We start from the raw sequence: 72,089 nt of genomic DNA on the forward strand, positions 1-72,089 counted from the left end.
ATTTGCGATATGCAAATGTGCCCCACGGACAAATAAATGCAGTCTTTGACTGGTCCTGTGGGCGGATATTTATTTGATTATACCCGGAGAATCCATCCACAAATGAAAAGATTTCACATCCGGTGCATTCATCAATTATCTGGTCAATAAAGGGTGTAGGGTAGTTGTCTTTCGGACAAGCTTGATTTACATCCCTATAATCGACGCACACTCTAATTGTTCCTTGTTTTTTCATTACAGGAACAATATTCGATACCCAATCGGTTAGAGGAACTGGGTCAATAAAACCAGCATGGAGAAGTTTTTCGACTTCTGCCTTGATGGCAGCGACTTTCTTGGGGTGCACCTGCCGTAGCCGTTGTCGTACTGGTTTGACATCTGGATGCATCTTTATTTCGTGTTCAACTATACTCGAATTAATGCCTGGAATTTCATCATATGACCAAGCAAATACATCTCTGAATTCGCGAAAAAGACCATTATATATTTCCAGTTCTGAAGGAGAACAACATTTGCCAACATAAATATTTTCTACAACATCCATTTTGGTCGAGATATTTATGGCGATAGTCTCTTCAATATTGGACAAGTTTTGCTCGGAATCCACTGTGTTTACAATATTTGATAGGAAATCAAAAACTGAAGGATGATGAAGGTCATCAGGAGTATCTTCTTGACAATCCGGAAGATGGGAACGATGGTGGTAATCTTCCCATGGCGCCCCTTCAATTATCATTGACTAAACAATTCCTTCGTCAGTGTAATGCACTTGCGACCAAGGATCTGAAGGGGTGCCATATTCCTTAGACCTATCTATCCAAACGCTTGATGAGCGTTGATTCGGGTCTGCCTCCCATGCCGAAAACATTGATTGCTACAATATTTCTATTGGGTTTGGAGGCAATACCTGCAGATGATCCATGTTAATATCGTTTTCTAAGATCTTTTGAATCGAAGATATCATATTGCAGGTTCCTACCGTCGCCACTTCCGCCAGATTGATTGGAGGCGGGAGGGCAAAAGTCCCCATTAATATAGGGTCTTTTAGTAGGCCTACTCCGATATTTTGAAGAGAATGGGAGCTTCCATGGATCATCGGAATGCTTCTAGTAACTTGGGAACTATTGGGGAGAAATGTTTGTTGGTCGACGATTGTAATTCCTCCTTGAAAAGGAAATGCAATCTTCCTAAAGTAGGTCGACACAACCGCAGCCATAGCATATATCCATGGTCTTCCCAGTAGGATGTTGTAATCGAGGTTTCCGTCAATTACTTCGACATCTATTTCTACTTTTTCCCCCCCTAGTTCAACTTGCAAGTTACTTAGAATACCATATGGGGTATATGTTCATCCATCAAATGCTTTTAATGTCGTCGAAGATTGTGACAAGGTTGGAGATCCTAAAGTTTTCCAGCAACTCATCGACATAATACATGTAGATTCCCCCTCATCAATAATTGTTCGATGAACAGTTTTGTTGAGGGTTTTCACCTGAATGAGGAAAGTTAGTTGAGCTGGTAACTGAGGATCATATCCTTTGTGATTAAAGGACACAAGATTAGAATCCTTTGGGTCTATCCCACCTATAGCTGATAATAAAGCTTGCTTTTGGGATGGGAAATTTTGCAGTACCTCAAGTGTCGACACAGCGGATGGCGATAGGGCCAGATATTCCACTATATTATAATGTTGTGCTGCTCTGGCATGAGGATTAAATGTCGACTTGTGTACTACTCCCTTTGGCGGTTTTATTGTTAGCTCTGGAATGATGGGCGGCGCAACTTCTGTCGAAGTTGTTGTTGAACTACTAGGTTGATCTTTATCCTTGTTGTTCGACAGCTGTGGATTCCCGTAATCTTTATTCCTTGTCGATATCAAAGCATCATTTTTCTATTTCGAAACCAACAACATCAGCACTTGGGACGGGGAAGCATTTTCACTAGCAACCAGATTTGTTCCTGGATTTGGAAACGGATCAGTCAATACCGCCGAGGTTTTTGAATTCTTGAAGAATTTTCTAAGCTCAGCTTTATATGGACAATCTCTTGTCCAATGATCCTCATCACATATTAGACATGGATGACTTGGTTTCTTATCTCCAGAAGGGTTTGCAAAAGATTTTTCAGGTGATGATTCCTCATGTTTCTTCTTCTTCCCTTTGTTTTTCTTCTTGCCTCCTGGTTGCTTGGTTTCTTTGCCTTTATCAGTCGAGATGACATTTACTTCCGAGGCGAGAAGTTCTTCTTTTGCATTTTGACTAGAAATCTTACGGGCCTTTTTAGATGTAGCCTTTGTCTATTTCGTGTCTGTCGTACCAATCACGCCATCGCCGGCATGAGAGTCACTGTTCGATTTAGGAGGAGGAGAGACGAAAATTCCGGTCTGGGAGCGTCAGGTATTTTATCGTAGAGCATGCCAGACTGAGTATAAATCAAGTCTAAATATTGCGCACGAGCAATAACTTGCTCTTCAGTGACGACTCCTCCTTTTGCCACATCTTCTGTAATGGAAGGTAATAATGACTTAATAAACCATTCAGCTAAAAGCTGATCAGGAACATACGTTTTTACCATTCTATGATGACGTCGCCACTCATGAATATGATCGGATATGTGAGTGGCCGTTGTTTGCTTGAAATTGGTAAGAAGTTCTGTTCCCGTTTCGTACCTTATCGGTAACTGAAAATGGGTTAAAAAGGTTGTGGCTAGGGCACTGAAGTTGTCAAACGAAGCTCTAGGTAACTCGATATACCATTTTGCTGCCGGACCAGTTAACGTCCTCTGAAAAAGGCGAAGCCTAATCGAATCATCGTTTAGGGTGTTTGATGAACACCATAGATGAAATGTCATCACATGATTCGATGGGTCTTCACCCGAATTTCCATTAAATTTAGGAATATCTGACGGAAGTTTATGCGGAATCGCTGGCCACCAAGGGGCGTAAGCAATTGGATCGTTCGTTAGCCGATTTAGATCTGGTAACTCTAAAGTTGCCACGAAGGGTAACTGTTGATTCAGGTTTGGCGAAGCATACCCAGGATAGGATGGAATGGCCTGAGCAGTTGGTCTTTGCATACCAGCATAATGCATTTGATGCTAGTAACTTTGGTAAGGTTGATGGGCATAACCATTGTAGAATGGTTGATTTTGACCATTTTGAATATATGGCTGCCCATTATTTGCAAAGATTTGTTGCTCAGATCCTTGGTATACTTGTTGGAATTGTGGTTGTTGGTATTGCACCAGCCATGGTTGTGAAGCCATGTGTTGTTGTCCAATACTGGCCGTTTGACCAAGATGAGGGGTAATTGTACCCGTTTGGGCTTGTGTCATTCCACTAGTTGGCGATTGTGGTTGAGTCGTAGGGACAAGAGGCTGTTGCATTACAACCTGAGAAACCTGAGGTTGGCATACAATAGGCAATGCTTGTACTTGCGACACTGTCACAATAGCCGGTGTAGTTGGTATATTTGACATAGGTAAACATTGTTGCATCGAATATACAACTCTTGGTTGTTGAGGCAGTATTGGCACCCAACCGCTAGATGTAATTCCAGCATAACCTGAATTTTGTTGTGAACTCTCGTATGGTTGTCCTCCCGGAGGAGACAATGAAAGGGTATATTGCCCCCCATACGGCGGTAATTCGGTACTCAAAAGAATTTTTTGTCCTTGAGGACCGGACTGCCCAAATTGACACCCTGAAGGATCAATTTGCTGAGACTCAACATAAGAGTTCCAGGATACTATTCCGGATGAAAAAACAGGAACGAACCATACTGTCGAAATAGCCCCTAAGTGGGCCCCTTCTAGCGATTGAGAGCTAGTTGGGACAGATGGTATGATGGCGAACATTGTTGGAGTGATAGCAGGAAGTTCTGCCGTTGCTGTGTCGGATGACACAGTCCTAGATGTCGATGGTTGTTCAGACATTTCTAGTCTATCCAAAAGATTGCCTAGCAATTCTACAGGAGCTTCCGATGATGGTAGACTAATTTCTGATGAGGAAGGATATAGAGTGATCCCGACTCCAAATCGCGATGGAGTACTAGATGGAGGATCCTCCACAATCTCTTCTATCGCAATCAGACCAGGTGGAAGAGGTAGACCGTCAAGTCCGTAAAATATTTCTGGTGCTGAAGAAGGTATAGAATCTACAGTGACAGATGTTTGGGGAATAACACCTTCCGAATCAGCTATAGATGGAGTTGGTTCAGTAATACAAGTGTTTACCTTCACACTAGGATCAGTTCTACTGTCCTTTGGTGGCTGCTGAACTTCTTCCGTAAAGGTAGGGATACCAGAAATGTTTGGAGTAACGAGAGTCTCCAAAGGTGTTGGAACACTTGTTCTAACTTTACCAGGGGATTTGGAACCAGTTAAATGAGTTTGCTTTGTCCGTAACAGTTTCGATTCTGGAGACAAAGACGGTTGACTCATAAGCCTCCGCGAACGACGGGGTTTCAATTGACTTTCTTCCACGATTGCGGATTACTCGATCAACTAAAAATAAAGGGGAAATATGTTTCTGAATTAAATGAATTTTAGACGCTTTGACACAACTTTATTTTTTCAATTTTTAAGAGTCGAGAAAAAACAAAAGATGACTCTAGTCGCCTTCGATTTTTAATGAGCTTGAAGTGACAAGTGCTCAGATGGACCTTTTCTTTTAAGGAGTCTGAAAAGGAACGAAAGAGACTGCTCTGGAAATCTAGACAGAGGGATTACCAAACCAATCGCAAAACTGCAGAATACTTTTTACGGTACAACAGTCAATCTTCCCGAATGCTGTGTTCAGTGCATTGCGATCGATAGGGCGGCAGACACAGCTTCCTATGGATAAAGGATAAAGCCTATTGTGGTCTCCCAATATATACTCGACGGTACGTGGGAGCACAAGTCTGTACTGGCACTTATCGTCTCAAAGTGGAGGAATCACCCAACCATCAATGAAAACAACAGTTACCAGGTTTTACGACGCCGGAATACGTCTCTAGCGTAGAATTCTAAATGTTGTGCGTTAGGTTCCAAAGCGTTTTTAGATTCATTAAATTTATTTTATAGTTGATCTTGCTTAAGAAATTTTCCTTTCAGGTTCACCATGTGATGTAGATATACAATTCCTAAAATGCAATCTAAGATGATAAACAATCATTTAATCTTCTTTTTGCAATGAAAATCCTAGCTACTAAGGAAAGAGAGACAATATTCTTTCAACATAGAGCAGCGAGCACACACTATATGCATTTTCATAAATCAAACCAACAAATAGTCTAAATGAAAATGCACATGCATGTATTTGTTTTCAGCCTTCTTAATGTGTGAATGATAAAAATAAAGCTAAGCACAAATCTGAATTATTTTTCAAAGCGACATTACTAACAAGTTTCTTTTCAAGACAAAATGAAGACAATGACGACACTTCATGGTTTGAAATTGAAAACTTGCTTTCGACACTTGAAAAACTATTAATTCAAATCAAATACAAGAGTAACAATGTAATCGACTATCAAGAACAATCAGATTCTCTTCTATGACTGAAAACGACACTTGCGACACTTTCAAATCAAGAAACGACAGCTCAATTATGCTACTTCTTTGTAAAAGAGAACTGAAAATGGCTCAAAATACATAAAAACATTTACAGTTCTTTGCACAATGGAGGCAGAATAATGGCAAGGAAGGGGGTTTCAACAGAGGTATACTGACTACAAACAGCAAAACTCCTGAATAGAGCTGAAAAGAGTGAACACAGAAACCAAAATCTAAGAGCAGAAGAGGTCTAATCTGATCAGCGCACCTGCAACACAGGGAAAGTGGGATGCAACGCACCTACTACACTCGGGAAGTGCGATGCATCCAGATTCCAGAGAAGAGACGGTGCGATGATCCAGGGACGAGACTTTAACTGGGTTCCGGGTCACTGTTTACAGCTCAGTTCAGGGATTTAGGCCGAGCTAGTGGTAATCAGTAAGTCAATCATAGGGGTAGATATAAGGAGGTTAATAGAACCACCACAAGGGCAATTAGAGAGCTTGTAAATCAATTGTTCAGTTCATAAAAAAAACCCGGAGATGGACTGAAGCAACGTTGATCTACTTTGCATTTGCATAGCAAATGCAGTTCGAAGGCTAGCTGGCTTGACTTCAGGCTCCGTCTGTAAGTTTATAAAGCAAACAAATATAGACAAACAAACAATCTATTCGCTCCCCAGTGGAGTCGCCATTTTGTTATCGGGAAATATAGTGTCTATGCAGAGCTGCTAGTCCCACTAAGGCTGGTAGCTACCTTAGAAACAAACAAACTAAAACCACCTTCGTTTTCCTTTATGAGAAGTAAATAAGATTGGAAAGAAGGAGACCAACCTCTGTCTTGCGCTTGGTTCCTTGCTTGATTCCTCTCCCTTCTGATAGATCTTTGCCACTTGCTTCCTCGTTTACCCAGCTTCAAAGAGTACTTGTAGAATCAAAGCAGCATAACACTATCCAAGAATAGAGATCTACTATCATAAACAATATAGGACCAGATATATATTGACCACACAAATGCATATATCATCAATCATACAAGAATGTGGAGGAAAACTTGAATAGCTTTATTAATAATCAAGAATAGCAAAGAGGATTATAACCAATTGTTCTGACGCAGCGTCATCCTCTCAGAAAGAAATCCCTTCTTCACCTCATGAAATGCTTAGATCACCCAACACTATGATGTTACACCAAGAAACCAGCAGCACTTCCTTACAAGATACCAAATTCCAGCCTCTGGATCTCTGGGATGAGGGATCCATATATAGATGTTTGCAAGGGGGGTGAGTCAGTTTTTGAGATTTGATTAGTGTCCTCTCTCTTATAGTCCTTGATTCCACTTGGAGATTGATGATCTCTTACTCATCCCTGGGCGAATGCAGAGAGGCAAGTGTCACAGGAGAAGTTTCTGGAAGATTCCATGATCCTCCACCTTGCAGATTGACCCTGCCATTTGTCCACTCTCGCCCATCGCACCCCATAGAAGGGCTTTTCAGTATGCATCGCACCTCCCGAGTGTATTTAGGTGGGATGCAGCGCACTTTGACCATGGAGCAGGTGAGATGGTCCAGTTTTGACCAGTTCTGAGTAGTTTTTCATGGAGAACTTCTGGGAGAAGATGTAATCAGTTGACCTTGTTCTTTTAGAGGTTGGAACAACACTTTTAGGGACTTAAGAGCCCTTGGTTTATGGACATTTATGATTGGGGTTGTAGTACCCAAAAATGTCTATAACACACAGGGATCATCATGATAAGCCCCGAAGATATCATAGATTTCGTATTCTCTAATACATTTGTGAATTTGAAGATCTACCCCTATGTGGAAGAGGTAACCATCTATCCATGAAAATCATGTGTTGCATTGGATAATAAGATTCTTTTCCCGGGATGAAAAATGTGATGGTAGTATTCCAGCTGCCAAGTAATTTGTAACATCAGCATACCACGGCATTTTGACGGTCACAGAAAACATATGTTCATTCGGGAATTGGTCTTCCATGTTAGAAAATTATATATTACAGAGCAATGGAACACATAAAATATATTGCATAAATATAAACACATAAAACACATAAAACAAAAGAAACACAAATATACGTGGTTCACCCAATTTGGGCTACGTCCAAAGGAGAAATAGCCAGTCCTTCCTTTTATATTATCCAACAAACTAAAGAGATACTAGATCCACTGTAATTCCCTCTTCGCTCTCACGCAATCTCCTCTCTCTTTCTCACTCAGAATCCCGCTCTACCTAGACGCAATACAATTCCCTCATATATAGCGAGGGGTTGCCTTCTAGGGCAAAAAACCCTAAACTAAACATAACTTCTACTGTCAGAACTTTGCCTATTGAACGACCCAGATTGACTACGAAATTACAACATTTTACAAGGCAATTTTACATCTATTTTTAGCTTCATGGGCGTTGCCCCCGATCCCCCGCTAGGAGGGGCTGCTAAAGATCGTTGTCGCCCCCCCTGGACCCCCCTTGCAGTGCAAATATTACGGGCGGCACATTACGAATTGGGGTTTAATGCGGTGATACCTCTAAATAAAGAAGATAATCAGGCTCCACACCCAACATTTCACTGGTAGAGGGTCAACCACAGATGGTATTCTTTACAAGAAATATGCGACAAGGTTCTCTTTCCCTAGTCGGTCCTTTATAGTAATGTCGAACTCCTACAATAACGGTAACTAGAGAGTTACTCTGCCATCACTAACATGTTTGTTAGTTAAATACTAAATAACAGAATGATCAATGTACAGAAAAAATGGATATCCTATTATATAATGATGAAATTATTTGTAGCATAAACAACGGCCATAAACTCTTTTTTTTTGTCACAGTATAGTTTAACTCTGCAAGTGTGAGGTTTTTCTAATGTAATAGATTGTGAAGGGCTTCTTATCCTCTTCCTATCCAAGAACTACTCATATTTCCATATCTGATGCATATGATGATATGTGGAATAGAAAACTCCAATATGGTCCCCATAATAAGTAGTTGTTGAAACCAACTTTTTCAGATCTACAAAAGCAATACCTAATTTATCAATCCACTCAAATTCCACATGTCCAGTTAATGCATATAATGGTGCTGCAATTTTTAAAAAATGTGCTATGAAACAACAATAGTAACTAACATAACCAGGGAAACTACAAACCTCTATTGGCATATGAGGGTTAGGGATTTTAAGAATACCTCGATCTTAGTTGGGTCTACGTGAATACCTGCATCAGAGATAAAATGTCCTAGGACTACACCTTCTATCATCATCATGTGGCATTTTTCATTACTAAGGCATAGCCCGGTGACTATACATCGTGCAAGAACCTTTTCGAGATTATGTAAATATTGATCAAAATCATTACCATAAGGGGTAAAATTAACCATATATAGTTCAAGCCCTTCATTAATTAAATCATAACAAATGCTCATAATTTCCCTTTGAAAAGTGGTTGGTGCATTGCACAACCCAAATGGTAAGACTCTATATGCGAACGTTCCCCATGGATAAGTGAATGTAGTTTTATCTTGGTCTCCAGGGGAAATCTGGATTTGATTATATCCACTAAATCCATCTAGGAAAGAAAAATATTTATTTCCGGCAAGAGTATCAAGGACTTGGTTTAAAAATGGAAGAGGAAAATGATCCTTCTGCGTGATTTTATTTAATTCTCTATAATCTACACAAATTCTCCATTTTCCATTCTTTTTAGGGACTACCATCAGTGGTGAAACTCACTAAATGTCAGAAATAAGGTATATAAAATTAACATCGAGAAGTTTCTGAAGCTCATGTTTCACTATGTACCTAAGGTGTGGATTTAATATTCTTTAAGGTTGGCGAATGGCTCATGCATCTTTCTCAATATAGATATGGTGTGTGCACAACTATGGATTAATGCCCTTCATATCAAAATATTCCCAAGCAAAGGCTAACATTAATATTCAAGGTATTCCGAGGTTCAATTTCAATAGGGATGTTGTTATGAATGACAGCCGTAGGTATATGCTCACTATTCAAATCCTCCAGTGGATCTCCTTAGGATTCATTTTCAAGTACAACTTTTAGCATCTGACATGTTAGGTTTCCTACGATGGAAGGTTGGTTAATAAATCCATTAATTATGTCGCCCTCAGTCTATATTTTAAATATAAGAGATTTATCGATAGTGAGGGGAGAACGTAAATTGCCTTCCTAGTATTTGGGAGGGAACCATCTAAAATGATCAGTTGGTCGCTGGGTCTAGCGGGTGGGTATAGAATGAGATTATTGATGGCATGTCCCTTAGTGATGTTCATTCTTCCAGTTCGACACCCAATGCATGCATCTGCAGTGGCAAGCCATGGTATGCCTAATATCAGAGGGTGTCCCTCTAACTTATTTTTAGGATTAACAACCAAAAAATCCATTGGGTATTCCCAGGAGTCTACAAAAACAATGATATCATCTAAAGTTCCTTCCGGTTTCACTACAAATCTATTGGATAGTTCTAGCAAGGTTGGAGTCAGATTAAATCTACTTATTCCAAGGAAGCCATAGGTTTCGAGTGTTATAAAAATTATAGCAGCTCCTAAGTCCAGTTAGTTGTTTGGGAAGTTATGCCCCTGAATCTGAATGGTGACTATAGGGCTTCCAGGATCATCATATTTGATAGGTATATGTTTTCGTAGGATAAGATCAGAGAGTTTCCAAAGAACTCTTTAATGGTTTTAGCATAGATAGGTATATATGTGATAGCCTGTAGGAGAGGGATTTTGATACATAAAATTTGTAGTTCCCCTATGAGATCAAATTCAGGATATGCATGTGATTTTACTATGGGTAATCTCTCAGGGAACGGAGGAGCAATGTCTATAATATTAATATATTCTTGTTGTTTAATCGGTTTACTAGGTGATTCTATTTCAGTAATAATTATGGTAAGAGGAGTGTGTTCTGTCAAACGCCGCTCCTTAGCAGGATTTTGATTTTCTAGTTGCTCTTGATTCTTTGGATGATATTCCGAAAATATAGTCTACCTAGATCTCAATCATAATTCATTACATTCTAAAGAGGGAGGAAAAGCATTTGGAGTTCCCATGATTTCTAAAAATTGCACAGGATGTTTATGTAGAATTTTTCTACATATCAGCTAGCTCTAATACCTTGTAGAAATTCCCACTTGTAGATCACCTGATAATGCAATATGCTAAAGCAAAATACTTGCTCTACTTCTACAACAAATTTAGTGGAAGCTTAATCAATTTGAGCAACATCAATAAGAACACATATAACTGATATGAAGCATTCAATCACAAATAACACAGAAGAAATATCCAGGGGAAAGCACCAGCCTAAAGCCCCATCTCTGTATTATCATACAATTGGAAATATAACCAGTATTACAAAAAGAATCAGTGCAAAAGCTATCCTACTTTCTCTGCAATACCTTTGCTGCTCATAAATAGTCGAAGGCCTCTATCCAACCTCTGGTCTGCCCTACAAGCCTCCTATTTCTTTGTGTAATTCTGATTGGGGTCCAGTGCAGTCACTTGTGTGAATTTGCCTCTTCACACACTCACTAACCTTTGATCCAACTACTCAGTCCTGAAGGAGATAAATCCTCATCATGGATGAACTTCCTTTATAGGAAAAATATTCATCCAACTGATAGTACATTGTCCCTTCTCTGATCTCAATTGGGTCTCTGTCGGAACTGACATGCATGAGTTATTCATGAGAGAATATTTAGTTATCTGAAGAATAACATTTATATGCTAGCATGCATTAACTAACTGAACTTACTTAATTTAAACAAACTGTTTAAATCAAATATAACTGGACTTGACTCAGTTAATTGAGCCAACTAATTACTACTCATTATAGAACTCATCCTTATCTCTTTAACTGATGGATAAATTCCTCAATTAATAGAGAAACTGTTGCATGTCCTCACATAGACTTCATGTTTGATTCTTCACAACTAATTAACTCATGGTGAATTAATTAATTTATTTTCAAACAACAGTTAAGTTCAAATTCGAATTTTACTTCCTATGTTTAGTCCAGGGACTGACTAAAATAGGAATCCATCTTGAACTGCTAAAAATAGCAATTTTATTTTTAGCACTTCCATTTTTCATTCCCTGTTGCTCAATCTAGCACTGATACCCAAACTGCTATTTATAGCAGTGCTATTTTTAGCACTTCTATTTTTATCATTTCTTGTTGCTATTTTCAACACTCCCTCTCAACAAGAAAGCATTCATCTCGAAGCCGATCCTGTACCTCTAGAATGTTCTGCATGCAACACTTCTACCAAGTGTGGTTGCTCCAACAACTCTCGGAACAAAAAAACTCCCCACTGACCTCTCTGTTGGGCTAGAAACATACTCTGACGCTGAAGCTCTACCTGCTGCTGACAAGTGCTCCCTCTCTAACCTCTGAGCTACTGCAACTTTCCATGCATCTCGCACCGTTGCACACCTCTTTGTGCCATCCTGAACTGGTGCAACACTCATGTGCCTCTCGTATTGTTGCAGCCTGCTAGCTCTACACAGTCTTGGGACTCCTGCATTGTAGGTCTCTCTGCAGCTCCATCCACATCTGTCTCTACCCAATCAGTCAGTCCTGCTACTCCTCATCGGGGCTCCTGTAGCAAAGTTGAATCAAAGAGGTTGGGTACCTCAACGATCCTGCCCCTCCTCCTTGGGACGATCACTCCACATCGCCCCACCTCCTACCTGGAGGTATGGCTGCATGTGATCCCTCTGCCCACCTGGCTCAAAGTTTCACCCTACTGGAGGTCTCTGCATGAGTGGATGCCTCCACTCGATCTCTTCTCGACTTCTCCAGTTGTGGCTACTCCACAACCTCCTGAAGCTGCTTCACCAATTGTGGCTCCTTCACAATTGTCTGAGACTTCTTCTTGCGCTGCATGTTGAGAGGTAATTTCCTCTCCCTCTCAACCACCAAATATCTAACCTTTGCCTTGCTCCTCAAGGCTTTGCATGCATTTTGTACCTCAAGTGCATAAAGGTTCTTGGCTAGCACACCAATCTGTTTCATAGTTCCCGCCATCATGAAATTTTCTAGAAAAAGAGCTGATTTTAAAACAACGATATCTTTCTCATCCGAACTCCAATTTAGCCAATTTTTTTTGAAATTGAGTATTTTTCCGCAAGGAATCCAGATCTGCTATTTGTTTCTGAAAATTTTGTACATAAATTTTCAGATTTTCTCTGAAAACCCGCGGCCCAAAACTCAAAACTTCAAAATCTCCTCTAGTATATTGTTCTCCGCTTTGATCACCTTTGCTCTAATACCATGTAGAAATTCTAAAAATCAGCTAGCTTTGATACCATATAGAAATTCCCACTTGCAGATCACTTTATAATGCAATATACTAAAGCAAAATACTTGATCTACTTCTACAACCAATTTAGCGGAAGCTTAATCAATTTGAGCAACATCAATAAGAACAAATATAACTGATATGGAGAAATCAATCACACATAACACAGAAGAAATATATAGGGGAAAGCACCAGCCTAAAACCCCATCTTTGTATTATCATACAATTGGAAATATAACTAGTATTACAAAAAGAATTAGCTCAAAAGCTATCCTGCTCTCTTTGCAATACCTTTGCTACTCATAGACAGTCAAAGGCCTCTATCCAACCTCTGGTCTGCCCTCCAAGCCTCCTATTTCTTTGTGAAATTCTGATTGGGGTCCAGTGCAGCCACTTGTGTGAATTGGCCTCTTCACACACTCACTAACCTCTGATCCAACTACGCAGTCCTGAAGGAGATAAATCCTCATCATGGATGAGCTTCCTTTATAGGAAAAATATTCATCCAACTAATAGTACACTATCCCTTCTCTGATCTCAACTAGGTCTCTGTCTGAACTGACATGCATGAGTTATTCATGAGAGAATATTCAGTTATCTGAAGAACATCAGTTATATGCTAGCATGCATTAACTAACTGAACTTACTTAATTTAAACAAACTGTTTAAATCAAATATAACTAGACTTGACTCAGTTAACTGAGCCAACTAATTACTATTCAATATAGAACTCATCCTTATCTCTTTAATTGAAGGATAAATTCCTCAATTAATAGAGAAACTGTTGCATGTCCTCACATAGACTTCATGATTGATTTTTCACAACTAATTAACTCATGGTGAATTAATTAATTTATTTTCAAACAGCTATTAAGTTCAAATTCGAATTTTACTTCCTATGTTTAGTCCAGGGACTAACTAAAATAGGAATCCATCCTACACTGCTAAAAATAGCAATTCTATTTTTAGCATTTCTTGTTGCTATTTTCAACATTTTGTTTAGGTTTTGGTTGTGCAGGTAGCTAAGGGCATAATGGAGGTGGAGCATTTGGGGTCATTTGAAGTGGGTGTTGTAGTGGTGGTTGTGACTAAGGTAGTGGTCCCATCGATTGATTGATCGGTCCAATGGGGCGCTGCCAATTTTGAGACCATATTGGCCCTTCGGTAGGTTGATTTTCCCATTGCAAAGGGTATGGGTTATTTGGTAAATTTTGTCATGAGGGTGTGGGATATTATTGATTTGGTCAAGAAGGACCATAAAATGACTAGTTTTTCTAGGGTGATGAAGGGTATGGCTGAGGCTGCTAGGTAGTAATAGGATGTTGTTGATCCTACCAAGTTAATCGAGGAAACTATTGTTGACCATACTGTCCAGAGAAAAAAAAATGGAGGGGTCTTGCATCATACTTGGTGGGAAGTTCTACCATTATTTGGCTCTGGTTCTTCCTCAGCTTCCTTGGATACATCTTTCAATATTGGAAGCAGTCGAGTGATCTTTGTGAATAGATATCACATATCTCAACTATGTCCAGTGGGCATTCTTTACGACTATGCTTTTTCCAATGAGGACAGAAAATGGCTAATTCTTAATTCACTTCATCCTTCTTCTATTTTACCTGTAAAACATCCAATTTTGTCATCCGTGTACTTAGGCTATCAATTTTAAAATCTTCTAAAAGATTACCAATCTCTGCTCGTATAACTCCTCCTCCTGCAACTCGATTAGCTCTACTGAGAAGATCACGAGTTCCAAGCTTAGTCTGTGTACTCACATGTGAACACCTGATACATAGTTTTACAATATCATCATATTATTCTTTAGAAATATCATTCAACCCCATTAAATTGAGTGCTTCTATCCATTCATCTTTCATACCTCTAATTAAAACAGTTTTCAACACATCCCGGGGTAAAGTGGTATATGGTGATCTTTGTAAATTGTATCGAAATCTTTCAATATATTATTCTAAGGTTTCATCTTCTTTTGATGTCATCTTGAATATTTTCTCCCTTAGATATATGGATCGACAATAATCTTGGTATTTAGTAAGGAAAGCTTGTTTCATTTGATCCCATGAATTGATAGTACCGCCCCCCAATCCCATAAACCATCGTAATGTTGCTCCGTTTAAAGTAGAGGGAAACAATTTTAATTTTTGTGGGTCAATAGTATAATCATAATGCATCGGGATCTTCAAAGGCCATCCCATGAAAATTTGGGATGTTTTGAATTGGGATAACCTTCATTGTTGCATTAGCATGTAGATTAACGATGGGATATTCTATGGTTGAGGTTTTCGTTCTTGTTACTAGGTTTACCATTTGATCAAAGATCTTCCAATAACCTTTAGGAATCTTGTAGTCATGAGGTACTAACTAGAAAAAGTTAGTATGATGAGAGGGTTCTATGCCTTGACTAGGTCTTACAACATTGTTCAAGTCAGAAATTTTGGTTTCTCTTCTCTCAATGGGTGTCACAAGATATTCCTACTAAGAAGGTTTAGGATACGGTTCACTTGTCTCACATTTTTCTTCCCTTAGGTTGCAAGAGTGCCCCTCACCCTTCCTAAAAGGACTGAGATTCTTATTAGTGTGTCTTGGAAGCTCTGCTCAGATCCTAAAGTTTTATCATGAATCCCAATGTTAGCTGCAACATATGACTCTGCTACTCAATGGAAAATAACAATAGAGCCCTTCCTGGACACTGTTCAGGGACCTATCAACACTTGAGCCTGTACCTTCTGAATGATTTTGGCTACGAAGATCATTATTCCAAGGCAACCTTGACCTTGGATTCTAGTATTTTTTGGGGTGGATTTCTGATCTATCTCTACCTAATTCCTAGTTCTAGGTTTATTTCTAGTCATACACACTAAACAACCTAAATGTATCAGCCTAGGGAAGGCACCGCCACGAGCCTTGTTTTTTTACTAGGGTGTATGCACAGGTTGTTACCTTCCGCTTTTAATACCCAACCCTCAAGGATACAACTAGCACTTTCATTGACAACCTCCCCGAAAATGACGCCAAAATTTTGAGCCAATTAATTGTTCCTAAAGAACTAACTAAATATTGCACATTAGATTGTCAACTCGAGGTCTCTTCTGTATATTTTAAGGTTATCTGCATGATTTATGCAAGAGAAATGTTGGTATGACTAATCACTATTGCCCTAATGGAAACCGAAACTGCAATGATAAAGGAATCAACTCATAACACAATTGAGAACTCTACTTCTACATAAACCAAACCATTCAAAGAATCAAATACTAAATACTTTAAGTAAGAAACAACAAAGGAAAACTATCAAGCACTGAATTGTTACCTAAGGAACATTGGCTACAAAATGAAATAAATAACACTACAGAATTATATTGTCGAAATAATTTTTCTATAGTAAGCAACATAAAATAATGATCCTATGATAATCTACGAGAAACAACAATGGAGTAACAACAATCCCAAATGAATTATCTAAAGTAAATTTGACTTTGCAACAACCAACTGTAATTTCTATTCAAAGCAGAACATGCGATCTGAAAATTAATTTAACTAAGAGGCAATTGTTTTTTTTTGCTAAAGCAAGAGACGGTCCTTCTATTTCAATAAGATAAAAATATTTTACATAGTGTACAACCGTTCATCAGGTACTGTGGACCCGGAAAAAAAGAGAGCTTGCTGCCTAAGGCATGTTCCCCCAACCCCACAAAAGTAATTACTTAACCCTTTAGAAAACAAAATTCCCTCCAATACCCTTACCCGCATTCATCGGACGTGCCTCTCAAATCGTGACCCTCCAATCTAACTGCTCAAATCGACGGCTGGGGAGGATATCGCCTCGAGAAGTCGCTCACTGCATAATGTCCCGGTCCCATCAAAGCTGCACGATCATTTCTGATCGTTGATCTGCTCATCGAAATCCAACGGGCTAGATTAATATCGCATGGTCCAATTACGCCAAACTTTAGTGTGCGATGAGGGCGATTTACAAAACTGGCCCTCGGCCACGTGTCGGAAGCCGTATGGAATCGCTTCCAAATCGCCAAAACCGCTTTTTGCTTGAAAGTGGTGCGATCAACCAAAAACCTCTTAGGGAGCGGTTTTGCGGTAAAATGGTTGCTGGAAAAATCAAGAACCCTGTACTTCTCCTTCTTGTCATTACTACTGACCCCGAAACCGAAGTTTGTGCTGATCTTTCCCTTTTGGGTACCACCCGCTAAACTGTAAAAACCATCCAACCTACCCCAGTGATTTCTGAAGTTGAAATTACCCGTGCTGCTACAACCAATAATGGCCGACCTCCCACCTGAGACCTGTTTGTCAAGAATTAGTGAATCAAGTAGAGATTTGATCATTGAGACCTACCTTCTTAGCTTTATTCCGATACACTTCTTTGTCCTCTTCCGCTTGGTTATGACAAAGAACTTTAAGGTTGCCCTGAGGCATTACTCGCCATCCTGTCAAAACTTTGCGGTCCTTACAGTTTACACCTTGGTTGGCCAAAATGTCCACCAACTTGTTAGCCTTTCTATGCACATGGTTGAACCTTACTGAGGTTAGACCCTGAAGGTGACCCTGAATTCTTTGGAATACCCAGATTAACTTCCAGTGTTTTGAGACTTTCTCCGGCCCTATTCCACAACTAATTCTTTTGACCGAGTTGATAACTAACTCAGAGTCAACTTCTATAATCACATTTCGGCAGTTCTCCTGCTTCAGAAAATCTAGGCATTTCTCCAGAGCCATTAGCTCCGCCAAGTTGTTGGTGGCTCTTCCTAAATGACAATGGAAGAGGAAGAGGATATTTCCTACTGCATCCCGAAGAACCCCGCCAAAGCCCGTAGTTCCCGAGTTTCCTTTTGAAGCTCCATCTATGTTATATTTGACAAAACCTTTCGGGGGAGGATGCTAGAACTCCTTCTCAGTTTCCTTTTTGATTGTTTTTCTGTCCAGGCCTTGTGGAATGATCCCCTGCATATCTAACTGCCTAAGAGTTCTCAATTCAGCCTCTGTAGGAGGATTTTTGGGGAAATTCTTTACTGTAATGCCGACCGTCTCCTTAAGCTGTTTTAAGATCTGTTCAAACAGGTGAAGAGCGTGGTTCTTTTCATTTTTGAAGATTCTTTTGTTCCTTTCTTTCCAGACATTCCAAATAATGAAGCTTGGCATGAGAGCCCAAGCAGAGTTAAGAATTTCATTATCCGAAAAATTTCTTCTCCATCTGCTCAGGGTGTTAGTGATACTATCTTTGTCCCTGTCGGTCTGTTGAAAAATGATGGCTAATGAATCCCATAACCTGGAAGTGAACATACAACTATTGAGAAGATGTTCCATTGTTTCCTCTTAGGATTCACAAAGCTGGCATCTGGAGGGCCCAAGCATACCCCTTTTCCTAATATTGTCCCAAGTCAAGATTTTCTTGTGATGAACCAGCCACATGAAGAGTTTGATCTTCATCCAACCTTGGTGTTTCCATAAGTTCTGCCAGATCCTATTCGGAGCCAGGGAATCCAGTTCAAGGAGAATTCCTTTTGCTTCCTTAATATTAAAGGTGCCTTCTTTGTTGTTACCCCATCTTAGTTGATCCTGCCCCTCCGATACCAAAATCATCCTTTGTTCCAATATTCTCATAAGAGCCTCTGCTTTTGTTTTCAACGGTCTATCATTCCTGCAATCTATATTTTTCCATGTCCTCCATTTTCCTGTATTGTGAGTATAATCCCAAAAATCTTTTACCCTTGTCAAACCTTGGGTATCTGTTTCATGCTTAAGGCCCAAAAAGTCCTCTTTTAACAGTATTGGTTCTTGTTGCCATTTATCCTCCCAGAAAAGTGCTAGATCTCCCTCTCTGATTTCCCAAAAACTGTTTTTTTGAACTAAACCTCTGTTCTCCTAGGCCTTGTTCCAGATGGATGAACCCTTTATATTTCCAGACATCCTTATGAGATCAGTAGAATGCCAAGAGCTGGCATATTTTTCTTTCCAGATGCTTGCCCATTGAGCCGTTGGATCTTTAACCCAACGCCACCAGAGCTTGGCCCCTAAAACATTGCTGAGAATCTCCTGATCATCCAAGCCTAGGCCTCCATGGTTCTTAGGTTTACAGATCTTTTCCCATGAGACCAAGGCCCATTTCTTCCTTGTCTCCTCCTTGCCCCAGAGAAAGTCTCTTTGGATGTTTCTGAATTGCTGCAAGACTCCTTTTGGAGTGGGGAGTGCTGATAGCATGAAAATTGGGATTGATTGAAGCACCGCCTTTGTCAACACCAGTCTGCCAGCTAGATTTAAAGATCTGATGGTCCATTTTTTGACTTTGTCCTGCATTTTATTGATCAATGGTTCCCAAATGCTCTTGTGCAAAGGCTTCACAGTTAGGGGAACTCCTAAATACTTTGAAGGGAGGGAATCCCTTTGAAAGCCTAGAATTCTAGAGATATTTCTCTGAATAGCAATGTTGGTATTAAAGAAAAATATTTTAGATTTAGAAAGATTAACTTCCATACCTGTAGCCATGGCAAAGTCATTCAGAATTTGTTTATATGCTAGAGCCTCTTTGACTGTGGGGATTCCCTGTAACATGGTATCATCTACAAATTGTTGATGAGTTAGCGCCTGTCCATTCTCCGATAGTTGAAGGCCCTGAATTTTGCCCGTTACTCTAGCATGCTTGATGGACCGACCAAGTCCTTCCATCATGAGGATGAAGAGAAAGGGAGAGAGCGGGTCTCCCTGCCTGAGACCTCTTGAAGGAAGAAAAATCTCAGAGGGAGAGCCATTGACCAGTATTGAAAAGCTTGAAGAAGTTACCAGGGCCATAACCCATCTAACCCAATTATGATCAAAACCAAACGCCATTAGCACTTTCCTGATATAGGTCTAGTTCACTTTGTCATAAGCTTTGGCTATGTCCAGTTGCAAGATCATTCCGACTTTCCTCTTGCTAGTTAGCGAGTGAACCACCTCATGAGCTTGAATGATGTTATCCAGTATTTGTCTGCCTTCTACATACCCGGATTGTTCCCCCGAAACCAGAGTAGGAAGCAGAGGTTTGAGTCTGTTGGCAACTACCTTGGATATTATCTTATATACCACGTTGCATAGAGCTATGGGTCTATACCTTTCTGGTGTTTGGGCATTGTCCTGTTTTGGGATCAGGGAGATGAAGGAGGTATTGAGCACTTTCAAAATAGTTCTGTTCACCCTGGAATCCTCCACCACATTCAAAATATCCTCTTTAACAATATTCCAGCAAGCTTTAAAGAAATCCACATTGAATCCATCTGGGCCTGGTGCTTTGCCATTCTGCATATCTTTGATGACCTCACTGACCTCCTCTTCAGTCACTGGTCTGTTAAGATTGTAATTGTCCTCTCTAGACACCAGCTTAGGTATATGTCTAGTTAAGTCCCTGATGAAATGTTCTCTTTTTGGATTGTTTTCCTGAGCTATGCCTCGGAAGTGTTGCACTAACACCGCTTCTATATCCTCATGGGATTGTTGAAGCTGCCCATTCTCATCTTTGATCGAAGAGATTCTATTGTGAGCTCTGTTCGCCATGGTGGATCTGTGAAAAAATCTAGTATTACGCTCTCCTTCTTTAAGCCATTGGACTCTAGATTTTTGTCTCCAAAAAATTTCCTCTTGTTTACACAAGTTTTCCCATTCTTGATGATGTTTCTCAACTTGCTCATTCTTTTCTTTATCAAACCCTTCCTTGATCATGGCTTGGTTGAGTTCCTGCATTTTATTTTCCACAGATTTCTTTCCAACAAAAATATTGCCAAACTCCTTTTTGTTCCAATCCTTGAGCCTCAGCTTTATGTGCTTTAGTCTTTTATGTAGAAGGAACATTCTAGTTCCCTGAATCTGCAAATCTTCTGCCCACCATTTTTCAATATTGTTGATGAATTCTGGGTGTGAAAGCCATATATTCTCAAATCTGAAAGGTCTATTCCAGGGGGTACCTATGCCCTAGATCTCCATTTGAACAGGCCAATGATCTGAGCCTCCAAAGGGAAGAACTTTCGCTATTATTTCCTTATCTATGAGCATAAGGTCCTCAGAGATAATGAATCTATCCAACTTGGAGGCTACATGAGACTCTCCTCCTCTTTTATTATTCCATGTAAAGAGGCCATTGTTTGCTTCAATGTCAACTAGTTTCATATTATCTGTAAAGATTTGAAATTCTAAAGATTCTTTACCTAGAGCTCTGGTTCCCCCCTTTTTTTCTTTTTTTTTCCGAAAGTGATTTTATCATATTGAAGTCCCCTCCCATGATCCAGGGTATTCCTGCATGTCTATCCCTGAGATCCGCTAGGGAATGTATGAACCTGAGTTTATCATCTATCCTTTGCGGGCCATAAACATTTGTGACTAGATAGGTACCCCTATCTCCTACAGCTGAATTATCACTGATAAATAATTCCTAGATGCTTCAGCATCTATTATGTCAATTCTTTGGGGATTCCAAAGAGTGAGAATGCCCCCAGTTGTATTCTCTGCTTTAACTTCTAGAAACTCGAACTTACTAAGCCATTTGCCATGTATTTGTCTTAACTTTTGAATGGAACATTTCGTTTCCTGGATGAAAATTATATCCGGAGCTGCATGTTTCATTCTATTGCTAAGAATTCTCTGTTTTCTTTTACTGCCTAGACCTCTAATATTCTAGGATATTAACTTCATAATTAAAGATTTGTAAAGGAGTAGCTGGCAAGATCTTTCATCTTACCTGAATCTATCATCAGCTTCCCACATTCCATCAATAGCTCATTTTGATTTTTTCTGCCTCTTTTCTTTCCTGGGTTTCTAGGTGCTAATCCCGGAGTAGTTTTTATCGTTTTCACCCCTTCGTTACTCTGCTTGTCAGTGTTTTTTTCCTCCTCCGAACCCTTCACCTGAGTTTTCCATAAATATAACTGCTGTATTCTATTGAGCTCTTCTTGAGGTAACGAATCAACCCCACCAGTTGTTCCCTGAATCAAGAACCCTTCCAGATCTAGGTGTTCTCTTTCAAGAATCTCCTGTAGCTCACCATCCTCCAGTTCCATCTCACTCTGGGTCATTTCCTGGTCCATCTCCGGTTCTGTATCACTCATCATGATCCCTTTCTGTTTGTCATTTTCCTGAGTTTGTCCACGGGTTTCTTCTTTCTCCTTCTCCTCCATATTTTCTTCCATTGCTTGATCTTCTGTTGTTCTTTCCTCGTCCTCTTCCAGAACTTGGAACTGGTTCTGACTAACTTGTTTTCCCTCATTTTGGTGTTGCTTTTGCCCTTTTTTGCCGCCTTTTCCCCTATGTACCACTTTGTGAAAGCTCTCAGGGTCTTTCATTGTATTAGTTTTACTTTTATTCTCTGCTTTACTGAGAGGGAAATCTCTGAGTAGGTGCCCGTGTTCATGGCATCTACGACATCTGAATGGGATATGCTCGTAATCCACTGTTTGCACCTATTCTTCATCAAAGACTTCCAATATTACCTCATTTGGGAGAGCTCCGGATAGATCCATCTCCACACATATTCTTGCAAAGGAAGTGTATTTTCCCCTTCTGGTAGCTTCAGAAGCTTTGACAAACCGACCTAACTTATTGCCTATTGCAGCTAACGATTCAGGTTGCCAGTAATCAAGAGGAAGAGAATAGAGTCTTACCCAGAATGGGACCGAGGTAAAAGTCTCACGCTCTGGGACAAAATTCATCATCCAAGGCCTCATATAGAGCCCTGCTGCTGCGTAAAAGTAGGGCCCTCCTTCAAACACTCTGTCTTTATCCTCAATGTTTGTGAACACCACCGTGAAGAAACCCTTTGACCCAAGATGTAAATCAATGCTCCCTTTAGGTTTCCAGTGGTATTTGATCCATGTTTGTAAAGCTTTTTCAGTGGGCCATAATCCCATGAATTTGCAGATGATTGCATAGGTCCGCATGTGATCCCTGTGCACCTGCAGCGCAAGATCATTTAAAACTACTCTGGGTATGATTTCAGCTTTGGGTTTACAAGGTCCCTTTTGTTTTTTCTCTTTTGTTCCCTGTTTTTTATCCTCTTCCTCCTTGTCTTTTGTGCTGATATTCTCCTTCATTTTGGCGCCATCTGTTTCCTCTTCCAAATTTCTTCTTCCTTCCTCTACTGTTCCTCTGACTTTTTCTGGGGGCTTCTTGCCCTTATTGTCCATAGCCTCTTTATAGGAGGGAGTGGAGCTCCCTCCTCTGCTTCCTTCCATGGAAGAAAACCCCTGCAGCAATCGGAAACCCTAGCTGTTCGCTCTGATTTCTAAGTAACTACTTACTTCAACTAAGAGGCAATTTTTAATTGAGAATGATTAAGTAAATAAATAATTGAAGTGAAAGAACATAATGCAGATTTAATAGTACAGATGAAGACACGTTGCTTCCAGTATCGGGTTCAAATCATCGGAATTAAACTGCCTTACAAAAGGAATCAACACAATAGATTAACTCTAGATAACAAAATATTTCATTGAATTACAAAAGATTGATTACAATCAATGTCTTCTCAAGTTCACAACTTATGTCAAAAATATTACAGTTGAACAACCTCTCTCGAGGCTCAACTCCTAGTATTTATACTATGACTATAGAAGATAAGAATAATAAATCTATTTTTGATAAAGAGCAATCCTGAGAAGATTCTCAGGATGCTCATTTTAACTTACAAAAGTCCTAATATTTCCGGATAACCAAGTCAGAAGTTTTTCCTTAACTGATTTGCTCCAAATAGGAATCAATTCCATTCAATTAGCCATGATTGGTCAAAACAACATCAAGCTATTTGGTCTCCTATGATCAATCCAAGGAACAACATCAAGTGCTAGATCATCGATAGATTCATGTTCAAAATACGGATACAACCGTGAGTAAATAATACTTTTGTGATTGAATCAATTCATAAAGGAAATATAATAACAAGAATATGTTAAATGGTTCTAGATTTTCTATTTTTTTGTGACCTAGTGGAACCTAACAGTCCGCCTGACACGTAGCTACCTGTAAACTTCTGGGGGGCTATAATATGTCCTCCTACCTGTAGTTTGGGACACAATAGGGGGTATTTGAACCTAGGTCTTTCGAGTTTCAATGATTTTACTTTTCTCGGATTAACCAATTGATCCCCCCCCCGAGACTCTTCTAGAATCCATATTACATAGATTGTCATGTCCTAAATGCAAGAAAAACTTAAGAAAATAATATGAGAAATAAGAAATAAGGTAAGGAAATTATAACAATTATGAGGCCCAACAGTGACTTCGAGAAGCATCCTGTGAATGCAAATTATTTATTCTCAAAGATGGCTTTTGATTAGTTTCTAAGTTTACCAAGGAAATAGTCTCAGGAGGACCCGTATGCTTAGTCCTTCAGGCTCTAACAATTTTTATTTGCATTTATTTTACCTTAACCATTTCATGTTCAACTTGGTGTGTTTGATCAATTTACTATTCATGTGTAGGTTGAGAGACCTTGGTTTCAGGCTGAAGAGATTCATTAATAGGCTCGAAATTGTGAACTTTCTCTGCACTCCTAGTAACTGGAGAGAAGTTAGAATTTTATAAATTTTAACTTGACTATCCTCTAAAGAGGGTGACCCTAGTGTTTTGAAAGATGCATAGCACTCATCCTGTCATAACTCCTCAGCCAATGAAATAGTTGAATCAATAGGAGAGGGGTCTAGAGCCATAGTGGTAGAAGGCTAAACAGTATCAAACGCTAGAGGTTTACCATAACCATTACGGGTGAGAAAAGAGTCCCAGTCATCACCAATTCGGGTCAAATGGTGCCTGACTATCATACAAATTAAACCATGGTGGAAAAGGGACCTTTCTGGGTTCTTATGCTCGGCTTGGTAAGCCCTAGATATTCTAGTTAAGCTCTTCATAAGGTAATATGTCAGGTTAAGCTTTCAACCTAAGAAAGCCATTAACAGTTGAATATGAAACATGAAAACAACACTATATCGACCCTCACGGGTTATCCATCTACAAATCACATGTAACAATTCACGCCATTGTGGTTTGAGGAATGATATGGGCACACCCTTGAGGAAATATTCACAATCCTTATTATCTAGCAGTTTCCTCCATGGAATGCTCTTGACTGCAACATTTTTTTACTCACATTCGCCTTCTAGGGGTAAATGGGTTGCTACAACCACAATCTCCAAATTGATTTTGATTTACAAGTCCCTAACATAGGCTCTTATTCCATTTAAAGAAGCAACAAAATATTTGTCTACTTCATAACTATGACCTTGAAACAGTTGCAAAAGCTCCCACCAATCAACTTGGTGAAACAGAGCCAAGCATTTTTCATTTTCCTCATCAAGTTCCGCTCTAAACAACTCGGTTTGGACTACTGGTGGCATGTTATAGAGGAGAAGTCATAGGTCAGAAGGAAACAAGGTTCAAAAAGCTAAACATGAAACCCTAGGTTGCAGAACCCCTGGGGCCAAAACGAGAAAGATCAAAATGAAGTGGTTTGTTGAAACCCTCTCAACAAAACCCTGGAGATCAAAATCAACAATTGTCTAGTATAGTGATCCAGGTGGATATTGGTGGTCACTCACCTATTCGACTTGGACCCCCAACACTGTTTCCTTTCAGTTTCCTAATTTCGGTAGTTTCCAACATAGTTTCCTATTTCAACAGTTTTCTATTTTTGGTTGTTTCTCAAGTCCTAAAATTTCAGAGCCATTTTGAGGCTGTAAACGATGTTTTTTTGAGAAACGGGAAATAGTAGGCCAATGACTCTCCATTTGCAGTTTAAAGTTGTTATCCTCAGTTAGATATTTCTAACAATGTATCATGTGTGCCAGATGGAGATCATATGCCAAAGTTATGACCTCGAAAAGTTGATGTTCCAGCTGACCCCAACGGGGACCACAAACTTTTAGCACTTCATCTCCTAGGGTTAGGCTTTTAGATGTTTAGGGTTTTCCATTGTTTCTCAATAATAAAAATTCCTCTGAGTCTCATTGTAACACAATTCACAAGGCATGTAGTCATCACATATCTTCTTAGAGATAACCTACCATCGCTTGAACTAGTTTGTTTCTCTTGTGTATGTAAACAATTTTTCAGCAATTGTTATTTATTAAGTGAAGTCTTGTTTCATTATATCTCTGTGTTTTGGTTTGAATTTGTATTTCATTTTGTTCCTTCATAAATATGAATAAATGGTATCAGAGTGATATGCTCTTTCTCTGTTTTTATGTACATGTCCCCAACGAGGTCAAGATATAATGAGTTGGGACTTGAACTGGTTGAATCCTTTCAAGACCGACCTTACCAACCTCGACGACCTCCCATGGTGAAAGAAAAGAAATATGAGGGAGCAAAAGATCCTTCCAAACTTTTGCTCGATGAATCCGTCGAGCGATAAAGGAATGAGATGATGGACAATTTTTCCCAGATCCTTCGATAGGTATCAACGGACAAAGCATCTTCATCCAACAATCACTTTAAAGGAACCGCCCCCTTTAAGGGACAATTTAACTTTGACATCCTTATATTTGAAGGCCAAATAGACGCAAATGCCCTGGATAGATGGTTAAATATGCTGTAAGGATATTTTTCGATCCATAATTTTTCCGATAGGGAACATATTACTTTTTCACTCCTCAAATTTGCCCCCTATGTCAAATACTGGTGGGAAACTTATTGTGAGCTCAGGGATGAGATGGAACCCTCACTATTTTAAGTCGCACCCTCTTGGGATTCTTATAATATGCCATAAAGGAACAATATTACCCTGTTGGGAGCTATGAAGATAAGTATATAAAGTGGACTGCTCTACGACAAGGAAGTGACCAAGATGTGCGAGAGTTCATAAACATATTCCATACCCTACGAACAAAGTTGGGTATCAAGTATTTTGAGTGACACCTGATACTCAAGTACCATGGTTGTCTACAAAAATACATCCAGGAAGAAATGGAGTTCTTGGACATCTCCTCACTTGGTGCAGCATACTGATATGCTGGGAGGATCGATCATAAATTTAAACCAAAAAAGCGATACTTTGGATCTGCAAATCTGAAGTAGGGAAAAGGAACTTCCAAACTGTAGAAAAAAGGACAGAGCTAAGGTGAGAAACCCAGGAAAACCCATCGAAGATGTAAGCAAATAATAACACCATGAAGACAAAGAAGGATACCAAAAAGTGGTGTGAGTTCTGCAAGAGCCCCACCCACAACACAAATGAGTGTTGTGTTAAGCATTCACTAGTGGTTGAGCTAAAAGCTTCAAAGTCAAATGCATGTTCTGGCTCTGAGCTGTAACTCGACAAGGGGAACGACAAGGGGAAGCAGATTATTGATGCAGAACCTAGTACCACTGTTGCCACCACCAAGGTCCAAAAGGTTGATCCCTAAGATCCAGAGGAGGGGAAGCATCTCTTCCGCTCATAGATGTGAGTGAAGTGTTCTCCATTGTAGTTTATTATTGACAATGGGAGCCAAAATAACGTCATCTCGGCAGAGGTCATTAAACAATTGGTCTTGTTGACCATACCACACCCGTGGCCATACACCATTAGGTGGCTTCACCAAGGACGAGATCTCAATGTCAACTGATAGTGTTGCCTTCCATATAGCATCAAGCCCTTCATGGACAAGGTATTGTGTGATGTTTCTCCTCTTGAAGTTTGTGATGTATTATTAGGCTAACCATACTTGTGGAAGTGTCACATTGTGTAAAAGTCCAGGCCTCACACTATTATTATTACTTTGGGCAATAATATATACAGGATACTAGAGGTAGCACCGCTTACCACCATTTCTTTGATATCTTCTAGGCAATGGAGTAAGATCATCTCCCAGACCGATTTTTTCTTTCTTTCTGATTCACACTCAAATTAAGGGGAAGATCATGGCCACACCCATGGCTTGCGAGATGGGTTCCTCCATGCAGTAGAAACAGGTGGATAAGGTTGTGGAAGAATACGAGGTCATATTATACTCACCCATAGGGGTACCTTTGCGCTTTTAGGTCAAGCATTCGATCGATCTGAGACCTGGAGCACCTCTACCCAATGGATCAATATATCACCACTCTCTTCTGGAAAATGAAGAAATAAAGCGGTAGATCCAAGAGTTGCTACAAAAAGGGCACATCCAACCAAGTTCCTCACCTTGTGGGAGCCCAATTGTAATCGTACAGAAGAAGGATGGGACCTAACCACTCTGCATTGATTATTTGTCACTAAATAAAACCACTGTCAGGAACAAGTATATGATCCCACAGATTGATGCCCTTCTTGACCAGCTCAAGGGGTCCAAGTACTTCAACAATATTGATTTGAAGTTTGGCTATCACCAAGTTCCAATAGAATCCACAGATGTATGGAAGACCGCCTTCAAATGCAAGGAGGGCCTTTTTGAATGGTTGGTCATGCCTTTTGGGTTGACAAATAACCTTGCAATTTTTATGAGGTTGATGGGTGACATCTTGCGGCCCTTCACCAAATTTTTCATGGTTGTATATTTGGACAACATCCTCATCCTCCACAAGAGTTGGGAATATCACTTGCAATATATTCGGTAGGCCCTTCAAACCTTGCGTCAACACAAACTATGTGCCAACTTGGAGAAATGCACCTTTGGCATGAATCAGATCTAATATCTGGGCTACATCATTAATGAGCAAGTCATGCATGTGGATCTGGCTAAGATCCAAGTCATTTGGGATTGGCCAGCCCTAACCGCTTGAATAGATCTTTACAACTTTGTGTTCCTTGCCAAATTCTATTGAACGTTCATGTTGGGATTCTCTCATATCACTTGGCCTTTGAGTCAAGTCACCAATGGTGGAGTGAAAGAAATTTTTTATGGTCTGAGCCCCAACAAAAGGCATTCTTTGAGCTGAAGCATTGAATTTTCTCTGCACTAGTACTCACATTTCCAGACCTGCATCAACCATTTGAAATTGAGACAAATGCTTCTAATTAAGATATTGGTGTAGTTCTCGCCTAACAAGGTCATCTGGTGGCCTAACACAGTGAGACACTCTTAGATACAATTTGAAAATACCTCACCTATGATAAAGAGATGTATTCCATCGTGCAAGCTTGTTGGCAGTGGAAACATTACATTATGGTGAAGAAGACGATCATCCACACATTTCAATTTATAAAGACACAAGGAAAGTTGAAAAACGACCGCCATCATAAATGGTCCACGTGTCTACAACAATTTCATCTAAGTATTAAGTACAAGAAGGGAAACACCAATAATCTTGTAGATTTCCTCAATCGGCCACTGGTTGTGGCGCCAACCACTACTCTTGACTCTTGTGGGCACGAGACTTTTGGATGGTCACAACGTTACAAAAATGAGCCATAATTCACCACCACATACCAGATGTTGATGTATGGAAATCAAGTTCCAGACTTCCACCTCTAGGACACACTGTTATGCCACCTGGGACACATGTTTTTCCCTTCAAGCAAGTGTGCCAAGATTATTTTGGAGGCGCAATACAGTCCAATCACATGACACTTTGGTGTAGAGAAGATCATGGAAGTACTGCAAAAGTATTTTTATTAGCCAAATCTGCAACAAGATGTTGGAAAATATATCAGATCATGCACTACCTATGCCATCGCCAAGCTAACCATTAAGAAGCAAGGCTTGTATACTCCTCTACCTACTCCTAATCGGCCTTAGGAATCCATCTCCATGGACTATATGTATGACCTTCCTTCTGTTAATGTTGGTATCTTCATCCCTCCATCAATGATCAAAATTCTCTTTTTTGCATGCATTCTAGGTGTCTCATCCGATCAGCTGCATTCCATTAGGATCATGGATCATCTGATGGTAGTGGTTCATTATCAAATTTCCCTCATGGTCTTTACCTGCTGGCCTATTTTCACAAGTTCAGGTCATTTACAGTCATCTTTTGTCATTACATTTGCAAAAGCCATTTTTAGGGTTTTAGGTCTCATTAGGTCTAGGGTTTGCCACCATAGTCATGTAAAAGCTCAATAATGGTTAGCAGGCACATGAGGAGGTCTAATAAGGTCTCAAGATCAAAATTTCAATAATGATATACTCAATAATTGATTTTTTCCTCAAAACCCTGTTTTGAGGCAAAACAAAGTTTTTATGTTCTATGTATAAAAATTTCATGTAATTTTAATTTTCCTATATGTAATAAGTTCAGAATTGTTGCCCTTGGTCACCTTGCCAACTCTAGCCACTACAAGCAAAAACACAGGCATCAAAGCATTAGTTTGTCAAATGATTAAGAAAAGTTAATGTCAATGGGAAAACAAAGTTCAAAACCAAAAGTGACTTTAACATTAGAAAAGTGGGTTTGAGATGAGTGAAAAATTAAAGTCATTCATATTTAAAGTGAAAAGGGTCCTCTTGGTCATTTTATTATGCAAATTTACTCTTGGAGCACCAAAATCGCGATTTGGGAGTCAAAGAAGCAAAAAACCTATTTTCAAGGCAACTTGGCCTAGCGCTACGCATCAGAGGCAGTGCGCTGCACATTAGAGGTAGAACTGCAATGTAAATTTGAACTGGCACTGCGCATCAGGAGGGTGCTACGCATTGGGCCCAGTGCGCTGCGCATCAGTCCAGTTTGCTCCAAATCATCCCAAATCATGCCAAATTGCTCAACAAACCTCAAATTTGCTACATTTTCCCTCTACAAGTAAGTACTCATCCTCCTAAGGTTGAAATTGAAGTCACATTGGTGTTTTCCATAGATCTTGCATGTGAAGAATGAAACCCTAGTTTCTCTTCATTATTTGCCATCCAATTGTGCAATTTTCATCTCACCCTCACAAAAACTTCATCAAACCCATTTTCACTCTTTATTTACCCTAATACACTTCATTCATCTCATTTTCTCATACCCCACTCCCCTAAAGCAAGAATTTCCCTCACCAAACCCTAAATCCCTCACTAAACCCTAATTTCCTAAAATCTTTCCCTTCACTCCTCAACTTCATCTCCCAAGAGTAAAATCTCTTCATACTCATCACTATTGTCCTCTTTCATCACCATTTTTCATCATACCTTCATTTCATCATTTTCCCTAAAACAAGCACAATGGCAAGAAACAGTGATTCAAGCTATGATGAAGAAACACAAAGTGACAGTTCAGGAAACAGAAATTTATAGCCTAGGAGACCTCACAAGGGTGGGAAGATCATCAGAGAGGAGCCTATTAGTATTGCTGAACTTCTTGCTTGTCCTCTTGCCACCACTTGTTTCAGATACCAATCTTGCTTTGAGTTTTGTGAGATGGTAGAGAGGGTTAGGTATCATCATGAATTGGCTAGGCAATTTGTCATCAACATGGAGGACAATATGGTACAGCTTGCTGGCATCAACTTCACTCTTTCACCAGCCATTATTGCAAAAGCAACTAAGATGCCAGATGTGGGGGAAAGATGGAATAAGAGACAAAATATCAGCAAATAGAACTATGAACCCTACATTAAAGCTAGATATCATAGCCAATTGGGCAGGGTGTTTCCTTTCAAGTTTTTGGAGGACCGGTATGTGCCATTAATGAAACTCATCATTAAATACTTCACATGTGAGGGAAGGTTCTCCCGACTCTATGCTTATCATATCAAGTTGCTTATGCATTTTACTAGGGTTACAATTATGAGCATACCATACTTCATTTGCAAAAACATAGAGACGATGACTGTAATTGCAAAGAGGAAACCCTACCCACAGCAGCTCAATAGCATATATCACTTTGCTGTCATCAAAATTGTTGTTTTGCACCAGTTGACTCAGTTGGGAGTGCCATGGGAAACCTTCATTGCCCATGAGATTTTCAAGGGACCTCAAATGTTTATAGAACCTCAAGAGGAAGCTGGACCTTCCGGGCAACAAAGAGAACATGAAAGCAAAACTAAAGAGGCTCGCATTCCTATTTTTATCACTTATGAAAAGGGGACAAGAAGAATTTTTGTAGTTGCAAAACGAGTATTATCTCCACCAGGGGTGGAAGGGGTCTCATTCTCTTCATCGAACAACATGCAAATGTTATCTTCACCTGGGGTGAAAGGGGCTTTGCCTTCTTCTTTAGTGGAGCAGGTACAGGATAGAGGAAAGAAACCATTGCATGATGAAGGGCCTTCTGAAGGTCAAGAGAGAGACTTTGTTTTGATTCAGGAGGAGGATACTAATTTGATCTCCCAAAACTCAAGGCTCAAGGAGGTCATTAGAGAACAAGAAATTGATATCCATGCCTTATCCATCAATCTTGAGAGGGATAAGTTGATCATTAAATAACTTTAGCAACAAAACAAGCAATTGGAGGATAAACAGATGATCATGGAGCTACGAACTATCAGAGAAAACTGACAAATGGCAAAAAGGAGAAAAGTTAAGCTGACTTCACTAGAGCAAGAAATAGAGGCTGACCGAGAATCATGGTTGGAAAGAGTGAATGTCCACCTTGAGAAGCTTCTTGACAAGGCAAATAAGGAGAATAAAATGTTCCGACACATGGCCTATCACTATTTGGCCCGGAACAGATTTTGTAAGGCACGAATAAGAAGACTAAAAGCCAAGCTAGGGAGACCCTTAAAGGCCAAAAAGGAGCAAGGAAAACTTAGAATCTTGGCTGAAGCTTCCTTGGCTCAGAAAAGTAGTTGATCAGCTTGACTCATGCCAATTTTGAAGAAGTTTGGAGAATTTTTTGTCATTTTCAAATTTTTAATTGCAAAACACAGGAAATTTGCTCTGATGTGTAGCGCCATTGGCGCTGCGCATTGAGCTGATAAGGAATTTTGAGGAATGGCTTACATTTTTGAATTTCTCATGAAAAAATATGAAAACCCAGAAAATTTCATGAATTTTGGAGGATTTTTGGGTCACCAAAAGGGCAAAAAACACCTCAAAATTGCCCTTTCTACCACTTTTTGGACCCACAGGAAGCAGTGTTGGGAGAACTGATTTTTGGAGGGGAAAATGGACACCAAATTCAAAACTTCCACTTGTCCTAGAAAGTAGACATATAGACCTTTCCAACAAGCCAAAGTGGAGAAAATTTGGTGAAGGAGAAGGCCTCCAAATTCAGCTGGGAAAAGGTGCTGCGCATCAGGCAGATGGCGCTGCGCATCAGGCACAATTTGCTCAATTTTGCTCAAAACTCAAAATTTTCGCCTAGTTTTTTCTCAGTTTGATTTTTTCTCTCTCATGGTCAAACTCATGATGTAAATTGATGTAATTTTATGTAAAAATTATGAAAATTTACTCAAGGAGGTAGATACATCATGTATAGGTGGTTTTGAACTGAATGAATCAGTTTCCATAGTTTTAGAGGTAAGCTGTTCCACTGCCTATTTTTCAGTTCCTAGTTTAGATCTTGTTGAAACAGATCCTAGACTCATGGATTCAACCCCAAAAGGCTAGCATGGGTGTTTTTTTCCTATATCTTGTACTTTCTTAGTCATTTGTCAAGGTTGGACTCTTGTGAATGCTTTGAGCATTATTGTACATTCATCTCTGCAGTTTGGCAAGGAAATAGACCAGGGTTTGCAGCATTTTGTGGGATTCTTGTGGAAAGGTGATTTAGCAATGTTTTTCCTTCTGTGATTCAAGTTATCATATGTTTATGTGTTCCATTATCTCTCTCTTTTCTGCTTAACTAAATGAATCAAGTATAAAGGTGGAATTCATTGATGTTGCAGTGCTCTACCTTAGGGTTTATTTAGTTTTACATGTCTTCTACTGTCTGAAGAGGACTCATGACATTTCCATGCCCTCTCCAGCTCCTCACCAGTCTTAAGACTCTCCATTTCACTTAATTTCAAAGTACTAAAGCATTTGCCTACCTCGCCCCATAGAAACCTCTGCAAGACTGAGTCCATTCCCCGGACCCAAAACTGCCTTTCACATTTGATCCAGAAAACCAACATAAAACTCAATGAAACTCCTCTAAGCATATACCTAGCCTAAAATTAGTCTTTACATCAGCCATATCAAGCTTCATTTGCTATATTTTCCTTATATTGACAAGGAGAGATCCCTCTCCCGACCTGGTAGGGCTAGCTACCAGGTTAAGCGTGGTTTGATGTTACCCTAGACCTACCTTTCTCAGCCTGAGGTAGATTTAGGCAATAACAGAAATCATCTACAAAAAAGGGAAGCAAAATGTTGTGGCAGATGCACTCTCAAGAAAGGATGAGGATGTGGAAGCATTGTTGTGTGCCATTTCTATTATCCAACCAGATTGGATAAACAAAGCAAGGGAGGAATGGAAGAATGACAAAGAAGTGTGGGCACTTATTCAAAAGTTACAACGAGATTCGAGTACATCTGATACATTTAGCTGGAAAAAGGATTCTTTATTGTACAAAGATCGCTTATACCTCTCTAAGAATTCCCAACTCAAACAAAAGACTCTTCTGGAATTGCACGCTTCTCCCTTAGGAGGGCACTCAGGATTTTTAAAAACTTACCACAGGGTTAAGAAGGAATTCTTTTGGGATGGCCTTAAATCAGATATTCAAAAGTTTGTGGTGGAATGTTTGGTTTGCCAACAAAGTAAAGCTGAAACAATTAAGACACCAGGTCTATTACAACCTTTATCCATTCAAATCCAACGTTGGGAGGAGGTTTCAATGGATTTTATCACAGGTTTACCCAAGTCTGAGGGAAAGAGTGTCATCATGGTGGTAGTTGACAAACTTACCAAGAATGCACACTTTTGTGCATTATCACATCCATTCAAAGCCAGTATAGTTTCTACTGCATTTATGGAAACAATTCAAAAGCTACATGGAAATCCAAAGATTATTGTAAGTGACAGAGATCCCATTTTTACTGGAAATTTTTGGACATAATTATTTTTTTGTCTTGGTACTCAATTAGCTCATAGCTCATCTTATCATCCTAAATCTGATGGGCAAACTGAGATAGTAAACAAATGTTTGGAAGGATATCTTCGTTGCTTTGTATCTGATAAACAGACACAGTGGGTCAAATGGTTGCCTCTGGCTGAATGGTGGTATAACACTTCCTTCCATACTGCAACAAAAATGACCCCATTTATGGAACTTTATCAATATTAGCCACCATCCATCACATCATATTTAAGAGAAAATTCTAAGGTTCAAGCAGTGGAACATCACATCGAGCATCAACAACAAGTTCTCCAATTCTTAAAGGATAACCTCATGTTGGCGTAGAATAGAATGAAAAAACAAGCAGATCAACATCGCAACGAAATAAGTTTTGATGTAGGTGACTGGGTATTCCTACGGCTACAACCATATAAACAAATGTCCCTCAAGCAAGGTAAGAAGGATAATAAATTATCACCAAAGTATTATGGTCCGTACAAGGTGTTGCAAAATATTGGTACTATGGCATACAAATTGGAGCTTCCTGTAGCTTCTCAAGTGCACCCAGTTTTCCATGTTTCATGTTTAAAGAAGGTTATAGGTGACAAGCTCCCAGTTCAAACAATATTGCCAAAACTTGATGAGGAAGGAAAAATTATATTGGAACTGGAAGCAGTCATAGAAACAAGAACTCGACAGCTATGAAATTGATCCATTTCAGAGTATCTCATCAAGTGGAAGAACTTATCCACTGAAGATTCCACATGGGAGGATGAGAATTTTATACAGAAGCATCCAGAACTACTCAAGCGTTGAGGACAACACTTTTTTGAAGGAGAGGGGCATGTTAGGTCCCTATAATATTAATGATGCCCCCATTACTATTGTAGTTGTATCCCTTATTAATATTTTTGTGCCCCTATTGTCCCCATATTGTTATTACTATGCCCCATAGAATCCCTCTATTATTATTTTTGTGCCTTTATATTATTATTGTTAGGTCGACTTGGTTATATTGTGACCCCTTAGACTCCTATATATAGAAAGGAGGTTTTGTCATTTGAATCATCCAAGAATTGTTCATTTGTGTAATGTAAAGGAGGTTACCCCCTCGAAGAGGCTGAATTCTAAGGCGTTCAACTATCTTTTCTATCTTTTTGTGAGTTGGTTTCATAACACTCTCCACCTTGATCGCCCCTGCATTCATCATAGAAGGATTAGTTTTCAAAAAAAAATTCACAATCCTCAAGAGAAAACACAGAAAAAAATGAAACAAGAGGGCAGAAGGGAACAACACCTGAGTGTATTCCTCATTATTCACACTCCTAGACCTCCTCTCTATCCATGTCATCATCTTCAAAATCCCAGCAGAGTGTATGATTAAAATTTCTGAGGGAGAAGCAGCTACAGGACATCTTGTAGGAAATCCTGTAGTAGCCTATCCCACAGAATAAAAATCATGAGTAGCAGCAAGCTTCCAACATGAAGATCCAAGGGTAAAAGGAGCTCCAGAGCAGTAGCACCACCATCATATTCAACACCAGGCACCTGCACATCAGAGGAATCATCAGAGAGTAATAAATAAGAAGGGAAAATTAACATGCAACCAACACACAACAAGCACCTCATGTCTTCAACAAACTGCAACAAGGTATTAGCACCATAGGTAAGTATCGCGCTTCACTCTCTCATTTGCATTATGTAGTAAAGAAAAATGTAAAGGTTGCGAGCGAGTTGGTTTATAAGTGAAAGGTGGCCAGTTAACTTGGCCACCTTTGTTCAGTCTACGAAGACAAAGCAGTTGGTCTTCCCACACATGGAAACAGTCAAGTCAAAAAAAGAGAGGAGAAGGACAAAAGCAGTTAAGTCTACGGAGGCATGAACTGGGAGTTGATTACGAGGAGAGGGGAATGATGAGGTGGTAGTGGGGACCAATGGTCCAAAAATAGAAAACGTACCTCCGCTGCCAGCACACCACCTCACTCAACTCAACCATAAGAGGAAATATTCATTGATCCCCATGCACTCATGCATTCATCTCCTCGAGGTTCACTCTAGCAAAGTCGCTCTCGTACCCAGGAAACCTACAAAAGAAAAAATTCCACCTTTCTCCTGCACAGGACTTCCTACAGGATTACACAGGAAATCCTACAGGATCACACAAGAATCCTACAAGATACAGAGACAGTCTACAGGATTGGCCGAGAGCAGTTTCAGAAGGGGATACACAGGGGTTGGCCACAAAAAACACCACGAGGAGGTAGGATCTGTATTTACTTCCCTTTTTCCAAGTGAATTGCTCAGAAAAATCTCCTAGTTTGAGTGAATTTAGCAGCTATGTAGGGAATTGACTCAACAATTATTTCAATCCCATTTACTTCTGCATTAAAATCTCTGTCAACCATCTTTGCTCCTCATAATTCACTAGGAAAAATGACAGGGGGGTTTAATAGAAGGGAGCCCATTAACATTGTGAGAATCCACCAACACCCTCCTATGTTAGAAATCTTCACGAGGCATAATTAGATGGGATATTTTGAGAAATTAAGGGGGTATGATGATGGAGTGGCCCGAGAGTTTTCTCTCTCCCTCATTCCACTGACTAGAGCCCATGCCACTGTTGTGGTGAGAGGCCTCTCCATAGAGCTCACCCTTGAACTCATAAGCAGGATTACCACACTTCCCCTAGGAGTGCCTTGGAGAAAGGAAGACAAGGGAGATAGCCAGATTTCCAAGAAGAAGTTCTTTTTAGAGGGAGAAAAGCCCATTGAGGTAAAAAATGGAGTAAGGAGAACAAGCCTACCATACCCCTGGAATGAGGTAAGCTACCACCTTATTAGATACATATCATGTGAAGGTAGGTATAGTGTGGTTTATGGGTATCACTTTAGGCTTCTTGAAGAGTTGAACCTTGGAGCAGAAACACCTCCTCACCACAAGCTCAACATACCATACTTCCTTCTGTAATCACTGATAGATACAAGCTTAAAGGTACAAGAGGGAAACCACCAACAGTTAGCCCACCATGGGTTAATTAGAATCATCATAGAATATGCCCTCCACAACCTCAGAATTCCTATCCAATGGGAAATTTTTAGAGACATGCAGACAGAGGAGGATATCAAAGCCCTCACATATGACATTAGTCCTACTGCTAATGAAGAAGATGAGGAAGAAACTGAAACAGATGGAATAGAAGCAGAGAGGGATGAAAATGATATAGATGAGGAGAAAGAAGAGGAGAGAGAGAAGGAAGGTGATGAGGAAACAGAGGAAGATTTCAAGGAGGAGACTGATAAACAAGATGAGGAACTAGAAAGAGAGAAAGAGGGGAAAAACATAGAGGAAAAGGGAAATGGAAAAGAGGAGGTAGAAGACAAGAAGGAGTCGCCTAGGGTGTCTCCACAACCAACTGAGAGAGAGGAAGCCGCTGCCATCACTGCCCTTAGCACACCTATTAAACAAAAAGGCAAAAGACAGAGGCAGACCCCCTTATACTTTAGAACAAGGAAAAGCACAAGGATAAGGTAGGGAAAACCCCAAACTCCAACAAAGGTTCCCATTGTTATTGAGGACTCACCTAAACAGCAGGAGAATATGGCTCCTCCTATAAAAAATAAAGAAGAAGGATCCTTAGCCCAAACCTCTCCTAAGTCTCCTATCACCTATGTGAGAAGGCTTGTAACTAGGTCTACCTCATCCAAAGGAAAAGGCATCCTACAGGATACACAACAGGACCTATAGCAGAGGCAGTCCTACAGGAAATTTTGCTAAACCTACAGGAAACTCAAAAATTGGATGAGGAAAGAAGTAAGCAGCTAGAACCAAAGAGAGAGGACCCAGAGCTAGAGGAGCCTAGTCCTCAACCTAACCTTGACTCCTACTACAGATTTATTGAGGGGGGCATGGTCATTCAACAAAAATTCACCATTCCATTATTCTTTGAGCTTGAGAAAGAGAGAGCCAGAACTCATAGATGGATGCAGATTGCCAAGTCCAAGGGAGTGGAGGACATTGGTCACATGGAAGAGAAGCTCAAAGAGACAGGCAAAGAGCTAAGTAACTTGAGGGACAGAGAGGCCATCATGAAAAATCAGTTAGAGTCAGAAAATACATGGTTTAAAGGGCAGCTGCAAGAAAGAGAGAATGAATTGGCATCCATGGCCAGTCTCTCTTTGGAAGCAATCCAGTGCAGGATGCCATCTAAGTCCTATGCACTATACCTTAAGCAATAATGGCTGCAGTTCCAAATCAAGACCCTAGCACAAAGAGGCACTATGCCATTCCAGGATTATAGATAGTTCATTGATCTTTGTGATCAAAGCACATTGGAAGATAGGGCCAAGATGTCTGAGTTTTATTTTCATAACATGGCCTTGACAAACATGAATGTATGGGACCCTAATGCAAAGCTAGGGGATTTACAGTTGATGGCTTTGGCATCATGGATGAACCATGAGGAAGCAAGGGTTGCAGAAATGAAGAAGGTATTGGCAAGAGAACAAACAGAGCCTCTTATGATCAGAGCTGAGCAGTCCAATCCAATGGCACTCATCAGTACACATAATTTAATTGCAAATGATCCTCAACTTGCACCCAGGTATCTTGCTACCCAAGAGCAAGCAATTACACATTTTGAGGACATGTTCAAATTATTAGGGGATGACAACATGAAAGCTTTCCTAAGGAGATGGAATACATTGCCATACAATTTGAAGATCAGAGAATACCACTCTCCTCAAAGGATGAGAGAAGCACTGAACAAGACACCCATGTACAAGCAATCCATCCAAAGGCTCAAAGTCAATTAGATTGGCTTGAAACTCAGTCCCCCACTGCTCTTGGGGATGTTAGAAGGAAGGAAGGAAGAGGAAGAAAGAAGGCAGTGGGAGGAGGTAGAAAAGAAGGCAGGATTCTATGCACAAGAAGAAGAAACCACAACAGAGGCATGGGATGTCAGGGAAGCCACTAGAGCTATGAAAGACATGGATATTGATTGAGTTGCTCAGAGGATGAGCAACACTTTCAGTAGGGGGTTGATGATGAGCCTCATCATTGGGTAATTATATGGGCCTTAACTCACCTCCTAGCTTAGTCAAGTCAACTCTTCTCACAACTTATTACATGTTTTGATTATATTTTGTTTAATGAGATGAGTTAAAGTAAGATATTATGCCTAGTGGACTAATATGCATTGAATGCGGGTTTGGAAGAGAAAATCAAGGAATTTTTCCAAGAGTAAGGTTTGAAACTCGAATGGGACAAGGGAGAGAGATTGTAGGAGGTAAATCCTCCTCATTTACTCCTCCACTTGAATATTCCTCCATTAATCACACCATCTCGGAGTGCAAGTAGCCAAATCATGAAGATCAAAAGGAAACTGAGCAAGTGATAGACAAAGAGTTAGTGATCTAAAATGATTATATGGAAAAACTAAAGTAGAATTGATTAAGCCAATAGTGAATTGAATGTTCATTTAAAGCGTTGAAATTGTGAGAACTTCTTGAGAAGAAAGAATTTACGACAGCTGATAAAACATAAGCAAGGTGCAAAACAGAAGTGAAAACAACAAATTCACAGTAGTACCAGACAACAAGATTGATTATGGAGTTCGTCCCTGATGGACTATGTCTCTAGGTCTGCTTTCAAGATGGGCGACCACTTTATTAGGATTGAAACCGAGGAGGTCCATTACACAGAAAATTGACCAAACTAAATGTGCATGCAGGAACTTCTGGTCACCATCATAAGAAAGCTCTCTGAACTAGCTTTCCAATGCCTACAATGGTTCCCAATTCCGACTCTCGATGCTCCTGTTACACTGAAAGCAAAATCGAATTTAACCTCCACAACCTGCATACAAAACTTCAAAACCACTCTCTCTTTCTTCAATGAGAAAAAGCTGCCTCTTATAGCCCTGCAAGTACATTCGAACTTCTCTGGACTAAACTTAGCATGAATTGGCTAAATTTTGGGTTCATGAGTCTCTGTCACGTTATGTTTTTCTGCCTAGGAACACTGTACATGGTCTTTGGATTAAATGTTTAAAACAAAATTGTAACAAAACCCATATTCAGACTTTGGGTTATCACAAAATTGCCGGCGGTCAGGATAATGCGTGGAATAGGTAATGGTTAGCATGTGACCAGTGGGGTCTAACCATTTTCGGACACCTGGTGGCTATCCCTTAATGGCGTGGTAACAAACCCTGATCACATGGCGCATTATCCACTGACAGTTTCATTCTGATGCACGGTTTCATTGTTGCGGTCTATGGTGATCTCCACCCGGTTAACTATAACCTTGCCTATTCACATGGTGACGACCCGCTCGGCTAACATTTGCTGACGGTCTATGGTGACTCTGCCTGGTTTCCATTGCGTTGTTCACATGGCTACTACCCTCGCGGTCTTCTCCTGTGCGGTTTCGCTGTGGTTAAGACTGTGGGTGGTTTGTTATAATGTTTGCAATGTTTTATATATATGCCGAGGGTTGATAACTTAGGAGTAGGGTTTTGTTAATGTATTGAAATGTAGGTTTAATACATAGGTTTAGGAATGAGGTTAGGGTTTAGGTTTGTAGACTTAGGTCTTTTGTTTTTTGATATAATGTTTGATTACAAGTTTTCCCTAACTTGAAACATCATATTACCCAAAACCCTTTTACACAAATTGTCACTATGTGACATCAAACCCAATGACCACATCACTGACCCACACATCACTGATGATGACACAACGATGCTGATGATGAACTGAACCTGACGATGAACTGATATGACGAGATCCTTCTTGATCAATCCTCTCCACTTGAAATCTTTTGGACCACAAAAGTTTGATTTAAGCAGATATCAGGTGAGGGTACAATTCCCTCACTTTTCTGACTTCCATCCACCTTGCCTTGCTTGGATTCATGCCCTTGAGTCATATTCAAAGATATTCAACATCTCCACGCATCGAAGATCGAATCTTTCTGCAACTCATTCATATATTCAGGTGCCAAATCATCAATAGTCAGAATTTGTGTATCATCCTCGGGATCCATGATCATCGGAGGTTCATACAATTTCAGATTTTCCACATTTACAACTGAGTAAATTCGCATGTAAGGAGGTATAACTGATAGGTTTTAGTTTCTTACCTTCTCCTTTAAATCTGTCTTTACTGATATACAACCATACCTGATCGCTGACCTAAAAATGATGATTGACTCGATGCTTGTCATGGCACATTTTATACTTGGCCTGACTCTTCTCTAACTAATCCTACACTGCTGCATGTATTTGTTGTATCCGTTGAATGAACTTAACTGCTTTTTCCACATCATCCAGTTCACCCACTTTATCCTCTTCACCAAACATGAAATCCATTGGCGACTTCGGTAGATACTCGAAACATGTTTCAAATGGCGATCGATTAGTTGATGAATTTAAGGCTCGGTTGTAAGCACGCTGCACATAAGATAAAGATTCATCCCACAATTTAGGATGTTTACTGCAATACCCTCGGAGAATATGTATGACTGTCCTGTTCACCACTTTAGCTTGTCAGTCAGTTTGTGGATGAAAAGTTGTGCTCTTCTTCAACTTTGTGTCCATGAGTTCCCATAAAGTGGACCAAAATTCTCCTACAAAACGAGTGTCTCGGTTAGAAATAATAGAAGTAGGTAACCCAAAATGAACCCATACCCAATTGAAGAACATCTTTGCAGTCTGTTCAACTGTCACTTGATTTTTGCATGGAACAAGAATACACATCTTGCTGAATCTGTCAACCACAACATACAGGTAATGATGCCCTCTCTTGGACATAGGAAGTCCTCCAACAAAATCCATGGAAATATTGTCCCATGGTCGCAAAGGAACTGGAAGTGGCATGTATAAACCAATCTTTTGATTGCCTGGTTTGCTGGTTGAACACATCACACATCCTTTAATGTATTTAGCAACATTTTCATACATATGAGGCCAGTAACAATACCTTTGAACTTGTGCCATTGTTTTTCTTACTCCAAAATGTCCTGAAATGCGAGAAGAATGTGCTTTTTGGACAACACGTGCTCTTTCTGTCCGTGGCATGCATAACTTACCTAGATGATATAACAACTTGTCATGAACATGATAATTGATTTATTCAACCTGAGCACCATGAGTTAGTGATTCATAAATATATTTGAAATCAACATCCGTACTATATTGTTCTATATAATTTCATGCTTTAAAGAACTACCATGTAGTACTACGGAAGCATTCAAATATGGTCTCGATAACATATCAACTACTTTGTTTGTGACACCTTTCTTGTACTTAATTACTAAGTGAAATTGCTGAAGAAATCCCATCCATCTGTAATGACGAGATTGTTGCAACTTATTTTGAGATTGTAAGTACTGAAGTGGCTGATGATCTGTGTGAATCACTGTTTCCTTACCCATCAAATAATGTTTCCACTTCTTAACACTTTAAACCAAATCAAATAATTCTTTATCATAGGTCGGATAATTCATTACTTCCTTAGAAAAAGTTTCTTAATGAAAACAAATTGGTTTCCCTTTTTGAAGTAAGACTGCACCCATTGCATAACCACTAGCATCTGTTTCAATTTCAAATGGCTGTTGAATATGTGGTAAAGATAAGATTGGTTTTGTGACTATTTTCTGCTTTTGTGTATCAAAATATTTTTGTTGTTTACCTCCCCACTAAAAGGGAACTTTAGAACCTGTTAAAGCATGTAACGATGAAGCAATCAAAGAAAAATGAACAATAAATTTTCTCCAATAATGAATTGCACCTAAAAAACTTCTAACTTCAGTCACATTCTGTGGTCTTGGCCACTTAACAATCACATCGATTTTAGCTGGATCTATTTTTAAACTTCCACCTCCAACTATGTAACCAAGATAATTTAGTGAAGTTTTCCCAAACTCACATTTGGAAAGTTTAAGGTACAACTTTTCTCTGTGCAATACTTCGAAAACCTGCTTAACATGCTTAACATGTTCTTCTATACTGGAACTGAAAATCAGAATGTCATCTAAGTAGATTATGACAAATTTATCAATGTATGGGTGGAAAACATCATTCATAACCCGCATGAAAGTTGCTGGTGCATTACACAAACCAAAAGGCATTACCAACCATTCAAATAGTCCCTGTCTAGTTTTGAATGCAGTCTTCCAGATGTCATTTTCTGCTATGCGGATTTGATGATACCCACTTCTTAAATCTAACTTAGTGAAATAGACAACATTTTTCAGTTGATCAAGTAAATCATCTATCCTAGGAAGAGGATACTTGTTTTGTGATTATTATCTTGTTTAAGGCCCTGAAGTCGACACACATTCTCCATGTCTCGTCTTTCTTAGGAACCAAAATTATGGGTGAGCCACATGGAGATGAACTAGGTCGAATAAAACCTTTTTCAACCAATTCTTGTATTTGTTTCTTTATTTCTTCGTTCTCTATAACTAATAGGCAATACATTCCAATATTATGAAGAGGGGCATCTGAGATTAATTGTATTTCATGTTGTATTTCTCTTTTAGGAGGGAGATTTTTTGTTTCCTTAAATAGATTTTGAAAAGAATCTACCACTTTAACCAATCTATCTTTGAACTGAGATTCACAACTTGAAAACACATCTTGTCGATCCTTATGTTGTTCTTTCACAACCATAAGTACACATTTCTTACTTGAACTTATTAATCTTTTCATCTCATTAACTGAAACTAAATCCAAGTGTGTTTTAAGTTTATGTGCCCTAATAATAAATTCAATCCCATCTTTCTTAAGATGATATTTATGCTCTTTCCTATAAAACATTGCATCATGATCATAGAGATAAGGACTTCCTACCACTACTCCACATATATATGTTGGAATCACATCTAAATCCACTTCATCAATGTAGTTATTTGTTATGGCAAATTTTAATCGACATTGCTTTGTGACGTTAATCTGAATCTCTTTATTCAACCAACCTAGAGGGTATGGTATTGGATGATTATGTGTCTCCAAACCCAATTTCTTAACTAAATCTTCAGATATTAAATTTGCCCGTGATCCACTGTCAAATAATGTATCTATATTTGTGTGCTTAGAAGTTATCCTTATGTGAAATAGTTCAACCCTTTTATCCTCATTTAGATGATTTCGGTTTGAAGAAGGTATATACGTGTTAGAACTTGAACCAGTATCAGAAGTTTTACCTGTTGAAACCATTGCAATTATTTTACCTTCATCATCTGAGTCAGAGCCCAAATCTTGTTGGATTGCTGTATTGGCCTTCTTTTCACCTTTCTTTTTCCGAAACTTCTTCGGTTTGAGTTCTGGGTGAAGTTTCCAACATTTGGACTCATCATGTCCAATCCTCTGGCAATGAGAACAAGTAGGTCTTTCACCTTCCTTTTGAGCTGTCACTGATCTCTTCCCATTCAGATTGCCCTTCTTCTTGCTGTCTTTGGAATTCTTGATTTCCAATTGCCTGGATGGCTTCTGTGAAAATTGAATGGTCTGCCACCTGATTCAACATGTATGGATTGAACACACACTTCATCAAAATTATCAGGATTAAACATCAATAATGTATGCTGCAAATAAGAATGTAAACTGCCGACATATTTTAACGAAGTTTCCTGTGTATCCAATGAAATATCAAGTGCCAATGCTTTCTTCCTGAATTCCTAAGTAAACTCCTGACCACTGTACCCTTTACCTTGCCTCAAATGCTTCCAATCAATAACAATTCGTTGCATGTATCCCAAAGGATAGAATTGTTTTCTAAGAGCTTTTAAAAACTTAGACCATGAAGAGATGACTTTTCCTTTTCACTTTACATCTATTTGAGTTTTACTTTCCCACCAGATTAAAGTTGTTCCCCCCATTCTAAGTGTAGCTAAGTAAATTTTCGTTTTATCGTCAGAAATGTTTTGAATATGACAATACACTTCTAACTGCTTAATCTAGTTATCTAACTTTTCAGGATTCATTTCACCATCATAAATAGGTAATTGAAATTTTACATCAAGTTTCAAATGAGAGGTTTTCTTCGGTGTATTTATGTTTCAGATTCTGCACTCAAAGAAGATGATGATGGAGATGATGGAGGTGAAGGAGGTTTATCAGCCTTGCCTTTACCTTTGTCCTTCTTCGATGTCTTTGAAGAAGAGGCTGCATCTCTCGCCTTCTTGTCTTCATAGAGTTCTCCAAACATCTGCTGCATAGTCAATAATATTTGCTGAAACTATTCATCACTCATCTTAGTTTCAGTATTTTCACCTGCATCAGATCCTGTCATGGTTGACTTATGAACGACTTATCGCTTTCCAATCTCTAGATCAATCTGCTCAAGGATTCCTTCTCCACGTTGCGAATTTGACTTGGTTAACATTCAATGGAAAATTCTACAAATGCAACCTTCTCTTATACCAAATTATAAGATCTAAAATGATCCTATGTAAAAACTGAAGTAAAATTGATTAAGCCAATAGTGAATTGAATGTTAATTTAAAGTGCTGAAATCGTGAGAACTGCTTGAGAAGAAAGACTTTACAACATCTGATAAAACATAAGCAAGATGAATAACAAAAGTGAAAACAACAAATTCACAATGATACCAAACAACAAGATTGATTACGGAGTTCGTCCGTGATGGACTATGTCTCCGAGTCCGCTTTCAAGATGGGCGACCACTTTATTAGGATTGAAATCGAGGAGGTCGATTACACAGAAAATTGACCAAACTAAATGTGCATGTAGGCACTTCTGGTCACCATCATAAGAAATCTCTCTGAACCAGCTTTCCAATGCCTGTCACGGTTCCTAATTCCGACTCCCGATGCTCCTGTTACATTGAAAACATAATCGACTATAACCTCCAGAACCTGCATACAAAACTTCAAAACCACTCTCTCTTTCTTCAATGAGAAAAAACTGCCTCTTATAGCCCTGCAAGTACATTCGAACTTCTCTGGACTAAACTTGGCATGAATTGGCTGAAGTTTGGGTTCATGAGTCTCGGTCAAGTTATGTTTTTCCACCTAGGAACACTATACATGGTCTTTGGATTAATGTTTAAAACAAAACTGTAACAAAAACCCATATTCCGACTTTGAGATATTGATGAGCCCCAAATTTGGTAACATTTTGGGCTCATTTGGCCTAACTACCCTTGCGCAACCCTTCATTTTTCATAACTTATGCATCATCTTTTAGTATATTCATGTCATTTGTACGAAGGAGGGCAGTCACTATTTCTAGGTGGCTAACACATGTTTATTTCAGGTTCTTTGACATTTAATGGAGCAAAACCACGCAGATGAGGGCTAGGAGACAGCCAAGATGGGATTGAGGTTTTGTAGGAAGGTTGTCCACAGGATTGAATGGCCTTCCTCGTGATCTCCACCCCAACTCCGAGCTCCAACAGCCACCACCATCGAGCTAGAAGGCAGCCAAACGGATTGTGAGGAAGCAGCAGATTACTCTTAGTTTGGACAACCCAACCCCACTAATTTAGGAGGCCAGCTTGGCCCTCGTAATGTATAAATGATGAGGCTGTAGCCTTCGATGGGGACTTTTGAAACTTTGTTGCATATTCTGGATTACGAGCTGATATCTCTGTTTTGCTCTTTGTAAGCCATTTTTGGCATGTTATTTGACTTATGACTATTATCTTTTAATGAAAAGCAGGTAGATTTGAGTTCAGTTCTGAGTTCTTAGAGGAGCCATAACTCTCGGGGTTGGGCCCAACCTGAGAGCAATAGGCCTCCTTTCTTTGTATTGTTACTTTTCTTTCAGCATTGTATTTCTTTTCCTTTACATGCATTTGGAAACGCAGTTTGCTGAGTTGAACTTCTTGGTGTGGTTAAGTAGGTTAGTTTTATGAACAAAGTTGCTTTTAGTAGTTTATATTAGAGTAAGAAGATTAGAGTTAATCAGAGTTCCAAAAAGGGTTGACTGCACGCTCACTTCCACCTCTGTTTAGAGACTGGAAATGCAGACCGTGCCACCCACTAAAAACACTGTTTTACATGTTCATGCAAGCTTTGATGCAATGTTCTCGGTTGTAACAGCATCCATGCGTTCAGATCTTGTGGAATGAATCTTTGTTTCAGTACCATGCAAGAGTTTCCTTACAAAATCACGTTGCTGTTCTGTGGTTTCATAAAAACAGTTAGAATAGGTTGATGAAATTTCGGTTATGTGCAAGACATGGATGATTTGTTTCATTTACACTGTGCAGTCCTACTCCCTCACTCCCTTATCCTTCTAAGCCATGCCTAGGCCATCCACTCATCTCTCAGTTAGACCACTTGCCTCCTAACTCTTCTATCACCCACGTGACTCTACCTTTTCGGCCTTCCATTTCCTCTAACCTCCTCTAGACCAACCAGCTTTGCACACCCCCTCTTCATCTCATCTCTCTGTCCATAAGCCATCACAAGCTCCCCTCCTACCTCCCTGTCCATCCATATAGCCTCTTCCACTCATCCATCACCCAAAAATCCTATTGCAGAACATCCTGTAGGAATTAGTGAACTTCCTGTAGAAATTCTGAACATCCTGTAGAACCCCTGCAGACTTCCTGTAGAAGCTTGTAAACACGGTTGCCAAGCATCTGAACTTTATGAACTTCTCTGAAAGGATGTTAGGGATTCCTTAGACCCTCTTTGAGCCTTCCTGACCTTTTCCAAGCATTTCCCTCCTTGATCTACCCCTGCACAGTCAAGACCCAGTTAGAAGCACACACATAATAATTCCAACAACTTGAACAAAAATACAAAAATATGCTTTCTTTAGATCAAAGTAGTCTAGACACATGCATCTCACCTTCCTAGAAGTAATGGCACCTCTTTCAGTAGTTTGCATTCCCACCTTTGCATCAGTAGGACTAGCTGCTAGAATTAGGGTTTGCTAGGGTTTTCATTTCTTGTTGGCTTTCAGTTCCTTCCTACAGTAGGTTAATTTCCTTTGAGATAGCTTTCGTTCATCGGTTAAAAAGCTTCTTCTAAGAACTCATAGAAGTTGGCTTGAGCCCTAGCGGACTTGTGCCAACTGACCAAGTGACAGCTGCGACAAGAGCTAGTACTTGTGCATACAGCACCGTCGCTTCCAAGTTTGTTACGAATTACCGGGTTGATAAAATTAGAGAAGGAAGCTCCAGGAGTTGTAGCATTATTGCTACAATATTGGAGCCCACCATCTTTTTGGCGCCGTTGTCGGGGAAGCGTCAGAGTATTAGTAATTGTTGCTTTTCTTCTATTTTCCTACTCTCGCCTTCTGCCAAGTAGTTTACTTCATTTCCATTCTGCAAAAGTAGCATAGACATTTCCTGCTTTCATAGATTAACATTTCAATTCTGCAATTTCATTTTTGCAAGCATAGATTAGCATTTCAATTCTGCAAGCGTAGACTAGCATTTCCATTCCTGCAATTTCATTTGAGCAAAGTAGATTAGTTCTTTCCTGCTTTCATTTCAATTCTGCATTTTCATTTCAGCAAGATAGTTAGTTGTAGATCAATCTGTTTCAGTTTTTGCAGGTACCAGAGGGAAAAAAAAAACAAAAGCAATCAAAAGTCTTTCCATTTCATGCCTCGTAGGAATCGAGATAAAACAGGCAAATTCTTACCCAACACCCCCACTACATCACTGAGTCACCCTTCTCTCTTCTTCGGTGACAGTGATTCAGAAGAACCTATAGGTGAACCTCCTGAGATATACGAAGATCCTATAGCAGAAGAAGAGTTAGAGACCATTCCATCTGAAGCTATGGCTGACAATAGGGGAGAAGATGAGAGAATAGAAGGTGCCTTCCCCATCCGAGAGACCAATGGAGACATGAAAATGAAGAACATTAGCCTCTCCGCTTTACCTCACTTCCATGGACTGACTACTGAAGATCCTGATACCTTCCTATTTGAGTTTGCTATCCTTTGTCGAACCTATGACTATACTGAAGATGAGCAGAAGCTGAAACTCTTCCCCTCAACCCTTAAGGATGCAACATTACGCTGGTTCATGGGCTTACCTGGGAACAGTATCACCACTTGGGCTCAGATGCAGCAAGCTTTTAATACCAAGTACTGGGACTACTGTAGGTCCAAGGAAACCAAGGGAGAAATCTTTCGGATGACCATGGGAAATGATGAGTCCTTAGAGGATTACGAGGAAAGGTTCCAACTTAGCTATAAACGGGCCAGGTGCACACTTGACCCTGAATCCCTCAAGTTGGTCCTGCTCCAAGGAGTCCCTGAAGACCTCTTAGATACCCTTCACATGTTAGCTGGAGGAGATATTTACCAACTGCCTTATGAGGACATAAAGACTGTGTTTAGAAACCACTCTAGGGCAGCTCGGAAACGAGGTAGAGGAAACCTCCTCTCAGCTGGTATTCCTTTCTCCAAAGATGAGTTTGCAAATCAATTAGAGGATCTCAAGAGTGAGGTGAGACAGACCATTGCCATGCAACTTGATACATTCAGGATCCAGCAGAAGAAGGAAGAAGCTGAGAGGGCCTTGGCTATCTTCTGCCCTAGGTGTACAAGGAAACACCCTAAGAACGAATGCCCATTACATTCGGTTGAAGTATGTTTTGTTTGTGAGGAGGACCACCCCACAAACCAATGTCCAACCTTACCTGGGCTTAAAGCCATGTATCAAGGGACAGAAGCCCCCACCGAACCTCTCTATTTCCTCAACCAAAGGAGGCCACAAGGACCTAGACCTTACCAGCAGGGGATGCAAGGGGCACCCCAAGCTTATTACAGCCCCAACCAATCTACTCCTATGCCTTCCTGGGGTCCCCCTGCTCATCCTTCCTGGTCTGTGCCTCCTCCATGGTCTTACCCACCTCAGTACCATACTCAACCCACTACTCATTCGTATCACTCACATGCCCAGCCACAGCCTCAGTGGAATGCACCTCAATCGGGGTGGAGGCCCCAGTACAACACTCCTCCCGCCATTTTGCCTCCACCACCAGTTCAACCACAACCATTACCTCCTGCTCCTCCAAGGCAACCTCAAATGCCTGCTCAACCGAACCCGAACCCCAACAACAGACAGGCCCAGTAGGTATATACTGGGGAAACATCATGCCCTACCTATGCTGTGGAGATCCAGGAGATCAATCTGCGGTCTGGAAAGACTCTTTCAGATCGCCAACCTCCTCCCCTAGAGGACGAGGAAGATAAACAGGAAAGTGAACCAAAGGATATTCCACCCTTTCCTGAGAGACTAACAGCCACCACACAACCCAACCCAGAGGAGGATGAGCTTCTGGGAGAGCTCAAACAGTTGTGTGTGAAAATACCACTTCTCCAAGCCATCAAAGATGTACCAATATACAACAAACTGGTTAAGGAAAAGTGTTTCAGACACCCAGGCAGGCGAAAGAGGGATGCTTCCACCATCAATGTCATAGGACAACTGTTTGACCTTATGTTGGGACAAGTCATCTGCCCAAAGTATCTAGATCCTGGGAGTCCTGTAGTAGATGTCCACATCAATGGCACCATCATACCTCACACCTTGATTGATCTGGGGGCTGCCATTAATGTGATGACCAGAGATACCATGCTCAAACTCAACCTTCAGGGTTCCTTGAGGAAGACCTCGACAGTCCTACAACTAGCAGATCGCTCCACCGTGACTCCCGAAGGGATTGTGGAGGATGTCTTGGTCTCTGTTGACTCTTGGGAATATCCTGCAGATTTCTTGGTGCTGCAACCAAAGGCAAAGCTCACTGGATATCCTCTTATTTTGGGAAGGCCTTGGTTAGCCACTGCAGATGCTTACATAAGCTGCCGTGCAGGAAACATGACCATCAAAAATGGTCCTATGTCCAAGTAGCTAGTCCTATACCCTCCTGCCCAACCCTCATTAGAGTATGACTTACCACTTTGGTTGGAGGAAGGAGAAGAGGATGAGGTGTACTCAGCACCTTTGTGCACCCTAGACACCACTAGGGGAGACCCCCCAACCGAGGATGATTTGATTGAGATGTTGATCCAGAATCCACCTCCCAGTGCACTGTCCTTGGAAAAATTGGTGGAGGATGCCCAAGCCAGCACCTTAGTGGACCTTTGTGCGACCAACCCTGTCACTGCCAGAGTCAAAAATGTGGATTTCGGCCCTTAGAGAACGTTAAAGATCAGCTCCTCCCTATCTCCTTCCTAGGAAAAGGAGCTGTGTAGTCTGTTGGCCAGTCATCTAGATGCTTTTGCTTGGAGCTATAAAGAGATGAAAGGAGTCCATCCTTCGGTCTGTACCCATCACATCTACATCAAAGAGGATTGTAAACCGGTTAGGCAACCCCAGAGGAGGATGAATCCAGCCCTTAAGGACATTGTCAAGGAAGAATTGCAAAAATTGTTGGATGCCGGATTCATTTACCCCATCTCAGATAGCGAATGGGTGTCCCCTCTGGTGTTGGTTCCCAAGAAAAATGGGAAATGGAGAATCTGTGTGGACTACCGAGAACTGAACAAAGCTACCAAGAAAGACCATTTTCCTCTACCTTTCATAGATCAAGTGTTGGATGGACTGGCAGGAAAAAAGTTTTTCTCTTTCCTAGATGGGTTTAGCGGGTACAACCAAATCCAAATCAGCCCGGAAGACCAAGATAAGACCACCTTCACTTGTCCTTGGGGTACCTTTGCCTACCGAGTTCTTCCCTTTGGGCTATGCAATGCTCCTGCTACCTTCTAGAGAGCCGTCTTGAGCATCTTTTCTTAGCTGGTCCATGATGCGGTGGAAATCTATATGGATGACTTCACTCCTTATGGGTCCAACTTCCAGGAAGCATTGTCCAATCTGGGAAAAGTCCTAACCAAATGCATTGAGATGAACCTGTCCCTTAGTCCTGAAAAATGTGAATTCTTGATGACTAAAGGGACCATGCTAGGCCATACCATTTCTTGCCAAGGGTTACAGGTGGATCCTAACAAAATTGCTCTCATCAAGAAGGTTCCACCTCCTCAAAAGGTAAGGGATGTTCAAAGTTTCTTAGGATTAGCAGAGTATTACAGGAGATTCATTAAAGACTTCAGCAAGCTAGCCTCGCCATTGTTTGGCCTGTTGGCAAAAGATGTGGAGTTTAAATGGGCTGACGATTGTCAGAGGGCTCTGAATGAATTAAAGGACAAGTTGGTGTCTGCCCCAATCTTGAGAGGTCCAAACTGGGCCCTACCTTTCCACATCCACACTGATGCCTCGAATAAAGCCATAGGGGCAGCCTTAGGACAAGTTGAACAAAAACTTCCGTATGCCATTTACTTTGTTAGCAAAAACTTATCCAAAGCAGAACTGAATTACACTGTAACTGAGAAAGAATTCTTGGCTGTGGTCCATGCACTGAACAAGTTCCGACATTATATCACTGGCTATCAAACATTTGTACATACTGATCATGCTGCAATTAGATATTTAATGAATAAACCAGATGTGAATGCTCGTATTATTAGATGGTTACTTTTGTTGCAGCAGTTTGATTTGACTATCGTTGACAAACCAGGTAAAGAAAATGTTGTTGCTGACTTTTTATCTAGATTGGATTTATCTGCAGATGAGGATGGAACAGTGGATGACCAGATGCCCGATGAACATCTGTTTGCTATTTCAGTACTCTCTCCATGGTTTGCTGATATAGCAAACTACCTTGTTTCAGCACAGTTCCCTCTGCACCTATCCTCAAGAGAGAAGAGCAGAATCATCAGAAAAAGTGCCTCGTTCACTTGGATCGGGGGCAACCTATTCAAGCTCGGCCCTGATCAGATCTTAAGGCGTTGTGTAAGGGAGGAGGAAGTCCTTGATATCCTCCTCACCTGTCATGATGGGCCTTGTGGAGGACATTTTGCAGCAAAGAGGACTGTCTTCAAAATCCTGCAGGCAGGCTACTATTGGCCCACACTTCATCAAGATGTCAGAAGGTATATCAGCCAATGTGATCGATGCCAAAGAATGGGGAAACCGACTCAAAGGGATGAGATGTCTCTCCAACCTCAAGTGACTCTTGAGCCATTTGAGAAGTGGGGTATGGATTTTGTGGGTCCAATCAACCCTCCTTCGAGGCAAAGGTCTTACATCATTGTGTGCACCGACTACCTGAAAAAGTGGGCAGAAACTAAAGCAATCAAAGCAGCGACAGAAGAAAAGGTGGCTGAGTTCTTAAGAGAAAACATCTTCTACAAATTTGGCTACCCAAGAGAGCTAGTCACCGATCAAGGAAGCCAGTTCACATCCAACTTAATTGAAGACCTACTAGCTCATCACAAAATCAAGCATAGGACTTCCACCCCCTATCATCCTCAGGCAAATGGGCAAGTGGAAGTCACCAACAGAGCATTGGAAGGGATTTTGACTAAGGTGGTGAGCAGCAGTAGGAAAGATTGGGCAGATCACCTGGTTGAGGCCACATGGGCTTACAACACCACTTGGAAGACCACAACCGGCTTCACACCTTATGAGCTGGTCTATGGAAAGAGAGCTTTGCTGTCAATTGAATTTGAATACAACACTTTGAGGATGGCAGCTCAGCTGGACCTAGATCTCAGCCATGCCCAACAAGAAAGGTTATTGCAGCTGAATGGACTGGACGAGCACCGAATGCAGGCCCTCCTTCACTCAGAATTGGTTCAACTTCAGAGAAAGGTGTGGCATGACCAACACCTCAATGACAAGCAATTTCAGCCAGGAGATTGGGCGTTGTTGTATGATTCCAGGCATAAAGATTTCAAGGGGAAGCTGAGAACCAGATGGCTGGGACCATATGCAGTGGAAAAATGTCATGACAATGGATCTGTTCTTATTCGGACCATTGATGAGGAGGCCATCCCCATGCTTGTCAATGGGCATCGACTGAAGATCTACAGGAAACCTCTCTCAAGACAAGAGTTCATCAAAACTGTGGAGAAATCAGTGTTGGTCATAGAGAAGGGTTCTGCCTTTGTTTTGGGCATAACCTGAAAGATCTTAAAAAAAAAAAAAATAAAAATAAAAAAATAAAATAAAAAAAATAAAGATCCTTGGGTGAAAACCTTCCTGAGACTCCCAAGGCAGATGGTAGGGGTGAAAACCTCATTGAGGCACCCCTGCTGTCTTTCAAAAAAAAAAATATTTGAAAAAGATCCTTGAGTGAAAACCTCTCTGAGGCGCTTAAGGCAGATGGCAAGGGTGAAAACCTCATTGAGGCGCCCCTGCTGTCTTTCAAAAAAAAGAAGAAAAAAACAATAAGCAAAAAAAAAAAAAGACAGGGACAACAAGTTTACAATGTGGCAATGCATGCAGGTTGCAGGTATTCTATGAAGGAGAGGAGGTCTCTCAACTCAAAGTCAAGGGTCCTTATCATGCTACCAGGAGACCTCACCAGCACCTCCTCCAAAAACACTCATCTTCTCCAAGGTATGGGCACGATTTCATCACAGCTTAGTCTTCTACAGGAAGCTGCAGACTTTCTACAGGAAGTTCTGTATTTCTACAGGAAACTTCCTGTAGAAGTTCTGGACGGCCCAGAATTCATTGTGTGGGGAGATCTAACGACCAAGGTTCGACATGGAGGCATGCAAGCTACTATTTCCTCCATCACACACTGCTGTCACCTCCTTCTACCACCCCAGTTGACATGCAATAAAAGTACCTGCACAATCAAAATAGATCATTGAGTTATCAAGAGGAAGCGATTCTTAAATGAAAAAATGCTGAGATGCCATGCAATACCCATCACATCTATACAAGGGCCCTGTGAGCGTGATTGTGATGCCACTGTCTTCACCGGTCAGCATGCACCCGAGGAGGAAAAACTGCTACAGGACATCCTGCAAGAGTCCCGTAGCAGTTAAGCCAACTAGAGTGTACACCATTCAATCGCCTGCAACATGCAATAATAACGCGGGCACATGCAGCCGAGTCACAAGCTTCATCGTCAGCAGCCTGCGATGAGGAACCTCTGGGCCTGTGCAATTAAGCAGCAACAAGCAAATCTAGTCATCGTCGTCCTGAAGCCTGAGAAATCATGTCGCGGTCGCACAGGTAAGTGCCTCGCCCTTCCTTTCGTCGAATTACATGAATATTACTTTGAAATGTTTGCAAGTATGAAATGAATGGGTTGAGCGGTCGTATGGCCATTCGACTGGCCACGTTGACCAGTCAGATGGTCTAGTCGGATGTGTAAAAGGTGGTCGTGGCAAGAAGAACGGGTAGTGGACACGTGAGAGCCATCCAGTCGGGGAGAAGCGCGTTTTAACAGAAATGACGGCGGCGGATCTGCGGAGAATGATGCGGCAGTCAGGGAACTTGCAGTAGAATGATTAAGTGACGTCGTCCAACGGTCCGGCAGGGACAGCTCACCCCCGCGCCACGGATTCCACCGGATTCAAATCTATCGGCTAGATTGCCACCCCACGCATTTATCATTAGCCATTTAGAAGTCGAGTAAGCATCTGGATTCCTCTGAAGCTCGACACTCCAAGTCTTCGGCCGTTCGAACGTCTGATAACAACACAGAGGGCGCAAAACCACTGCAGTGTTCTCCAGAACCCGTGCGCTGCTTCTACAGGAAAGCTGCTCCTACAGGAAGCTCACTGCCACGAGGAAAATTGGGCTCTTCACGTCAAAGGTGGCGAATTAAAAAGGTAAGCCTGAACCTTGCCTCCCATGCAATTGGTTTCGAGGGTGGCGGAGTCGACGTTCTATAGTCTGCTCATAAAAGAATTGCAAGTGTTGTCTGCCGTTTGCATGAATTGTCGTCGAGGTGTATGTAAAGTTTCCTACAGGATATAATTTGTAATTAAGCCCTGTTAAAGCTCATCTGGAGATAGTCTTCGTGAATTGTATGCGTGGCAGAGGTGTAATTCTACGCTCTGTCCCAAAAGGCTAGTTTTTTTGCATCCGCCACCTCCAGCCAACGTAGCAGTTTTTCACCATGCCGGGTGGGTTCATCAGAAAGGAACCAACCGACTCCAAGAAACTAAGAGAGAACCCTGAGGTGGTAGAGCTGTTCACTCGCGCGCAATGGATGTCGTTCTGCGACAAATTGCAAGGGTATGATGATGAGGTGGCAGAGGAGTTCTTGCGGGCTCTGAAGCCAAAATCAAAGACATTAGCCACCGTCAATTTCAGGGGTTTGAGTCTCAGACTCACCCCACAGTTCATCAGCCGAGTTACCGAGCTCCCAATGGGGGTACCATGGGACAAAGAAGAGAGGAAATTAGGCCAAAAGGCTAAGAAGGAATTCTTTCCACCAGAGGAGCAGTTCTCAGAAGATAAGAACGGGGTTCGCAGGACTAGCTTACTGCCACTTTGGAGCGAAGTCAGCCTCCAAATTATGAAATACATCACCTGCGAAGGTCGGTTTAGCATTGTGTATGGGTACCATTTTCGGCTACTCACAGAATTAAGGCACCAGATGGACCTACCTACAGAGAACAAATTAAGTATTCCCTACTTTCTACTGCAGTCTATGACTGAATGTGCCACCAAGTTGAGAGAAGGCACACCAGACCAGGTAGCTCATCACGGGCTCATTAAGCTCCTCGTGGAGGATGCACTCCACACGTACAAAGTCCCTCTCTCATGGGAAGCCTTCCGAAATTTGACCAAGGATGGCGATATAAAAATGTTGACTGAAGAGCTTGGTTCCTCCAGCAGCGAGGAGAAGGAGTCAGTACCCGTAGGGAAGAAAGAAAAAGGCCAGAGACCCACGGCCAAAGCACCAAAGACAGAGCAAAAGGAGAAACAAGAGAAAAAGGGTGCCAAAGAGAAGGAGGACACACCCATATTAACGCCCAGAGAGAAAAGATTACAAAGCAGGGTGGACAAGACTGAGCAGGTCCACGTCAGCAAAGGCACCTCGACAGCAGCCTCGACCAAGTCAAAAAGCAAAACACCCTCAGCAAAGAAAACTAAAGCGGTGCCACCTGTTTCTATAGGAAAACCAAAACCGGCTTCTAGAGGAAGCCAGAAATCAGCTGAAAAAGGGCCTTCTACAGGAAGCCCTGAGAAAAGAAAACCCAAGGAAAAGAAAGCCGACGTTCTTGCAAGGGAGGCAGTAGCCGTGCTGGCCGCCCTCAGTACACCTCCTAAGCCAAAGGAAAAGAGAAAGAGGGAGGCCCCTCTATATTTTAAAGTTAGGAGAAGTGTGAGAATAAAAACGGGCAAGCCACAGCCTCCATCCAGCAGCCCAATCACTATAGAGGATGCCCCTACTTCGCCCAAGGAGAGGTCCCCCTCAACGATATCAGTCACCTATGAGAGGGGGAGCCCGAAAACAACTACTTGGAAAGAAAGGTTAGACCAATTGGCTTCAAAAGCCCGGCTACAGGATGCTGAGGCTGCTCTACAGGAAACCTTAGCTCGGCTTAAGGAGACAGAGAGAATGGAAGGAGAAGCACCCTCATCACCACCGAGGGAGGGCGAAGTAGAGCCACCAAGAGAAGAAGGAAAAGAGCATATTCCGGAGCCTAGCCCTCAGCCAAGTCTGAGCTCATACTATAACTTCTTAGAAGCTGGCAAAATTATACCACAGAAATTCACTGTGCCACTGTTCTTTACATTGGAGGAAGAGAGAGTACAAACACACACGTGGATGAAAATAGCCAAATCAAAAGGTGTGGCAGACATAGGTCCCTTGGAGGAGCAACTCAAGGAGGCCAGAAGGGAATTAGCTATGGCTAAACACGTGGCAAATTTCCAACGGGTGTTCCTGCAGGAAGAAAACGAAAAACTTAGACTGCAGCTACAGGAGCTGAGGAGAGGAACAGGCACATCCTCAGGGGACATCACAGCAGAACAGCAAGGCAGAAAGGAACTGCACATCGGTCTTGGGGATCCAACCACGCATCTACAGGAAACAGAGCTGCAAGCACAAATTGAGGTGCAAGCTCTCAAACAACAGCTGCAGCAGAAAGAGGCACAATTGGCCTGCATGGCCAGTTGGGCCATGGATGCTATACAATGCAGACAGCTAGCCAAATCCTATGGCCTGTACCTAAGAGACCAATGGCTACAATTTCATATCAATACCTTGGCGCAAATGGGTATCTCTCAGCTCCAAGACCCGCAGCAATTCACTGAATTATGCAATACCAGTTCATAAGAGGATAAGGCCAAACTATCAGAGTTCTACCTCCATAATTTGGCCCTTCCTAATGTGATTTCATGGGATCCCAACACGGTCTTAGGGGATATGCAGTTAATGGCATTTGCCTCATGGTTGAACCATGAAGACAAAAGGGCAGGAGAAGCCAAAGCGGTCATGAACCAAGAACTGAATGAGCCATTACTATTTAGAGCAGAACCAGGGGATCCAACTGCATTAATATCAGCACACCAACACTTATCCACCGACCCTCAAGCTTCATTGAAATTTATGGATCAGCAGGCCCAGGCCATAGCACATTTCGAGGATATGGAGAGACTGTTAGGGGACAACTGTGTTCAAGCTTGCACCCGCCGATGGAACACATTGGCCCACAGTCTAAAAATCAGAGAATATCATACCCCAACTCGAATGAGGGAAGCTCTAGTACGGGTGCCCCTTTATAAGAAATCCATGCAAAACCTCCAGGCCAGCTGGATTGGCCTCAAGCTAAGCCCACCTCTGTTGTTAGGATTGATGGAAGGCAACACAGAGAAAGATGAGCATGAACAGTGGGAAGAGGTGGAAAGAAAGGTTGGGTTCCATGTCAGTAAGGAGGACACTACTGCAAAAGCTTGGGATGTGAGGGTGGCAGTAAAGGCAATGAAGGATGAGGAGCTGGATTAGTTGCTCAAGGATGAGCAATCATTTTAGCTGGGGGCTGATGATGAGCCCCAAATTTGGTAACATTTTGGGCTCATTTGGCCTAACTACCCTTGCTCAACCCTTCATTTTTCATAACTTATGCATCATTTTTTAGTATATTCATGTCATTTGTATGAAGGAGGGCAGTCACTATTCCTAGGTGGCTAACACATGTTTATTTCAGGTTTTTTGACATTTAATGGAGCAAAACCACGCAGATGAGGGCTAGGAGACAGCCAAGATGGGATTGAGGTTTTGTAGGAAGGTTGTCCACAGCATTGAATGGCCTTCCTCGTGATCTCCACCCCAACTCCGAGCTCCAACAGCCACCACCACCGAGCTAGAAGGCAGCCAAACGGATTGTGAGGAAGCAGCAGATTACTCTTAGTTTGGACAGCCAAACCCCACTAATTTAGGAGGCCAGCTTGGCCCTCGTAATGTATAAATGATGAGGCTGTAGCCTTCGATGGGGACTTTTGAAACTTTGTTGCATATTCTGGATTACGAGCTGATAGCTCTGTTTTGCTCTTTGTAAGCCATTTTTGGCATGTTATTTGACTTATGACTATTATCTTTTAATGAAAAGCAGGCAGATTTGAGTTCAGTTCTGAGTTCTTAGAGGAGCCATAGCTCTCGGGGTTGGGCCCAACCTGAGAGCAATAGGCCTCCTTTCTTTGTATTGTTACTTTTCTTTCAGCATTGTATTTCTTTTCCTTTACATGCATTTGGAAACGCAGTTTGCTGAGTTGAACTTCTTGGTGTGGTTAAGTAGGTTAGTTTTATGAACAAAGTTGCTTTCAGTAGTTTAGATTAGAGTAAGGAGATTAGAGTTAATCAGAGTTCCAAAAAGGGTTGACTGCACGCTCACTTCCACCTCTGTTTAGAGACTGGAAATGCAGACCGTGCCACCCACTAAAAACACTGTTTTACATGTTCATGCAAGCTTTGATGCAATGTTCTCGGTTGTAGCAGCATCCATGCATTCAGATCTTGTGGAATGAATCTTTGTTTCAGTACCATGCAAGAGTTTCCTTACAAAATCACGTTGCTGTTCTGTGGTTTCATAAAAACAGTTAGAATAGGTTGATGAAATTTCGGTTATGTGCAAGACATGGATGATTTGTTTCATTTACACTGTGCAGTCCTACTCCCTCACTCCCTTATCCTTCTAAACTGTGCCTAGGCCATCCACTCATCTCTCAGTTAGACCACTTGCCTCCTAACTCTTCTATCACCCACGTGACTCTACCTTTTCGGCCTTCCATTTCCTCTAACCTCCTCTAGACCAACCAGCTTTGCACACCCCCTCTTCATCTCATCTCTCTGTCCATAAGCCATCACAAGCTCCCCTCCTACCTCCCTGTCCATCCATATAGCCTCTTCCACTCAGCCATCACCCAAAAATCCTATTGCAGAACATCCTGTAGGAATTAGTGAACTTCCTGTAGAAATTCTGAACATCCTGTAGAACCCCTGCAGACTTCCTGTAGAAGCTTGTAAACACGGTTGCCAAGCATCTAAACTTTATGAACTTCTCTGAAAGGATGTTAGGGATTCCTTAGACCCTCTCTAAGCCTTCCTGACCTTTTCCAAGCATTTCCCTCCTTGATCTACCCCTGCACAGTCAAGACCCAGTTAGAAGCACACACATAATAATTCCAACAACTTGAACAAAAATACAAAAATATGCTTTCTTTAGATCAAAGTAGTCTAGACACATGCATCTCACCTTCCTAGAAGTAATGGCACCTCTTTCAGTAGTTTGCATTCCCACCTTTGCATCAGTAGGACTAGCTGCTAGAATTAGGGTTTGCTAGGGTTTTCATTTCTTGTTGGCTTTCAGTTCCTTCCTACAGTAGGTTAATTTCCTTTGAGATAGCTTTCGTTCATCGGTTAAAAAGCTTCTTCTGAGAACTCATAGAAGTTGGCTTGAGCCCTAGCGGACTTGTGCCAGCTGACCAAGTGACAGCTGCGACAAGAGCTAGTACTTGTGCATACAACACCGTCGCTTCCAAGTTTGTTACGAACTACCGGGTTGATAAAATTAGAGAAGGAAGCTCCAGGAGTTGTAGCATTATTGCTACAATACTGGAGCCCACCAGTTATCACAAAACTGTTGGCAGTCAGGATAATGCACGGAGTAGGTAACAATTAGCATGTGACTAGTGGGGTCTAACTGTTGTTGGACACCTAGCAACTATCCCTTAACGGCCCGGTAACAGACCCTGATCACATGGTGCATTCTCTGCTGACAGTTTCGTTCCGATGCGTGAATTCATTGGCGCAATCTATGGTGATCTCCACCCGGTTAACTATAACCTTGCCTATTCACATGGTGACCACCCGCCTGGTTAACATTTGCTGACGGTCTACGGTGACTTCACCTGGTTGCCATTGCGCTGTTCACATGGCTCCTACCCCCGCGGTCTTCTCCCGCGCAATTTCGCTGCGGTTAAGGTTGTGGGTGGTTTGTTATAATGTTTGCAATGTTTTATATATATGCCGAGGGTTGATAACTTAGGAGTAGGGTTTTGTTAATGTATTGAAATGTAGGTTTAATACATAGGTTTAGGAATGAGGTTAGGGTTTAGGTTTGTAGACTTAGGTCTTTTTTTTTTTGATATAATTTTTTATTACAAGTTTTCCCTAACTTGAAACATCATATTACCCAAAACCCTTTTACACAAATTGTCACTATGTGACATCAAACCCAATGACCACATCACTGACCCACACATCACTGATGACGACAAAACGATGCTGACGATGAACTGAACCTGACGATGAATTGATCTGACGAGATCCTCCTGGATCAATTAGTTCATCTCGATTTTGGGAGACGAGCCTCCTTAGATTTAAGGAAGTCGTTGGAGACTTCAGTTGTATAAGTAGAGAGGCCTAGAGCCTCATTAGGATTTGATTTTTTGTTGCAAAAACATTAGTTACTTTCGAGCTCGAGACTTGTGGAAGACATTGATGTAATTTTTTGTTTTGATAATGAAAATGAGCTTTTTCTTGATCCAACACTGAGTTGACTCAGATGGCTGAAGCTCTTGGGTTACGGCCCAACCCTAGCTGTAAAGGCTCCTCTTCTTGTATCTGTATGCTTAGCTTAGTTTCATAGATTCATGGTTAAATTGTCTCTAGAAGTATTTCATTGCAAGTATTGTGGATTTGATTAGTTGTTTATTAGTTTGCTTCCATTTGTGCTTTACTTCAGTAGCAGGGTAGAAGAGATAAAAGGAGCACCACAAAGATGTCAGTGGGTGTCTCGGCCTCACCTCTTCCCTCAGGGATCATGATGAAAAGACCCTTAAGCAACCCTAAAAAGACAGATTTCCATTTCTTCATAATATTTAGAGTTCACTGTACTTAAACTAGCAATTGATCATTTTTGCAAGTGTAGGATTTAGTTTCCATCTCTTCCATCTTCAATCTTTCAGTAGATCTCATCCATGATTCCATTTTTTTCAGCAATTTTCTTCATGCATGAAGTAGACAACTAGTTCATTAAATTCTGATTTTCTAGCTTGTTAGAATTCTTCTTGTTTACATGACTTTGTGGCAATTATAAATGTTTGATGCAAAGCAGGTGCTTCAGAAATCTAAAGGGATCTCATATCAGGCAACCACCTCCCAAATTCATCCATTCATAATCATCCCTTGCTTTCACCAAGATCTTCACCAATCTCATCATTTTACATATAAATTCCTCCAAGCATGTTGAGCGAATCCAACCATATCCTAACCTTGGTATTGAGTTCTGAGTGATCCTGGGAATTTTCTCACTCCATTCCACCCATCCACCACCTTCCCTAAGCCTTCCATCACCTCCAACAACCATCATTTTTCTCTCGGTTGTATCCTATAGAAATATAGGGAATCCTGTAGGTTTCTAGTACATCTTGTAGGTTTTCCTGTAGTGGCCTGTTTTGAGGCCGAATTGAGGGAAAACCTCTAGGAAGCCACACCAGGTCACCCAAGGGTCTCCCAAACCTTCCAATCATCTCCTAAACCTCCCAACCATCCACCATCATCGCTAAACCACCTGCCACATCACCAAAAGAGATTAGGGTTTACACTTGAATTTCTAGAAAAAGAATAAAAAGAACAAAACAAATTTATTTCAGTCCTTTACATGCACAGTAGTGATGTTTGATGTCTTGAACTTCCATGCTTTAGATAGTAGCATTTCATACATGTTGGTTTGGAATTTTTGTAAAGCATAGTTTCTCAGCAGTTAGTTAGAGAAGGGTGTGTTTTAGCATAGGATTTCAGTCATTTTCCTTATTTGCAGTAGATAAGCTTTCTCCTATAGTAGATATCTCTTTCTTTCATCAACAATCAAGCTTCTTTTGAATCCATAGAAGTTTGGCTTGAAAACCCTAGTGGTCTCTTGCCAGCTAAATAGTGACAAAAGGTAGAACCATCACTTGTACTTGTGTATACAACACTGTCACCTCCAAGTTTGTATGAACCCCAAGTTGATAAACTAAAGCTGGTAGGTCCAGGGGTTGCAACATTCTTGCTGCAATACTAGTGCTCATTAGCTTTATTCTACATTTTGGGTAGAATATTTCCAATGCTAATTCTACCTCCTCCTTTTTCTTCACCTGCAAAGTATTTGGCTAGGATCCCAATGTGCTTAACATATTAGTTTTAAAGTTTTTTAGCATGTTTTCATTTTCTTCTCTTATGAATCCTCCACCAACAGTCTTATTGGTCATGGCCAACATATCTGGTGGTCCTATGCTAGCCTTGTAATTTCCTCATGAGTATCACTGACAGAGTTCCATAATGCCATCATAATATTGTTGTGAGATATATCTTTCACTCATTAGGTTGAGGATTTCTATATAGACATCTATGATCCTTGGAAATAATAAGACACAATGTGTCTCTAGAGGCAAGTTTTCTTGCCTTGCTCCTAAAAATTATATTGGAATCTCTCAACACAGTCTTCAAGGCTTTCATCTTCATTTTGGGTCATTCGAAATACTTCTTCCTTTTGCTCCTTGTCCTTGTAGTAATCTTGATATTTTTCCAAGAACTTAATTTTCATTTGTGCCTATATCCTGATGCTAGCCTACCCCAAACCCATAAACAACGTAGTGTAGTGCCTTTAAGGGTAGTAGGAAAGAGTTTTAACTTTCATGCTCAAAGATAGTTGTAGCTTCTACAAAGCTCATCAACTAGAAAAGAAAGGTGTCGAGGTCTTCTTTTGAGAGACCATAAAAAATTAGCAAGGTTGAATGTGGAATATTTTTCATCTTTTTTTTCCGCTCCAATTCTTTGATGGGGAATCTGAAAGAAGAGGACTGGTCATCCTTAACTTCGTGGGCCATTTCTTCCCAAGACTTGTCTGGGTGCCTTAGGAGTTTCTTATCAGGAAAATATTCTAGGAATAAATATTCTACATGTGCAAAGGATGAAGGTTGTACAAATTTGAATTCTACTTTGATGGATTCAGGTTTCTATTGGGTAAATGAACTTCTTGTAGGAGTAAAATAATGTGGTTGATTGTGCCCTCCTTTGTTATGACTTGCACTGTTAGCTTGAGGGAAATTTTTGAAAAATATAGTAAGTTGATATCTACTCCTATGCATCTAAAAAATCATTCTATTGAAAACAAATTGCTAAAAAAGAAGAAGAAAATAGCAAAATAGTAAATTAGACCTATCTCAAAAGAGAAAATTATGAAGACAATAAGTGAAATTACATAATCACTAAAGAAAATAAACATCACAATGAAGATTTTATTACTGACAATTCCCTAACAACAATGCGAAAAATGGCGATGGATTTTAATTACCTTTGCAATTGCTTATAAAGACAACTAAAATATTGTTCATTTAATTGTCAATCCGGGGTTCGTAGAGGAACTTGCAAATTATGAGGTACCATATGTGCTAGTACAATCGTGTATGTTTCTTGAAGTTGTAGTAACTAAATGATTATCATAGCTCAATATATACAAATTGTTTTACAAGTCATCAACCTAAATCACACCTTCAATCCAATCACCACTTGCAGGAATATAAAGCACGTTTTCTAATAAATGTTATAAGAAAGTGGTAAGAATGATCTTGATTGTTGTAGCTAATATGTAGTTGCACATGCAATGGAAATGCATTCAGTTACAAACTATTAAATCACACTTGCATGTAAAATAAATGAAACTACAAACGAAATGCATAAAATAACTAATCCAAACTATTCAAGGAAACCAGACTGTTAAGATTATAGAAATAGAGTAATGTTAATGCTACAACATAGTTACAATAATCACCCTAACTCACACGATACTATAATTCCTTCAAAAATCAAATAGTTAGTGAATAAAGGTAACATTAACACGTGAGTTGCAATAGTACACCTACAGTTTAGAGTTGTAGCAATGTAATATATCAACATTGCAACAATTAATAATTTATCGGAGTTGGAACAATTAACAATTTGAAGTTGTAGCAATACGAAAAACATAATACATAAAAAAATGAATATGAACAAATTTTATAACTACAACTATGTTATAGATATAGACAATACCTGACTAAGGAAGGGGGCATACGTCCTGAGACGAGACACTAATTATAAAAGCAACAAAATGTGAATGCTCAAAACAACATTACTTGAACTAGAGGAATTGAATTGCAGAAATAAAATCCTTAGTTTTGATTAAAAGCTACCAACTTCAATATTATATGTCCTCCCAAGCTCAAAGAGAGTATGGGGATTTTATATAAAATATCTTCTATTTAAAATAAACTAAATAAGTGGATTAACAACCATGAAATCAGGTTGTTCATCCTTTTACAACGATTTCTTCAAAGAATGGTAAAAACAGGCATTGATTAACTCAATTCATCTATGCTGGCTGAGTTAGCTTCTTTCCTTGGTCATCCACTTGTACCTTTCATTTTATTACATTAGAATCTATTTTTAAACTCAACTAATTGGTCCAAAATTGATAATTGGATGGTTTACTATCGCACATGCACAATAGGAATGAAGTTGTAACATTGTTGCCAAAGTTGTAACAATGGGAAAAACATGGAGTTGTAGCAATCACACCACTATCCGGGACAACACGAGTTGCAATAATGATGTCAAGGATAGCATGACTTGTGGAAACAAGAACCGTAGCATTAGAATCGCAACAATGACAATTTCATCCTGGATGTGCAACAACAACGATGATTTACAACAACTGTGAAGAGTTGCAACAACAATGGAGAGTTGTAGCAATTGTGGTCACATATTGTAGTTGTAGCCATTGAACCATGTCCTAGAAAAGAGAGTTGTAGCATTGCAACATCTACGGGGAGTTGTAGCTAGTGTCAAGACCCTCCACTAAGTAGTACTTAAGCAATCCTTGAATCTTGTATGCCATTGTTAGTACATGAAGACAACAATTTCCTAAATGCATATGAATAAGCATTAAATGGCACATAGAAGGATATTCATACCTTGACCAAAAATGTATCAATATGGATGGAAAAGGTGACAAGGAAAGGATACTAGGCAAGTTCCAAAAGTATGCCAATTTAGGCACCAGTCAATAGCCTTTAATATTCAAACAAGTTTCTTCTTCCAAGTTCCTAATGCTTTGTTAATATCCTACTTCTTCACTTCGTCTCTTTCTCTCATCTCTATTGAATCCCCTTTTTCTCCATAGCCTTCGTATTTGATGGTATGTAATTAGGCCAACCATCATAATGGTTCATTTTATCTTCCAAAAAAAATTTGACTATTCACTCCACTTTGAAAAATAATTAAACACTTATTACAAAGTATTACAAAATATGTTTTAATAAATATCAAATCTGGATCACACCTATTTGCAAGCTGTCAGTCCCTAAAATACTCAAATCTATTCAATCTTCTTCTTTTCTACATTTGCTTTCCTATCTCCTCTATTTCCATCAAATAGTATTTAGTAGATATCTAAGAAAGGGTGTCGCCTTCACTACATGATGGAAGATAAGAGTTGAATGGATTTTTCCTTTGGCATGAGCCTGTTGTCCATGTCTTGGATATACATGACATTCTTTAATGCATTAGGTCATTGGACAATCATTACTCCTTAGGCTGCAAGTGCAAGCACATTTTTCTTTCCCTTTGACAATTGACTCTCCGAGATTTCTTCTTGGTTGTTTATTTCCTCAGATGGAGTTCTAAGTGAAGGCTCCAACATTTGGTCTCTCCTCTCCAACCAAGTTGCAATATTACTAGTAATATTTCCACCATGGACTGCCTGACCTTATATAATGCTAATAATTGCTAGCCATAACCTATTTTATTGCAACATACACAAACCAAAGATACCATACCATGCCTTTTATATTTTTGATGATGCCTTCCAACTTGGCTATTTGGTTACCCCAAGTTTTGGAGTAGATTTGGGTGGAAAAATCATCCCCTTGCTACCTTCTTTCAAGCCTTTACATGAAAATTTGTGCAGCTTATTACCCACTTCTTTTCCAACTACCTTTTCCTCCATGGGAACAACTTTTTTTCTAGTTCCTATTACCTTGAGAAAGGTTATTTGACCTAAAATTTTACTTGCTTCTTGTCCATTGAATCCTAGACCTTCATGCTTAGGTCTCTGCTGAGCTACAATGGGAATCATAATACTTTGGCCTTTCTTGCCTAGCCCTTGGTCATTCATCTCAATCACTTGGAATTGATGCCTCTAGTATTTTTTTGAAATCACTGAAGGGCTCTTGTGAAAGGTTACTAGAACGTGAGTTTACCATGCTTGACTCCATCATGGTGATAGCTTCTACAATGGTAATAAAAGAGACTCACTTGGTCTTGTGGATAACTGCTTCTAAATTATTTAATGCCTCTTCCTTCAATGCCAAATCTTAGTATAACCGAGTAGCCATTTCGACGACCTTCATCTCTTTCTAATTATCTAATTGTGTGAATTTCTCCCCCAATTACAATAGTTGCAATATGTTCTTGTCTAATTCTTTCCTCATGGCACTAGAGGACTATTGGCATTTGACAAGTTTTCTTTCCAGCTCATCTGCTTTCTACCTCTAACACCACCTTTCCTCTTGGTTATGCTTGTTGAAGTCTCTTAAGTCCCAACTTCTCCGTCTTCAAAGCATGTTCATAATAGCTACTTCAAGGTCTTCGATGAACCTACTTTGATACCAATATGATCCACAAATGGTAAGCATATGACCTATCTGTTTCACTAACATAGAAACTCTACGAAGTAAAATTAATTCAAGGTCCACAATTAACCAATGAATTGTGAATGTAAACCATTATATGTCGAGATTCATGATTTTAGATTTTTTCCATTACTCAGTTCATTGAGCATAGATGACAATCTTTGTTCTATTGGTGTTTCCAAAACTAGCACTCCTTTGATGAAACAAATTAAACTTATATATAGAGTCACAAATGCAAATAATTGTGATAAAACATAGTTATTGACTTAATGAGAACTATGACCTCAAAATGAGAACTCTGGCCCCAAAAACACATATTTTTGGGTTAAAAACAACAAAATCAACCCTAGTTTCAAAAGTAGTGTGACAATAGCGCCTTTTTTGGGTGGTTAAAATTGTGACTTTTTTGAAGTCATGGCCTTAACAACCAATATCATTGTAAAAAATTGACCCTCAAATTGAAAAGTGATGTTATTAATAACATTAATTTTATTTTTTGAGTGAAAATTATTTCTTAATTCAAACAATGGTCTTGACAATGTGTTCCATTGTAAGTTAAAGATTAAAATGATCTTTTAAATCAAAAACTTGAAAAAATGTGAAAAAATGTTTTTTTTTTAGAAAATAAAAATAAAAATTTGTATTGCAGTTAAAAAAATAAAAATAAAAAGAACCACCTTTAAAATAAACTAGAAGAAAAATACATGAAATTTAACCAAAAGTGAAAACATTATTATTATTATTATTTTCAATACACATGAATTAAAAAATGAAGAAGAAGCCACACACACATATATCAAAACATGGAAAACATTTAAAAATAATAATTATAAAAAACTATCATTAATAAATTTAATTACAAATAAAAAAATGTAAATTAAAAAGAAGAAAACATTTAAAAATAAATAAATGGAAAAAACTAGAATTTAATACAATTAAAAAAACAAAAACAAAAGGAGCAACACAATTCTCAGAATAATGCCTCACTCCTCATGGCCACCCAACCATTGGTCTGCTTAACTCCTCCCCCTCCACTCATGCATAAACCACCCAATAAGGAGTAGGTTCCACTCACCACTCTAAGGAGTAGTAGGTTTGGAACTCACCACTTGTTGTGTGGTCTACAAGTGGTAGGGAACAAACGGGTTCATATTCCATTGCTTTTTGGGCATTATACAAGTATGGGGGGAAGGGAGCCACGAGTTTGAAATCCATCTCTTGTTGCATGGACCACAAGTAGCAAGGGAGGGAGTGATGGGTTTGGGAACCACCACTTGTTGAACTGTTCATGAGTGGTGGGAGGAAGGAGGGAGCAAGAGTGGGTAGGCATATTGGTGACCAAGTGACCATAAGGGTGGTGCATGATTATAAAAATAACTCCCCACCACCATTTATATATATATATATATATATATATATATATATATATTGTAAGTCAAAATTTTTAATTTATAAGGAAAAATTACATCGTTGTCCATTGATTAGAAAAATTATACTAGCCTCACTCTTATAAAATTTGTTGGCCAGTAGAAAATTTCCAAAAACTATTACACTGAGGCAAATTAATTTTGCAGTCCAAAACCATAAAACCATCAGAATCTAAAAACAATAGATCGCCATTAGGAGTTAGATTAAGTTACCGAAGCATAATTCTCTAGCCTATAGCTAGGAGGAGGTGGCAGCTAAAATTCATAACGGACATGTTTTTCCATATGGGTCAAGTGACCATCCAAACATTCCAAGCTTTCCTACACGTGCCATTGGTTTCACTGCAGATGAGCCAAATTGTCCTTCATACGCCATTGGGTCCTTTGAAGGTCATTCATGAAAGGAACAAGTGTGTGTTGGACATCATGCCTTACCTTTAGGAGTTTCTCCAATAACACCTTTTGTTGCCTATGTAAGGTGAGCACTTCGCTTAGAAAGTTAGAATAACGTACCGAGTGCCTATCTCAGTGTGTCAATCCCTCCAAGTAGTGATCTTCTTCCTGCGTGCTATTTGAATTTGGTTCCTGAGTGCTTGCTTGCTCCACTTGATCTAAATCCTCAAGAAGAGGTCAATCGAACTGGCACCTTTCTCCAATGCCCATATGAGCGCAACCACATTGTCATGGCATACTAAAGCTTACCATAAACCAATGATGACTAGGTTTGCAAATTCACCAGAGAGATCCAAGAGAAGAGTCTCCCACTTCCCAAGAGAGGAACAAAGCACCCAGTCCCATAAAATTAAATAGTGTTGCAAGACCCTAATCAACCAGTGCAACCAAAACAAGAATAACAACACCCATCCTCTCTGGCGTGTATTAGATCGTTGGGGGGTACCAAGAACAGGGAGTGCCAGGGATCAGTGGTATGAGTTACTGGTTATAACATTGGGGTGTGAGCCACATATGAACAAAATAAAATGTAATAGACCACCAAGACCAACATCCAAAGTAAAGCACAAGAAGGGCCAAAACCCAAAAGTAAACTAATGTACCATAATAAAAAAGTGTAAGAACAAAAAATTAGAAGAACTAGGCCAGTTAAGGAGCTTGAATTACCTCCTGAACTAGTTGATTGCTAGGAGAAGAGATCTGCTGCAAGCCCACAACTGGTTGGAGAATCCTTTTCCTTGCTCCCTTTGTGCTCAACAACTCATGGGAATTTCAGGTTTTTCTAGCACCCGGATCCTAGACTTTATCGACAAGACCTCACCATCCACAAGTTTGCATGAAAGAAGACCAATGTGATAGGATATGTCCATCCCATAGCTTCAAGACCAAACTTATAGGGCCTCCATTTGGTCGAAACCTCCCCCTCTCAGTCCACTAGACCACAAGCATTGATGAGCAATGATAGAGAAAAATTATGAAACATCAGACAAATTCCTTCATGAATTAAGGTTAATTACCACACGTTTGATGCATTGGGGGGGAGGCATGCCATGCCATCCCCCTCCTTTATGGGCATTGGGATTTTATGAGGTGGTCAGTGCCCGCCTCCGTCGACCCTACTAAATCTTTAGTCATCCACCCCCATCCGAGTTTTTTTTTGGTAAACACCTATGAGGGATTTGAACCAATGACCTTTTGGCATGGAGTGCCTTAACGTAACACTCATTCACCATCAATCCAAATCCCCCCCACCCACCTATACCACCTCCTCCCCCCACACCACACACACATATTTTCTATTTAAAAAAAAATAAAATTATTACTTTATTTTTTCCATTTTAATTTTTTTTTTTTTTTTTTCATCTTATTTTTTATTGTTTATTATTATTATTACTATTATTTTGATATTTTTTTAATTTTTTAAAATTTCTACATGCCATTGTTGTTGTTTTATAAATTTCTATTATCTTTTTCTTCCCTTTTAGTTTTTAATTGTGTATTTTTAGTTTTTATTTTTTCCATGATTGTTTTTTTT

This window comes from Pinus tabuliformis, chromosome 5_2 (assembly GCF_031772625.1).
Source record: "Pinus tabuliformis cultivar Carrire ecotype Pingquan chromosome 5_2, CPIR1, whole genome shotgun sequence".
NCBI classification, from domain to species: domain Eukaryota; kingdom Viridiplantae; phylum Streptophyta; class Pinopsida; order Pinales; family Pinaceae; genus Pinus; species Pinus tabuliformis.